Raw genomic sequence first — 72,089 nt, 5'->3', positions numbered from 1 at the left:
GGTTAATCTTACGAGCAAATGGTATTGTCAAAGGGCTAGTGAAAGTTGCGCGAGATCAGTTATACAAAGTATTTAGATTATGTTAGTAATTAGTACTTAGATTAGTAATAGTAATTAGAGTAAGTAGATTGTTTAATCCATTTAATTATATTTGATAAATTATATTAAGTTGATAAATTAGAGTACTTAAGATTATGTATGTAATTAATACTTAGAGTAAGCAGTTATGTAACTATATTTATTATGTAAGTAGTTATATGTTTGTTTAGCAGATACGCTATGACTATCTATATTCATTATGAAGAATGTCCTGCTATTTTGCACAGGAGACTCGTATCAATTCAAAACTGGCAGCACATAGAGAGTATGGTTGAGCTACCTATTGTTGTATGGTACTGGCATCACATATATGTTCATGTAATATATTGTACGGTACTGACATCGTTGTTGTCTTATGTTATTTTTTTTTATTGAACCATGAAGGTTGAAATCATTGCCATGCCTCACGGTCATCTTCCTGAGCTTCTTCAGTTGCGGTACGCTGAGAACCGTAGGGGAAGGATGATTTTCACAGGGTAGTAGGTACAACGATTATATGTGCTTTTGAATTGCCACAATAATTAGTTATTTACTTAGTACATGTATTGGATACCTTTGTAGTTGGTTTTGTTACATGCCAGGAGTGTGCATACGGTTAAAGAGTTAGACCCTCGTTTCCACGAGCCACTTGCACTCATGATGAAGCCGTTCGCTCTCATGATGGGCAGAGCTGCCATGGCGGGTGGTGGCAGGACACCTCTCTTGCTGATTGAGGTGTCACTGCTCACAACTCTCGTGGACCGGTGGCATCCTGAGATGTACATATTCCACTTTTCTTTTGGCGAGATGACCGTAACATTGAGGGACGTGACCATACTAACCGGGCTGCCGATCAAGGACGTCTCGTTAGTAGTTTCACGACCAACAAAGGAGCAGTGGAAAAGTTACGTTCATGATATGTAATTATTTGTTATGTAATGTACTTCATAAGTTTTAGTGTTATTCATGCTTCATTGACCCTCTGTATGTTGTAGGTTTGGTGTGCAATATGATATGAAAGATGTTGATCTCTCCATGTCCTGAATTCATGGCCTGCCATAGTTCAGTCTATGCCCACTGAATGCAGACGAGGCTATAGTTATGTAGTATTATGAGGTGTACTTGTAAATCCTACTGGGAGGCATCATGTTCTGCAGTACGATAGGTGATTATATTTGCCTTCATATTATATGGTTAGCACGTCAGCTCACGTTACGTCCTTATGAGTAGATATCTTACAGTTGAAGATTGGTTATGTTGACTGCTACGTATAGAGGATTGTGTGCCACAACCCAGCGGTTAAAGAAGAAGGGATCTATTTCAGGTTGCTTACACATGTTACAGCTATGGAGTAGGGAGTACCTCCTGGTTTGTCGACCTTGGGTGAACACAAGCTACTATCCAGTCCCCATTTTCGATGGCATTGCAGATGATATGAGGTCTACGATGGGGTATCAGTGGATTCATGTCAGGCTAAGATGGAGTTGACAGCATAACCATAATAGCAACTCCCGGATGATCAGTGATATAGACATCCTCAGCGTCGATATCGTGTAGTGGGATCCGTGGTGTATGGCATGAGTGGCCGAAATTACGACTAGAGACCTCATCGCACCCTCTTGTTTGCGTGACTCACACTTATGGATCACCAGATGCTTCTTGTTGTACATAAACAATGTGAAAGTATATTCTCTTGAGCGTGCATAGAGGCAGGTCGGGTGCCGACAGTTGGTTCCAGTACCTCCCCCACGAGACATTAGATGGGCACATGAGTAAGTGTGTTATTGTACATACCATTATTACCTTAGATGATCCATGTTAAGAAAATATAATTGTTTATATCACATATAGGAGGAGTGCACAGGGGACCACGGGCATGCAGGACTGGTCATCTATTAATGTTGAGCACATAAACATGTGGACGGAGTCAACCGTGGTGGATGTCGTCATTCATGCTGGACAATACGACGATGACACGTACTGGGAGTACCTTTTGGGGTACCGTTCGTGCACGCGTGCCACCTTACTCAGCGGACTTGTAGAGCTGAAAGTGCATCTAGGCCCCCTATGTGAGTTTTGGCTTATTAATGACAAATGATTAAGGGACTAATGGGTTTGTTGAAGTTATGAACAAGTTTTAAGTCTCATTGGATAAGTTAAGGGATGTTAGTGTCTCTCAAAAAGAAAATAGAAGCGGAGTGTAGTTACTCAATAGGCTTTAATTTATTTTATTTTGAATTTGAGTTAAGGATAGCCGTACTATCAAGAAGGATGCATGTTGATAGTCTTAAAGGTGTCTCAGTGCTCAAAATATTCTTTTAGAACCAAAAGTTGAGAGACACAATCACCCACAGACCCACGGTTACTCCAAATTATGATCAGTTGGTCCGAGTCTCCGAGTGAGACTCCAGCAGAGAGTCTCGGTTTGAGTTTGAGAGCTCAACCCGGAGTCTCCGGGTTAGCCAGGATACTCTGGTGTCTGGTATGTGATCGGAGCCTCCGAGTAAGGCTCTAGCATAGAGTCTCAGTTTGAGCGTGAGAGCTCAACCCGGAGTCTCCGGGTTAGCCGGGATACTCCGGAATCTGGTTTGTGGCCGGAGTCTCTGAGTGAGACTCCACGAGAGAGTCTCGGGTAGGTCTTAAGTGCTTAAATCAAAGTATCTGGGTTGGCCGGGATACTTCGGGTTTTGGTATCTCCAGACCCTCCGAAGAGACTCCGGACAGTGTTTTTGCATGTGCTTCCATGGGTTACCCGGAGTATCCGGGTGAACCCGGATACTCTGGGTCAATACAAAATACACAATAACGACTAGTTTTTTGAAGTGGTCTATAAATACCCTACACCCCCTTCTTGAATAACTATTGAACCAAATCGTGGACAAACTCATTCAAAGCCATTCAATAGCCCTCCTATCTCCTCTAGAGCTTTAATTCTTGCAAGATTTAGATATTAGGGTTTGGGAAGTGAGATTGAGTGCTAGAAAGCAAAATCCATTCTTGAGCACTTAAGGTCATCGCCAAGCTTTCGATTCGTGTTCTTTACTCTTGGAGCTTTGAGTTCCTAGACGACAAGGCGTCACCCGGAGAGCACCAAGCTTGTGGAATGCCCTGGGAAGTTTGTATTACCCCCTTGATTTGAGTAAGAACCCTAGCTTGATCTTTGTGGTCACTTGGGTGAGGAAAGGGTTGAAAAAGACTTGACTTTTTATGAGCTCCTCAACGGAGATGTAGACACCTCTTTGTGAGGTGGCCGAACTTCGGGAACAAACTCTTGTATCCTTTACTTTGTTGCTCATTTACTTGTTCTAGTTGATCTTTGGGTATTTTCCCGATCTACTTGTTTGTGTGCGTGTGACTTCAGGTTATTGGTGATAAGGTATTTAGGCATCTTTTAGAACCTGCGGTAACTTATAAACTCATTTAGATTTGCTTGAAAGTTCATTAGTTTCAATTTTCTGTATAATCCGGAGTATCCGGATAAGCCCAGAGTTTCCGGATTGACCCAGAATATCCGGATTCAGTAATCCGCTACAAAGTTCTAAATTTTAGGAAACACCTATTCACCCCCCCTCTAGGCGACATCTCGTACATTTCAAGAGCCGGCCCTGAGTCCCTTCCCCGAGGATCGTGTCCGCTTTCTTCATGTTGTGGTAAGTAGTGTGGTACTTCTAACAATTTTCATTAGTTAAACCTATATATTATTAACATGACCCTCATCTTATACAGACCGAAGCGACGTACGGAATGCATACATGGGCAGAGCAAGCTTGTGGGAAAGCAAGCGGGCCATCAATGCGAGGGATCGAAACCCTCTCTAAGACTGCATGAGTACGAGAGGGTCTCGCTTACTGTCCGTATTACGTGGTTTAGGTGGTTGCGCCCAACGCTCGAGAGGGTACGACCTACCAGCCATGGATCCGTCCCGTGCCTCTCATAACAGGCGCTCGTCCAGTGCCCGTGAGGAACTCGTTCGGGCACAGTCGCAAGAGACACCTTCGGTTGCGGAGCATCATGTGTCACATTTCGATGCTGAAGCCGAGGAGTGCATGGAGGCTCCTGAGCCCGAGCAGTATACACTAGGTTCATTGCCCCCACAATGGACACAACCTCCTCAAACTACGATGACACCCCTCTGCCTGTAGTATCGACTCATCACGAGGACGTCATTGACTGCACGCAGCAGACGCGTAACTGGAGCGGCACATATGTGTTTGATTGGGATACTGCAATGCAGGTTGGCAGCTTCGCTGAGCTTCTAAACGGCCAGTACCCCCAATATCCCGACGCACTAGGGGTTCACAGTGGTACCAATAAGCACATCGGACTCCATCGGAGTACGTATTATAGGTGTTCATACTTCCGCATGAGGATCCTTCATCATGGTGCATGCATGGCCGAGTTAGCGGGTCTAGATACACATTTGCTGGGGATCCAACAGGGCAGGACAATGACGATGACGAGCAAAGGCACACATGGCAGGGGCCAGTGTAGGCCATTGGGATGAGAGTCACACACCTATTAGACGCTTACACTCTTGGGGATTGCGTGCGGTGTCATTATCATTGAGTAGGTAGTGCACTTGTACTTATTCATGACACATGAATTATTCACTTTATTTTCGTAGTCATCTCTATTTTATCTTATTCACTGTATTGTTAATATAATTACTTTTAACTTATTTAATGTTTATCAAATAATTATAGCACATAACTTTATTTATTACTTATTTATTAAGCATTATTATATATTAATTATGATATTTAATAATTGTTTAATGTTTCTTAAATAATGAGGGATTTGTGCTTTGGTGCAGAGCCAGAACGTTGTAGTCAAGGAGCAATAAATCTATGACGGTATCTTCTAGTATAGGTTTTTATGGACACCTACAATGATTGATATAGCATTAAATACCTCATTACAGGTTGTTCATGGAGGGAAGTATGATCCCTTCAAGAAGAACAACATAATCCAAGCCATGTCCACATTACATGCAAGATCCTTCTATTCTGCATTAATCGCTCCGCTCCAATATGTAACCACTGATGACCTTAGGGCCCTCTTGCACGAGCGATGTCAAATGTATCTTACTGTGTGCGAACTAACCAAACATCCTTCTATGTTAGGTTTCTCTATGACAAAGAATAATGACAATGTTGCCCGATCAGTATGCTTCCCACCTCCTGATTTGTCATTTTCTATTTGGTCACCCTGCTTATCTTTTTTTTCTATTAATTCGAATGCTCCTCTTTTGCGTTAGGCATTCCCGGAAGATGCTGAGTTGATCAACGAAGAAATCCCAAACTTCTTAGTGATGTATATGCTCTTCGGCGGGGGTGTGATGCTTGGTTCGCATAGAAGACGACGAAGATCAGCGAACCTAAGGGGTACAAGGGCGTCCTCTACTACTCAATCAGAAAATGACGAGGCTGATGAGGACAATGATTTCATGCCACCAATGCATCGATGTTCCAGCAGCAATACAGGAGAAGGTTCAAAGAACACTGCAAGAGAACGTTCACGTACCACATCGACATGGCGTACGATCAACAAGGAAATAGGACGTGCTCCTACCGTGATAGCTCAAGATGACGACGAGGACGACGATTTCATGCCACAACGACCTCTCCCTGTGAGGTCTCCATCTATGAATCACACTAATGACCTTGAAGATGATGATGGATTTCCTTTTACCCATCCTCATAACTTCTAATCACCATATCGGAGACGACAACCATCTTACCTTGATAGCATGGACTAGCACAACTGCCATTCTTTCGCTAGTTTACGTTGCCACTTTCCACGGTCATCTTGAGATGATCTAGGTAATCAATAGCTATGCACTATGCATCTTGAGATCAATGATACAATAGGGAATATTGCCACTACTACATTTAAATTGTGCATTTCAAACATGGCTAAGTGTTAAATCTGCTCACAGCCTTTGACACTACATGGTGAATTTGGAATTTTGAAATGTACATTTAAATTAGTAAATAATTTCTAATTTTGTCAAAAGCTGGCAATTGCTAACATTAATGTGCTTAGGCTCAAACCATGACATATGTTCATACCTATGTTTTGACTTAGCCTTTAGACAAGATAAGCACACGCATTGTAAGATCAATTACCACATAAGCACACGTGTTGTCAGAATCCATTATGAGCAATTACCACATAAGTACACATGTTGTAAGAGCAGTTACCATACAAGCACACGTATTGTAAAAATGGGTAAGAGCAGTTACCATACAAGCATACGGGTTGTACGAGCAGTTACCACATAAGCACACACGCTGTAAGAATTTGTAAGAGCAGTTACCATATAAGCAAACGCGTTAAAGAACAGTTACCACACAAGCGTGATCGCAAAACAATCCCAACCATATTCGGCACCTCATGTGCAAAATACACTTGATTTTTAGCACATAAGGTGCCGAATATGGCACTGTACTGAAAATGGTGGGGCTGGTTCATATTCGGCACCTCATGTACAAAAAATGGTTTTTGGAAAATGAGGTGTCGAATACACATGCTAGAATTGTAAATACGATGATATGATATCAATTTCGATAAATACGGTCGTGCATGTTGTCTACTTTTAATTTTTTAGCTATATCATTGCGTTGCCCACATAATCATTCGCATATGTATACCATGTATCTAGAGTACACCCGAAAAGATAACCAAAACAGAGTTTTAAAGGACAATATTCCTCTTTTGAATACCTCACTCACAAGTTGTATATTTTTTTATACCTCCTAATGTTTAGATGCCTATTTTTTTACCTTTGTTCCGGCAATGGCTTTCACACCAAAGTTTAGTGGCGAAGGTTTTAGGATTTCAAGGTTTTGGAGGGTTCTTCGTAGCTACCGGACTTAGAGCAGGTGTTTGAGAGGTAGGGCAACTAGCCGAATGAGGCGAGCGTGCGTGAGACTTGCGAGGGAAGGGGGCATCACACCACGCAGGATTAATGCGATAGCAACGGCTAGCATGAATCTGGCGGTGGGGACGATGGAGGCTAGGAAACTAAGTGGAGAAGTGTCATAGTTTGCATGTGATGAGGCATTGATCATAGTTGATATGTCTTAGACTTAGTTAGCATGTGTTTGTGGATGCTTATTCTTATTCATGTCTAACTCGAGTTGACAGTATTTGAAATTGGTGAATTCTTCTCTATATGTAGAAAAATTACACACATCGAAAGTTCTGGTGTGAACATCAGGTGTTCTGGTGTTCACAGGAACTTTCGGTGTGGACAGTGTATACTCGCCGGACTATTTCTTGCAGAGAGCAATTTTTTGGTTGAAATTGAAGATCAATGCACCGGAAGGTACAGTGAGTATGATGGCTACATTGGAGGTATCACCGGAGTATTTTCAGTGTTGAAGCAGAAATGGAAGCAAACACCGGATGGTCCGGTGATGGACTTTGAGAGCGTCGGAGTATTTTCTGCGGAGAGGAGATCTTTGGCGCCAAGTTTGATTATATACGCCGGATAGTCCGGTACTAAGAGTGTGAACACCAAAGAATGTACCGGACCTTTTGTTGCAAAGAGTTTGCAGAAGGGGGGTTCAGTGGATTATCACACACTGGATTATCCGGTGATGGACATGAGATCACCGGAAGCTCTCACCGGACCTTTTCTTGCAGAGAGCAAAATTTTCCCGAAATAGATAGTGTTACACTCACCGGATGGTCTGATGTTCAGGAGGATAACACACTGGAACATTCAGTGTTCACATTTTCTGTAGGATATGCTCTGAGTTGAAGTTTTTGATTTCGTGCTAATTTGGAGATGTTTTGGAATGTGGAGAAATATGTTTGCTTATTTTATGGTGTGCAGGTGACGGATGCAACTTGGTGATCGACGGGTGATCGGAGCTAAGAGGGTGCTTAGTGCCGGATGATCAAGGAGGGTTGGATGGAGTTAAGGGTGATCCTAGCTGTACACATGAAGGTTAAGCAAAGTATGAAACGAAGGATGAAGATGGCGTACTGACAAAGTCAATCAAAGGGGATGCCGGTGCAAGTGACAAGGCGACCTAAGAGATCGGGAGCGGGAGAGATTTGTCAGCGGTCAAGATCGCAAGACGGAGGATACGCGTCATCATCGAAGCGCTTGCTTCAGATGGAAGCAAATGATGGCTAATCACACTTTGAAAAGCGTGCTAGGGTTTTGCGGTTTGGCTTTAAAACCATGAGAAGACTAGAGGAATACGTGGCACCATCACGAAGCTTGCGTCGAGGCAAATCTAAGTCGTAAAGGTGTCATGGCCGTTCGATGAATGGAGAACAAAATAAACTAAAATATCTTCGGTGGTAGGTAGAAGTGTAATACAAGAGAGGAGTATTTTGGAAAAAACTAGAAAACTTAGGGTCAAGTTTCCTAGACCTATAAATAAAAAGGTAGAGCTATGAAAGATGATGAACTAGCTATTTGAGCCTCTTGTGCCACTTATATGAGAGTATAGTGCTAGGGATTTAGTGAAGATAAGGATGAATGTTTAGCCTATATAATAGGTGAGAATTTTGAGAGAAATTTTTTGTAATCCGTCTAAAATAAGACTGATCTCTTTGAGTAATGAAGTTTATTTTGTTTCATATAATTAAATTCCTCTTCTTCTAGTTTCTCTCTTGATTTCTTTGCCTTGTGTGCAAGTTTTTTCGTTTCGTTTTGATTTTGATTTTTTCTTTGTGCTGAAATTTCAGCACCTTGTGAGGTCATTCTTCTTGTTGTAGAGGTAAAAAATTTATATACACACGCTTATGTAATGAGGTTTTGAATTCTTTTACCTCTAGATAATTAACTTGGAGAGTTTTGTTGCTCGGTGTTCATCTTTTTTTCTTTATTAGTTGTGATTTTTCGAATGCTAAGACATATGTATTAATCTTAAATAGGACATATGGTTTATATACCATCCGTGAAGTCATATTGTTTCGATTTTCTCCAATTAGAACTTCTCTCGATTTTTATTTTCGCTTAAATTTTAAAGTACGGTGATTAAAATAGAAGAAGACCATTGATTTAAAAAATTGTTAAAGTATCTATTCCCTGTCTTCAAATCACCCATCTCGTTTTTACGTAGGATAGGGTAAGCACGCAAGAGCAAAGCAAAAGAGAGAGATCAGCCGTCGAATGAAGCTTGTTAGGGGGAGAAGACAACACCTGGACACTCGTATCTCGATGGAACGTCTAAAATTGATCGAGGGAATGAAAGGCTGTTTCCAGTCGCATGATAATTAGCACGACCCATATTTTCCAAACGGTATAGAGATACCTACGGTCCACGTAGACTGCTGACGTAGTAATTTTTCTGCTGCGTTGAGCGATAATAAACCACTTGAGCGCAGCCCGGCCCATCCACCTCCGTCCGCCACCTCTCCCCTTTCTTCTTCCCCACCTCAGCTGCTCAGCATCGGCAGCACGCTTCCCCACTCCACACCGCCGCACGAGACACTGGGCTCAGCTGCCGAGCTCAGAACCCAAGAAACCGCGAGAATCCCAAGTGCCCCACTCCCGAGAGCAGGCAATGCCTGTCCAGGACCCCTTCTCCTCGCCCTCCGCCGCCGCCGCCGCCGCCGGCGCCCGGCCCAAGCGCACGTCGTCGGCTCCGATCCGGCCGGCCGACTACGCGCACAGCCCGGCGCATCACTGCGTCGCGCTGCGTGACGCCGCCGGGCTGTCGGCCATCCTCGCGGGCCTCCCGCAGCTCGCGCACCCGTCCCGCGTCCTCACCGCTGCCGACGCCGCCCGCGAGGCCTGCCTCGCGTCCTCCGTCTTCGCGGCGCTCGACCGCCGCGACGTGCCGGGGGGTGACACCGCGCTCCATCTCGCGGTCCGGCTCAGGCTCCCGTCCCTCGCGTCCTCACTCGCCGCCGCCGGCGCGGACCCCACGCTCCAGAACCACGCCGGGTGGACCCCGCTCCAGGAGGCGCTCTGCCTCGGGCGCAGGGACATCGCCGCCTGCCTCCTCCGTGCCCACCGCCTCGCCGCCTGGGCCAAGCTCCGGCGCCGGGCGCCCGCGCTCTCCGCCGCGCTCCGCCGGGTCCAGGACTTCTACCTCGAGGTGGACTTCCACTTCGAGAGCTCTGTCGTGCCGCTCCTCTCGCGCGCCGCGCCCTCGGACACCTACCGCATTTGGAAGCGCGGCGCGGACCTGCGCGCGGACACCACGCTCGCCGGATTCGACGGCCTCCGCATCCGCCGCGCGGACCACTCCTTCCTCTTCTTCGGCGAGGAGGCCAGCGCCGGCGGTCGTCGCCTCCCCCCGGGCTCGCTACTCGTGCTCCACCGCGGCCGGCGCGAGGTGCACGACGCGTTCGCGGCGGCCGCGGCCGCCGGCGACGAGGACGCCGCTACCTCAGACGCGGCCGCTTACCGGCCGGGGCTCAACATCACCTCCGCGAGGCTCGTGCCAAGAACCACGTGGCTGCGGAAGGAGAAGACGGAGAACGTCGGGGAGTGGAAGGCGCGGGTGTTCGACGTCCACAACGTCGTCTTCTCTTTCCGCACCCTCAAGGCCGCGAGTGCCGGGCGTAAAGATTTCACCTTTGAGATCGCCGGAGATGAGGGCGAGGACGAAGATGAGTTCTTGCCGCTGGAGATCCGGGACGACGACGAGGACGGCGACTTCTTGGTCGCCGACATCCCGCCACCGACGGCGCGGCGCAGCTGCTACGTGCCTGGCCGGCGCAGCGTGGCGGGCCCGCCCTCGCACTTGGGGACACCGCAGAGGCGGAGGAATAGCGTGGATGTGCTGCGACGGCTGCCGGCGTGCGCGTCGGTGGGGCGCGGCGAGGACGGCATTTTTGGCCGGCACGCGGCGACTACAGGGGGAGCCAAGTGGAAGGAGGAGGAGACGGTGAAGACGCTGCGGCCGGCGGTGTGGCTTACGGAGGACTTCCCGCTGAGCGTCGACGAGTTCCTGCCGCTGCTGGACATCCTGGCGAGCCGCGTGCGCGCCGTGCGCCGCCTCCGCGAGCTGCTCACCACCAAGTTCCCAGCTGGGACGTTCCCGGTGAAGGTAACAGCGCTAACTCCGCTCTCCTGCTCACTTAAGAACACAAATTATGGTACTATTTCTTCGTTCTAAGTTTCAGTGGTTGTCCAATTTTGCCTAGGATTCAGAATGCCCTGGTAATTTAGGCAAATGTTTGGACCATTTCTTGCAATGGTGATGTACTTGCACAAATGAATGTGCTTATACGAACTCAACAAAGCATCTGTGAACAAGGCAGAGTAATTGATGTACCATCTGCTATTTACTCCCCATCTGCTTGCAGATCCTTGTCTTTTGATCAGGGAGTTATAATGTTATATGGACCAGTGATTCTTCATTTGCTACAATTGAGACAACTTGTAGGCAAAATCTTGGTGTACTGGTTTGCACAGCCTTTGGAGAATGATAGTTTCAACGGTTCTTCACTGTTTAGTATTGCCGAATAGTACAAATTTAACGTGAGTAAATGTGAGACATCATGTATGACAAAAATGTGACGTGAGTAAATGTGAGACATCATGTCTGGCAGCACCTTTTGCTGTTTAGTGTATCATTTTGCTTATTCAGTACTGTTATTTTTGGAATTAGTTTGCTGCACGTGATAATACTTGTGTATTCAGCTAAGTTTTCATTTTGCTATTCGTGCAGGTTGCGATCCCTGTTGTTCCGACCGTGAGGGTGGTCATCACCTTCACCAAGTTCGTTCCTCTCATCGAGCCGGAGGAGTTCTTCACGCCGATGTCAAGCCCCAGCCTCTTGGCGAGCCCAGGGCCAGGAAGCATCATGGCGAAGCCCGACACCCACAAGAGCTCCTATCTGAAGTGGAGCTCCAAGAACTCCAGATCAAAGTCCGTGAATCTGTCGCAGGTCGCGGATAACGCCGACCCCTTCACGATCCCAAGCGACTACACCTGGGTTAACAACACTGGGTCCAAGAGCCATGACAAGAAGCCATCCAAGTCTAAGAAGGGCAAGGGCAAAGAGACCTAAACACAGATCCAATGGTATTGACTTAGTGAAAGCTTATGTAAGCTAGCACCCAGAGTCTGTAATTACCAAGCATCTGATCTGGGATGTGCCTCTTAGGTTCTTAGAGTGTAATCCGAAAGGCGCGGCAGTTTAGCTGCCAGGACAGGGATTAGAGTGTTAAACTAGGCCTGCCATTTTCCTTTGGCTTCTGTTCTTGTTTTCAGTGATTGTTCAGCAATGTGTTGTAAAACTGGGCACTTCCAAGATGCAAGAATTCCTTTGTTGGTTCTTTCATGTATACTGCACATGCATCATCTTGTGTATCTTTCTGGTTTCTGCAAAAAAGTTTCTGGATGGATGGACAAGCCGTATGAATCTGAACCGGCTCTGAAGTGTACATTTTGTGCGGCTCCTGCATGAGATGGATTTCCCGGTGCATCTCAAAGTACAAAGCATGTGTGGGACTTCACCATGAAAGCAAAGCGATGGAATGGCATGTCGCTGGGATCGATGAATCGATGGTTCCTTTTCTTGTGCAGGCAGCAGGCTTATGATGGCAGTGCTACCGCTGCGCCTGCTAAAGATGTTTGTTGCATGCAAATGCAATCCCTGTGTTGCGTGTCTGCACTTTGCAGGGCAGAATGAATCATTGGCCTACATGCAGGCTTTACCGTGCATGGCAGACACAAACATTCCTCCCCTGTGAAAATGGCATTGCAAATTTCTACCGCGCGGACGCAGTGCAGCTTAAAAATCTAAGGAACGCTGATCACTGAACATGGTTGTTCCTCAGGGAAAATTTATGATTTACCGCACAATTGTAGTCGTTTTCTACTGGTGCGTGATATCCAGACCCACATGTCAGAGAGATATCAAGTGGCGAATTATGAGGTGCCAATAGAATTTTGGAAGATCTGACCGGATGTGTCTCAAAGTCTTTCTTGGAATGTTCTCAGTAGTATAAGGGAAGCGTCAGGAATGCAGTCCTGTGGGAATAAACAGGGAATACAACAACATTCGTGCATTTTGTGCATACACGAAAACTTTACAATTTCTATATTTTTGTGGGACCCATCGGTCAGTGACAAGTAGGAGAAAGCCAACAGAGTTTCAGAGTTTCAGAGAGTTGTACTACGTTGTCTCATTTTCTCACTCCCAAAGCGAAGGCAGAATGCACGGCCATCAACACTAGAGCACTGGCTAGGCCACTACGGTCAACTGGACACATCTTGTTGGACGCTGGCACTGGAGATCAGTCAGATTCGGTTCCTCTTTTGGACCTGCTGGAGAGCGAAAGAAGACGCAGGTAAGGCGACGTGATATTGCTGCTCTGCAGGCAGGCGCCCTACATTTACATGTACTCGATGTGATCGCGGTCAAGTGTTCCGTGTTTTTTCATGAGAAAGTTCTTCTTTTTTATTTCCTTTTTTCTTATGGTGCATGAGAACTTACCTGAAGGCCAACAAAGAAAAAAAGTGACGCTTGCATAGTCAGTTCGTATGAACAAAGTGCAGATAAGTACACGGACCAGGCTAGTTCACAGTCACCTTGGCCGTGGTGCTCTCCACTTGAGATATGACTGTTTGACCATGAAATTTCTTTGATGCGTCAGAGAAACTATGGGGTGCGTCCCTGGTCTGAACTCCGAAGAACAGTTAGTCCCTTTCGCACCGGACACGAGAAAGACTCGTGACCCACTAAATACCAAACCAGACCAATGTTCACGTCCACCTTGTGGACCGGTTAATTTCTTTTCAATTATATATTATATATAGCAGCTGATATGATATGTTTCATTTCAATAAGTGAAATATCTGAACACTAAGAGATCAGTCCAAAACATTCGATTATTTTTTTCTGGATCCATAAGTGCTAGTATTGTTGTTATTCTTCTTCTTTGAGACGAGCAGACCAAAGTTCTTCACTTGCAAAATTGCAGGAAGACTTGAAAACGTCGTTAAATAAGAAGTTCCCCGACCACGACCAACCAAATCGAAGTGACCAATTTGTCGCTAAAATTTGTTCCGCGTAATTCCTGTCCGCTTCTGTGCAAAGCTTGCTGGCACAGTATGACCAGGTACTGTACGTTGGTGACACATATAAACGCTTGGGTTGTAGACACACAAACACAGCTTTGCACGGTACCTGTTCGCTCGTGATAACGTGCGAGAGCACGCTGCGAGCTCGTACAAGGCCCGGCCATGACCACCGTGGCACCACGTACGGAGCTTAGCGTTCGGGTTAGTTCGTCCACGTCGACGTCGCCGGTGGCCGCCACACGGTGTGGCTGGCGAGGATAGCGTCACTACTGCAGAAATTTTATTCACTGTCGGCTATAAAACCATCTTCACTGCTGGTTTTGGAGCCAGCAGTGAGGAACGGGTATTGATAGTTGTGGACTATCACTGTCGACTTGGTGGACCGGCAGTAAAAGATAATATCACTGTCGGCTCAAGAATTTAGCCGATAATGACACTCAAGGCATCACTGTCGGCTCAAGAATTCAGTCGGCAGTATTTTACCTCTCCCTCATCCCCTCCTCCCTCTCTATCTGTCCTCTCACTCCTCGATCTCTCCGTCTCTCTCAATACATGCATACAATGATACATATATTTAATATAAATCAATAATAAATACACATTCATTAATACATAGTAATGAACACATATTTCAAGTCATAGACATCGACAAACACACATATATACATAATAGTTCTCACAGGTCACCCCCTGAAAAGTCGGTCGAGTTCAGTCAGTCCAGTATCCCTCTACCTCTACCTCTACCTCTTCCTCTCCCACGATGAGCACCACGTCTCCGCACTATTGACTATTGGCGTGTGTACATCCGGGGACGCGGAGGGGTCGATGGTGGTGGAGCATTGGACCCGGCCACGTCTGATCGACTGTAGCGTCACCTAAGCTCTAGGCTCGCCGGTGTGTCAAAGATATCGAAGTCTAACGCCTGAACGCATCTACGGTTTGAGCCTTCGGCCTCCTCCATAACACACTGACGGGCCACTCTCTCGTCCTCGTCCTCCTAGGCACGCTTACGAGACGCAGCTTCTTACTCCTCTGCAGCGCACAGCTGACGAGCCAACCTCTCATCCTCCTCCTGGCCACGCTTTCTGGCCGCTGCTTCTTGCTCCTCTTTTGCATCATCGTTAGAAGAATATCCCGTCGATACCAACTTCGCATCATATATAGTAATTTATATCATTCATTAATAAATAGTAATTAATGACATACATTAATATCGTGTCATTTAGCGAAATATAATACATTATCAAGCCCCTTGGTAGCCTTCCTCCTTGTCGCATACTCTCCACTTGAAGAAATGGTGTCATCTGAAGATCTGTGACGCATGGATGGCACAATCGATTCATGAAACTTGCTGTTTAGGTTGATAATATGTTCTAAAAAGAACCAAGCGATCTATTCTTGAAGGGCATGTATTTCTGTAGGTTGTAACGTATTTGTGCGTAGTTCGAGCGCTGCGTTTGAAGAATTGAAAGAATTAGTCCTTGAACACGTATAGAAATTGAAAAGAATGTATTGATATGTTATTTCATACCTCAAGATCATTGAACCTAACAGCGCCTTGTCCGCATGCTTGAATATCCATTCTACGAAAGAGAGAAGTTAGCTATGCAATTTCAAGGTACAAGATCATATAACGTGAATTATATGCAGAAATCACTTACAGAGTCCACACTCTGACTATAGCCACGTCGAGGGCATCTGCCTTATACAATTCATACAAGTCCTTGAAATACACCCAGAAGGAGCCATCCCCGTTGAGTAAATAATCATCCGTATATCTTACAGGGAACGCCTGAAAAACCCTGTATGGAATGCTTCAAGTACCACTGATGTAATCGGCACATTTGAGTTGTAAGGTTTCTTTATATATCTGGTTTGACCAAAGGTTTGGCAACTCATATGACCATGTAATATCCATATTTTGATATCCGCTCCCACAGTAAGCCGTGTTAGTTCCTCTACTGTTATTCTTGATTCGGCTAGGAAGTCCATAATGCTTGAAGCATCCTTAAGGAATGGGCCTAACTTGCTCTTAGCATGCTTCTTGCTGATGCGTTCATAGTCAGTCGGCGGCTTTCTTGAAGCCGTCCCCGTCTGTTTAACTTTAGCCATTTTCGTGAAAAATTTCCACAACAGGCTTCGGTGGAGGTGGTGGAGGATGAAAATGAGACGTGACACTGGCATCCACAATCTTTTTGGTTTCCTCAGCAATAAGTGAATAGACATCCTTGGGTTCCGCCAACTTCTTAGATGCCACCGACTATTTAGATGATGTTGTCTGCTTGGATGCTGCGGAACCTGATCGTGTTTTCCGAGCTGATGGGTGGGTTCTTGATGGTGCTGGGTTCTTGAGCGGTGGACTACTTTGAGGCGATGGCTGAGGAGGTGGACTTCTTATAGGAGATGGGTGAGGAGATGGAGATCTAAGAGGCAACGACGGCCCGAGGTGTACTGGAGAGTAGAGGTTCTCGGGAGCTATCCCTGGTGGAACACTATGTAGGCCTTCTCCCATGCGATGAATGTGTGCTCGTTCTCTCCTATAGTGTTCGCCCCCTCCTCTGCGAGGTAGTCTACCTCAATATGGCGGTACTGGTCAACTGCCTCATCTATTTCGACAACAACGTAGCCCTTCAGTATCGGACGTCCGTGTAATTGTTCATGGGAGCCACGAGGATAAGTCACGCCGGAAGCCACCTTGATGGTAATGTTCCTAGCACCAATGTGTAGTTCACATGATGTCCATGCTGTGATGAGGTCCACAGGATAAGTGATGGAGTCAGCTCTCGGAACTCCTGTAGACACAAAGCTACTCCGACGACCACTAGGGCTGGAGCGTGCACCATCAGGAGACGCTTTTGGCCGTTCCTATTCGCTCACAACGGCACCCCGTTGACACATGAGGGCTTGGGACATTGCTTGTGCTATTTTCTTTTAGGTTGGGCTAAAAGAAAACTCTAAAGGTCAACGTCAGGTAGGGCGTCCAACTTATCTTGAGAAAAGCTGCTCTTTGAACTAGTAGGACTGACACATAAATGCTGACTTGAGAAGAATGCTTCCTCTCTAAACAGGCCATGTTGAAATATCCTCGAGCCATATCATCATCGCCACTATATATATATATTCCTATCACCATGCCACCCTCTGTACTTCTTCTTTTTTTTCTACATGCATGACTCCAGCCTTGTGCAATGTGTATATGAGTAGTATGCAATGCTTAGCAATGTGATTATTTTCTCCTAGGCAATGATCAAGTAGTGAACTCCCTTGTGAATTTTGGATTACAAGTTTCATTTGTATACGGATGCTGTTTGAATTGGATGACAATCTGATACATCAGTCATACTTCATTTATTCCTATTGGTTCTCAATAACCACATATCAAACTGCCCGATAATAGCATGCATCAAGCAACATCAGTCGCAATTAACATACATGCGCTATGAAAATAATCATAATGGATGAAAATAAACTGCATTAATGAAGAACAACTGCATCAAGCAAACTGCTTGCTGGTTTTTGCACTCTAGCAGAACAAACTTTACACCACTACCAGGATAGACTGTGAAAATGGACCTCTATTACCAATTCGGTTTGTTACCAATGCAACTATGATACATTATCATCTAGTTCTACTTCATTAATCACAATGGTGTTTCAGCACAGCTCATAGTTCACCCAATACCAAGTTCCAAACTACAACGGTCGGCGATGCACCCAATACCAAGGAGGGCGGGGGATTTACCTTTGCTATATCGGTCGGCGAGATGGGCGAGCGCGGATGACGGCGGCACGAGTGGGACGGCGGTGTAAGGGATGGAGACGGCAGTGTTGGGGATGGAGACGACGGTCTCAGCTCCAGGACAGGGACGGTGAGGCTCCGGGGATGGGGACAGCAGGCTCCAGGGCGGGGACGACGGGGCTCCGGGGATGGTGAAGTCGAGGAGGATGCGATAGGGACGGCGGCATCGGGGAGGATGCGGTGGGGACGTCGTTGTCAGGGAGGAGCCAGCGATGTCGAGGAGGCGGCGGGGACGGCGGTGTCGTGGAGGGCACAAGCAGGGAAAATTTTTCTAAGTGTCAGAGGGCGGACGTCGAGCGATACAGGGGAGGGCTTTCACTGTTGGCTCAATTTGAGCATCGGCAACGAAAGGGTACCTTCACTGCCGATTCATGACGACCGGCAGTGAAAGGGTACTGCCGGACTTTCACTGCCGGGCCAATAAGTCCACCAGCAGTGAAAGTAGTTTCACTGCCGTCCTAATATTTCTACCGACAATGAAACCCCTTTCCCTGCTGGTGGCTTGGGGTGAATTTTTTTTTCAAAGTTTCGCACGCGCGCGAAGAGACTCGAACCCACGACCTGCACAAGTAAGACCGAACAAAACACTGCACTACTCAATTGATTTCGATTTAATTTGTACTATCTATACTTATTAACATTATGTTGACCTAAAATCCTAATACATATTTATTTAAATTTGAACTTACTATATACCAAAATTATGTTATGTATATACTAAATTTCCTGATTCAATTTTATAATACAATAAAAAATAAAATAAATATGTTCATAACTATAGGTAATTCATTAAAAATTGAAAATAAATATGCCATAACTATAGGTAATTCATTAAAAATAAAAAATAGTAATACATAGCAATAGTGCTAGCTTGTGCTATTGCTAATTCATTATTAAAAATCAAAAATCAATATGCTCAATAATAAAGACATTTTCCACCATAAACTAGAAACTGAAGGTTCTATAACAAAAGTAAGGTATATTAATTGCATCTAAAACAAATTCATATATAGTAATTAATACAATTTAGCTATTTTGTCTTAACGATTCGCCCTTTATTATGATCACGGCATACATAGGGAGGTTCATCGGTGTCTTCCATGGGACCTAGGTTGACGTCCTCTCCGAAAGGAGGTAGCGCGTCGAATTGATTGTAGTCTTCCTCGTCAACAACATTCTTCACTCCGATAATTCTTCTTTTTCCTTGAAGAACCATGTGACGCTCCTCCTTATTAGCCGGGTCTGGATCCTTTACATAGAAGACTTGCATAACATCATTCGCAAGTATGAATGGTTCTTCTCTGTATCCAACGAGTTTTTGGTCCACTATAGTCATATCGTACTTGTCGATCTTCACACCCCTGGGAGTCTGACCTATTGGCACTAGAAAAGAGGAACCTTTAACACTCCATAATCGAGCTCCCAGATCTCCTCTACGAATCCGTAGTAGGTCTCCCTATTTCCATTGCAGTCGTAGGCATCTATACAGACACCGCTATTTTGCTTAGCGCTCTTATTATCCTGAGCTCTCATATAAAATGTATAGTCATTTATGTCATATCCTTGGAATGTGAGGATTGTAGTTGACGGTCCGTGAGCCAACACAATCAACTGAGCACACTCTATCTGCTTATACATCACCTGTCTACGTAACCAAAAGCCAAAATGATCTCGGTGCTCTCGCGCGATCCAAACATTGGACTTCCCTGGGTTTACGGCGCGTAGCATCTTCTAATGAGATGCACCATGATATCAAAAAATGATGGAGGGAACAATGCCTCAAGTTGGGATAGAGTCTCGACCACGTCTTCCTACAGCTTATCTAGCTTGGTCGGATCGATGGCCTTCTGTAATATCGTGTTGAAGAACGAACATAACTTTATGATTGGGTTTCAGACCTTTGACGGTAGAATACCTCTAATTGCAATTGGAAGCATCTGTTTCATCATCATATGATAATCATGAGACTTCATGCCAGTTAATTTCAAATCTTTCATGTTTAATAGTCTCTTTATGTTGATGGAGTAACCCGATGGAACTTTGATTCCATGCAAGCACTTGCACATTGCAATTTTCTCCACCTTGCTCATACTATAGCTAGCGGGACCAAGATATTTGTCGTCTTCTTCCATATCTTTGGGATGTAGATCCTGTCTGAGTTTCAAATATTTCAGGTCCTTCCATGCTTGGAGTGTATCCTTTGTTTTGCCAGGTATGTCTAGTAATGTACCAATCAAGCTATTACACATATTTTTCTCAATGTGCATGACATCGATTGTGTGTTGAACTACCAAATCTGGCCAATAAGCTAAGTCATAAAAAATAGATTTCTTTTTGAACATAGGAGCTCTAAGATTAGATTTCAGAACTAGAGTACTCCCGCGTCCCTTTCCAAGGATAACCCTAGGTCCTTTTACCATGTCATATACATGTCTCCCAGTGCGATGCTTAGGAGATGATCGAGTCTCAACTTTCCCATCAAAAGCTCTCATGTTGCTGCGATACGGGTGATTCTTGCGAAGAAATTTACGATGACCTAGGTACACTATTTTTTGGCTATTCTTCAGCCACAAGCTCTCTGTTTCATCAAACAATGCATGCATGCACAATAGCCTTTGACAGTCTGGCCTGAAAGGTTGCCAAGGGCTGACCAATCCTGAATTGTTACAAACAGCATTGTGTGTAGGGTGAAGTTCTCTCGTTTGTATGCATCACATACCTGCACACCATCATTCTACAGTATTACAAGATCTTCCATTAATGGTTTTAGGTATATATTGATATCGTTGCCAGGTTGCCTCGACCTTAGTATCAGCACCGGTATCATAATGTACTTCTGCTTCATAAACAACGAAAGAGGAAGGTTGTAGATACATAAAGTCGCAGACCAAGTGCTATGACTATTGCTTTTGTTGCCGAATGGATTCATCCTATCCGTACTCAACCCAAATCTTATATTCCTCACATCTTCTGCAAAGGGCTCCTTGTATTTCCTATCGATATTTCTTCACTGCGTAGAATCAGTGGGGTGTCTCAGCATTCTATCATCCTTGCGCCCCTCGGCGTGCCACCACATCAGTTCGGCATGCCTTTTGTTCGTGAATAAATGCACCAAACAGGGGACTATAGGAAAATACTACATCACCTTGACAGGAGGCCTTTTATTCTTTTCTTCACCATCAATATCATCACGGTCACGCTTGTACCGTGATGCACCACAGACGAGACACGCTTTCAAGTATGCATGCTCTCTGCGATACAACATGCAATCGTTTGGACATGCATGTATTTTCTGTACTTCCAACCTCAATGGGCACACAACCTGCTTGGCCTGGTCCGTGTTTTCTGGCAGCACATTTCCCTTTGGAAGCAATTTCTGCAAGAACAGTAACAAGTCTGTGAAGCTTGTATCAGACCACCCGTTGCTTGCCTTCAATTGTAGCAGTGAAAGCACGGTACGCAACTTTGTGTGCTCCTTCTCACAGCCTAGGAACAACGGTGTTTTAGAGTCCTCTACCATACGCTGAAACTTTTGAAACTCTCTTTCATTGGTGAAGTTCCCCTCCCCATCGTGCAATATCTGCTCCAGATCATTGGTGTCGGTGTCGGCCAACATCTCCTTTAGATCATCATCGACCAACGTATCTCTGGCAGGCGGCATATCGGTGTATTCGTCAGCCGGCATATCGGTGCACAAGTCTTCGTCTTCTCTGCTAATGTATTGCCCTTCCTGTATGATCTCAGCTTCACTGTGCTCGGTCCAATGAGTATAGCCAGGCATAAAGCTCATTGGCATCAAGTGGGAATGTATCTGCTGGGTGATAAAAAACTGCTTCTTGTTCTCGCAATCGAAACATGGATAACATATGTATTGAGACTGTGTATTTGACTTGTGTACCGCGGCTTGTACCAGGAAATAATCCACATTGTTCTTGTACTCTGCGCTCACACGGCTCGTATCGTACATCCATCTTATATCCATCTACAATTATATCATTATTGTAAATCCAAATTCATAACATCTAGAAGATTTTACAATCACCAACAAATAAATTACCACATCATCTCCTACCGGCAATTGACCCGTATTGGTGGAGCTGCCTTTTGTATGCTTTTGCGTATGCTTCCGATGAGTATTTGTTGGTGCCATCCCTAGAAATTTTCTTTATTATTCAACTCTTTTGTAGGACTAATTAAGTAAAAATAAAAAAATATGCTCATACATAAAGTTTATATATTGGAGCTTGCTAATTAAATAAAATATAAAAAATACAATTGGATCTTGCTACATATCTAAATATCATGGAGAAATTTTCTAATTTATTAAAAATCAAAATAAATACATTCATACTTAAAGTTTTCATATAGGAGCATGCTAATTAATTAAAATATAAAAATACAATTGGAGCTTGCAACATACCTAAATATCATGGCTAATTTTTCTAATTCATTATAAATAAAAAATAAATATGCTCATACATAAAGTTTCTATATTGGAGCTTGCTAAATTAATTAAAATATAAAAAATATAATTGAAGCTTGCTATATATATCTTAATTTTATAGCTAATTTTTCTAATTCATTAAAAATAAAAAATAAATATGCTGAAACCTATATCTAATGTAAATCAATAATAAAGACACTTTCCACCGTAAGCTACTAATTGAAACTTCCGTATAATAAATGATATATAGTTGCTTCCACATTGTTTTAAAATATCATGGTCATAGGTGCATCTCTATCATTTCAAAATCTAGAGCAATTTAGCAAGTAAAATTCAACTAGAAATGGATTGGAGATGAAGTTACATACCTTGGAACACCTAGTGCATGAGAATTCCTCAAAATTTTGAAGCCATTAAGAACTTGGTGACAAAAATGACCGCCACCGATCAGTGCTCAGGCTTGGAGAAGGAGATGACGACTTTTATGTAGTCGAGACATCACTGCCGACTCATATAACAAGCCGACAGTGATGCCCTGCTATCACTGTCGGTCGGTGGATTAAACCGGCACGATTCGTAAGGCACGATGACTGTATTTTTAACGCGTGGCTTATGAATCGACAATGATTCCCCATCCCTCCCCTTATCACTGCCGGTTCGTAAGCCACGATGACTGTATTTTTCCCACACGTTTTATGAAACAGCAGTGATTCCCCATCACTGTCGGCCCATTAGGAACCGGCAGTGATATGCTGGTATATATAGGGGTTTATGTAGTAGTGTGTTGTGCTTGCGGACTTGCTATGGTGTGGGTATGGACGCTCGGGGAAGGCTGCTGGTGACTGCGGTTGGCGCGTCAGTGGAGTGCGCGGTGGATGCCGGCAAAGGCTGCGGCAGCGGCGTCTCAGCATGACGATGGCGTCGGCACCGAGGAGCCTGAGGTGATGTCCACGGGGAGGAGTCGGAGTTCTTCCCTCACGAGTACGCCCTTGACTGCTTATATACGTCGGTCTCCGCTAATTATCACGCCCATGATGTTGGGGATGGCTATATAAGTTCATACTCCCTTCGGTCAAAATGTTTGGACATTTTGGATAAGATCTGATTAAAATTTTCAAATTTTAACTATTAATAACTTTCATAATATTTGATTTAGAAACGTAATAATCATGTGTAGATTTGATTTAAAAAATACTTACATGACTCATAAATTTATTAGATTTTATAAATATATTATAACAAAAAATAATGATAAAAGGTATATATTGAAGACTGTGTTGTATCTACAATGTTAAATATCTTTTTACTAGAGAGAGTAATTCTCAAACAATCTTTTTAGATATTTTAATCGAATATACTCTAGACCATCAAATTAAGCACGCAACTTTCAACATATATGACAACTCACCTTACCAGCCGAACCCATGGCTTCGCCGAGGCTCCAAACCTCCAAGACAATACACAGAGCCACAACTGGAAAGCATGCAAACAAACAAACAAAAAAGGTAAAAAAAAAGCCTCCCAAATTTGCGCCAAAAAATGACAAGCTGGACACCAAAGTCTGCAAGAAGTAACTATGAACTGACACACTCAGCCTTGATTGCCAAGCGCGCAGCTGCATGCCATCCGCTTCACGTGTCTCGCGCATTCTATCTCTCTCTCTTCCCAAAAGCCCAGACTCTTGTTGGAATTTGAAGGGTTTTTTCTTTAAAATTCGAATTTGAGTTGGAGTCAAATTTGAATTGAGCAAATTCCTTAAAAAGAAAAAGAAAAAAAAGGGATGAGGCCAGACCGAGTGGGCCGCTTCTAGGCCCAAAAGCCGAGCAGCCCACCTGGCCGGCTGCCTAACCTAAAAGGGTGCCCGTGCCTTGGGGTCTGGCGGTGGCCGCCACAGAGGCGCGTGGGGTCTCCGTCCTTCTCGGTCGCCCGTTCGCCACCCGACGGATTTGGTACGCCGTTGTGGCGTCGTGGGGTGTATGCCGGGCCTCTTCCTCTCCCTTTAAATGCAGGTGAACTCACCTGAGCTCCTCCCTGGTCTATTCTACTAGCTGCTCTCCACTTGCTCTCACGGCCACGGTTCTCTCTCTATCTCTCTCTCGCGCGAGGCAGTGCCGGCTTCTTCCGGTGGGGCATCGACCGATGCGGTAGAGCTCGTCTTTGGTCGAGTTCCCGTCGGCTCTCTCTCGCCGGCCTCGTGCGGGATTTGGTGCTGCGCCTTCCGCTTGTTCGGTGCTCGGCGGTTCGGTTGCCAGTTGCGCGTGTGCGCGAGGAGATCCGTGGTGTTGTCGGCTTGGTGGTTTCTGGGCTGTGCCTTCGTGCACGCCATAGCTTGCAGTGTTCGGCTTCTTCACCTTGGCTCGGTGTTGGACTCTTGCTGTTGTGGTCTTCTCTGCTTCTCGGGTGTCGGCTATGGTGTGCCTCGCAGCCGGCTTTGTGGCATTGTATCTCCGAAACCTATTCCTAGTTGTCCTCGGTATAGAGGGGGAATCTCAGTTTTCTGGGACAACGCGTTCGCGTGCCTTGCCATCTTCATCCTGCTGGACAGTAAGCTCGTTCCAATCCCTCCTTTACATTCTAGCGTGCAATTTTGATTCTCAATTAAGTTCATTGTATATGCATGCTAGAATTGGCAATATTCTGCTCTGTGATGAATGCGAGCTAAGTACGTTTAGTGTATCAATTGTGCTCTTAAGCTGGGCCGTAGTAGCCGGTTATTGATCTAGTGGAATCTCTGTTGATCAGCTGTGTGTCCACTGTGGTGTGTCTTTTGATGCCCTCTGTTCAGTGGCTCTGTGTTGGCTCAGTGACTCTGGAGAGCACTTGATGTTCTCTGTTCCTGTTGGCAAGGGCGCCCTTGAATATTTCTCTTGATCTGGTGCCACCTTGTGGCACCTTGTGTTGATCTGTTGCCTTCGGCTATCTTTGTTGCTGCCTGATCCTGGTGGGCTTGGGCGCCCTACTGTCCTCTGTGTTCGACTCTCTCTCTGGAATCTACAGAGGCCGACTGGTACTGTGCTTTAGATTTTCAGAGTTATTCACTTGATCATAAACTAGGGTAGCTCGGCCTAGCTCTAGAGGTGATTTGATACACTGATCGGTAACATCTTAGTATGTGTTGGATGGCCGTTAATTCGGCAACTCGCTCTGAGAGCCATAATTTTGTTTCAACAATTGTTCACGTGTTATATTGCCTCTCTTCGTCAACTGTCAATCTTGATTCATTTGTATCCATGAGTAGCTTATGTGCTTTCATATATGCTTTTGAAATGCTCATGCTTACCTATATGATATATGTTGGCAGTTATGCTTTTATATATTCATGTAAATTCGGAATCAATTTAATCGGAATGTTGCTAGAATGTACTTTAACACAACAATCCAGAAAACTGAGATTAATGGCCGCTCAATCAGACGTCATTAAACCTGACGCATTCGACGGCACATGTTTTAAACGCTGGCAGATTAAGACTAGGATGTGGCTGACCGACCGCAAGTTGTTTTGGGTCGTGACGAGTGCTCTCCCTGAGACTACGCCAGCAGATGCTGATGCGACAGTGAAGGCCATCGCTGATGCGGAAAAGGCTAAATGGGAAGACGCAAATCAAGCCTGCCTGTCTCATCTGCTGAACATTTTGTCGAACCGTCTGTTTGATGTGTATTCGGGATTCACTTCAGCCAAGGATCTCTGGGAAGAGCTAGAGAACAGTTTTCTGAGGTGGATAATGGCAATGAGTCATTCACGACAGAAAATTTCCTCAACTATAAAATGTCTGTGGGAAGGTCTGTGATGGAGCAACTACAGGAGCTTCAGCTCATAGTCAGGGACTTAGTCCAGTACAACTGCATCCTTCCAGATAATTTTCTAGTGAATGCCATTTTGGCAAAGCTGCCATCCTCATGGCGTGACTTTGTGACCGCTCGCCGGCACATGAAGAAGCAAATGACACTCTCTGAGTTGTCTGCTGCTATCAATGTCGAGGAACGTGCAAGGGCCAGCAACAAGCCATCACCACAGGTCCAGGCTCACCTAGTGGAGAAGGGGTCGTCGTCGAGATTCCAGAACCAGAAGCAGAAGAAGTACAATGCTCACCCTCCACAAAATCAGAATCAAAACAAGCCCAAAGGCAAGAAGATGAAGAAGAAGAGAGAGGACTTCATTTGCTATGTCTGCGGCACGGCCGGGCATACTGCTCGCAGGTGCCGGGACAGGAAGGGCAAAGGTCCGGCTCCTAAGCAGCGCAAGGAAGCACATGTGGTGATGGGTCCGTCCAGCTCCGAGGGGTATGTACCACAGGCCTCTATGGCAAGTCCATCTAATGATTGGTGGATTGATTCTGGTGCTACTGTACACATATGTGTTGATCGCTCTACATTCTCTTCTTTTCAGGGTGCAACCTGTGGGCTCGTCTTGATGGGTAACGGTGTACCAGCAGCAGTACATGGGATTGGACAGGTCTGTCTGAAGATGACTTCAGGCAAGACTATCATCTTGAAGGATGTACTGTTCGTGCCGACCATGAACCGGAACCTTATCTCAGTGTCACAGCCACTTCGCCAAGGTCTTAAGTTAGTGTTCGAGTCCAATAAAGTCATTCTGACTAAGTTTGGAAATTTCATAGGGAAGGCGTATGAGTCTGGCGGTCTGTTCCGCATGTCTGTAATGAATAATTATTCATTTTCTGCTATTCATCAGTCTTGTAATAAGAACCATGATGTGTGGCATTCCCGATTGTGCCACATTAATTCGAGGGCCATCAAACGTTTGAGCAACATGAATTTGATTCCTGAATATAAACTTGATGCTTCTAGATGTAAGATTTGCGTGCAAGCAAATCAACCTCGTCTACCTTTCAAGTCCGTAGAAGAGAAAGGCAATTCTCCTCTAGACCTTGTCCACTCTGATATATGTGAAATGAATGGTATAATTTCTAAAGGCGGTAAACGCTATTTTCTCACCTTAATAGATGACGCAACTAGATATTGCTACATCTATCTAATGAGAATGAAAGATGAAGCACTAGAACATTTCAAAATCTATAAGGCTGAAGTAGAAAACCAATTAGATAGGAAGATTAAACGCCTAAGGTCTGACAGAGGAGGAGAGTATCTCTCCAACCTATTCTCCGAATACTGTGCAGAAAGTGGAATTATTCATGAAACCACTACCCCATACTCACCCCAGTCAAACGGGGTTGCCGAACGGAAGAACCGAACTGTCTGTAACTTGGTTAATTCTCTGTTGCAGAGTTCAGGTATGTCAGATGTATGGTGGGGCAAGGCAGTTCTCACAGTATGCTATGTCCTAAACAGCCTGCCTCCACGCAACCGCGAGGAGACGCCATATGAAGGATTTAGAGGGAGAAAGCCGAACCTTTCTCACCTTCGAACTTGGGGCTGTCTTGCTAAAGTCAGTCTACCTTTACCGAAGGAGAAAGCTAGGACCAAAGACCGTAGATTGTGTCTTCCTTGGTTACGCTACAAACAATGCAGCCTATAGATTTCTAGTGGTCAAATCCGAGACGAGCGAAGTCACTACTAATGCCATTATGGAGTCTCGGGATGCGACATTCTTTGAAGACATCTTTCCGATGAGAGGAAATGAGATAGTCGCTCCAGATGGGTCTAGTGAGCCGTACTCTATTCCTTCGAGTGTGTATGATCCAGTTCCAGATCTGGAGTTGAGAAGGAGTAAGAGACAGAGGACTGAAAAGTCACTGGGCGATAACTATGTCACTTATTTAGTGGATGAGGAACCACGATCCCTCACAGAGGCATACGCATCTCCAGATGCAGAGTACTGGAGGGAAGCAGTCCGTAGCGAGATGGATTCCATCATGGCTAACAGAACATGGGAAATAGCAGAGCTTCCAGCTGGGTGCAAACCGGTAGGGTGTAAGTGGATCTTTAAGAGGAAGAGGAGACCCGATGGTACTATAGAAAAGTACAAGACCCACTTAGTAGCTAAGGGTTTTACTCAGAAGGAAGGGGAGGATTACTTTGATACGTGTTCTCCTGTGGCTCGTTTACCCACAATCTGGGTGCTATTAGCACTTGCCAATGCATGCAAACTCCATGTTCATCAGATGGACGTGAAGACCGCTTTCCTAAATGGAGAGCTGGATGAGGAGATATACATGCAGTAGCCTGATGGATTCATAGTAAAAGGCTAGGAAAAGAAAGTATGCCGCTTGGTTAAATCCTTGTATGGTCTAAAGCAAGCTCCCAAGCAATGGCATGAGAAATTCGATAGCACGTTGATCACTGCCGGGTTTTGTGTAAACGAAGCCGACAAGTGTGTGTACTATCGTTTTGTTGGGAGCAAAGGTATCATTCTGTGTTTATACATAGATGACATATTGCTTTTTGGTACCGACATGGAAACTATCAAGGAGGCAAAAGAATTCCTCTCCAAGAACTTTGACATGAAGGACATGGGTGAAGCTGATGTCATATTAAACATCAAGCTGTTAAAGGGGGAGAATGAGATTACTTTATCCCAGTCTCATTATGTGGAGAAGGTCCTAACCCGATTCGGACAGATGGACACTAAGCCAGTCTCCACACCCTATGATCCAAATGTCAAATTGCATAAACACTCTGGTGAACCCGTAGACCAGCTGAAGTATTCATAGGTCATTGGATCTCTTATGTACTTGAGCAGTGCGACGAGACCAGACATCTCATATGCAGTATGCAGGTTGAGTCGTTATACATTCAACCCTGGAGATGACCATTGGGAAGCGTTGATAAGGGTACTCAGGTACTTAAAAGAAACGATGAACCTCGGTATTAAATATACCGGTCATCCACCAGTCTTAGAAGGATTCAGTGATGCTAACTAGATCAGTGACTCGGATGAAATGAGAGCTACAAGTGGCTATGATTTCACTTTAGCAGGTGGAGTCGTGTCATGGAGATCGTCTAAGCAGACATTGATAACACGATCCACCATGGAGGCTGAACTAGTTGCCCTAGATTCAGCAACGATGGAGGCAGAGTGGTTGAAAGACCTTTTGTCAGACATCCCTGTGCTGGAAAAACCAATTCCAGCAGTCCTAGTATACGGTGATAATCAGGCTGTGATTATCAAAGTTCAGAGTAGAAAGTACAACTTGAAAACCTCCCGACATATTCGAAGACGGTTAAAGTCATGTAGGCATGCCAGAGAGACTAGTGTAATTGCAGTGGAATACATCAAGTCTGAAAGGAACTTAGCTGATACTTTCACTAAGGGTTTGGCGAGGAGGCCAATCCAGGCAGCGTCTGAGGGAATGGAGCTCTTACCCTATTAGGTTTCTACAGTGGATACCTATCCTGAGTGATCGGAGATCCCGTGATTCAGGTTGTAGGAAATGACGCTAGTTGACACCAGAAGCATCTCTTCCTGGGTCCCATTAGCTGCAGTGCTTCATCTGTATGGCAGGCTGAGCATACGCTCTTAATGAGCTCTACGCCATATGGTTGGAAATTGTTCTACATGATTTCTTGATGAGCTCACCTATGTGAACTAATCATGAGGTCGTGATTCGGGAGAGGAAAAGGGATACTCTCTAGTGAGTTCATGAAAAGGTACAAGGGCATGACCGTAAAGCCCTGCCCCGTTTGAGGAGCAGATCTACTGCCCTGTACTATATGTCTTTGAAGTGAAAGCCCTCACACCAAGACACTGGATCAAGGTCTAATCCTCCAAGTTGTCTGTGCGGGGTCGTAGTTTCTTTGGCTAGGCAAGGTTCAAGCTTAATCGCACCTTCGCCGAAAAATTAGTATATTAAATCAGTTATGATGTCCATTTGAATCAGTCGAATTTTGAAAGGTAAAAGGTGGGGATTGTTGGAATTTGAAGGGGTTTTTCCTTTAAAATTCGAATTTGAGTTGGAGTCAAATTTGAATTGAGCAAATTCCTTAAAAAGAAAAAGAAAAAAAAAGGGATGAGGCCAGACCGAGTGGGCCGCTTCTAGGCCCAAAGGCCGAGCAGCCCACCCGGTCGGCTGCCTAACCTAAAAGGGTGCCCGTGCCCTGGGGTCTGGCGGTGGCCGCCACAGAGGCGCGTGGGGGGCTCCGCCCTTCTCGGTCGCCCGTTCGCCGCCCGGTGGATTCGGTGCGCCATTGTGGCGTCGTGGGGTGTATGCTGGGCCTTTTCCTCTCCCTTCAAATGCAGGTGAACTCACCTGGTCTATTCTACTAGTTGCTCTCCACTTGCTCTCACGGCCACAGTTCTCTCTCTATCTCTCTCTCGCGCGAGGCTGTGCCGGCTTCTTCCGGTGGGGCGTCGACTGAAGCGGTAGAGCTTGTCTTTGGTCGAGTTCCCGTCGGCTCTCTCTCGCCGGCCTCGTGCGGGATTTGGCGCTGCACCTTCCTCTTGTTCGGTGCTCGGCAATTCGGTTGTTGGCTGCGCGTGTGCTCGAGGAGATCCGTGGTGTTGTCGGCTTGGTGGTTTCTGGGCTGTGCCTTTGTGCACGCCATAGCTTGCAGTGTTCGGCTTCTTCACCTTGGCCCGGTGTTGGACTCTTGCTGTTGTGGTCTTCTTTGCTTCTCGGGTGTCGGCTATGGTGTGCCTCGTAGCCGGCTCTGTGGCATTGTATCTCCGAAACCTATTCCCAGTTGTCCTCGGCATAGAGGGGGAATCTCAGTTTTCTGGGACAGCGCATTCGCGTGCCTTGCTATCTTCATCCTGCTGGACAGTAAGCTCGTTCCAATCCCTCCTTTACATTCTAGCGTGCAATTTTGATTCTCAATTAAGTTCATTGCATATGCATGCTAGAATTGGCAATATTCTGCTCTGTGATGAATGTGAGCTAAGTACGTTTAGTGTATCAATTGTGCTCTTAAGCTGGGACGTAGTAGCCGGTTATTGATCTAGTAGAATCTCTGTTGATCAGCTGTGTGTCCACTGTGGTGTGTCTTTTGACGCCCTCTGTTCAGTGGCTCTGTGTTGGCTCAGTGACTCTGGAGAGCACTTGATGTTCTCTGTTCCTGTTGGCAAGGGTGCCCTTGAATATTTCTCTTGATCTGGTGCCACCTTGTGGCACCTTGTGTTGATCTGTTGCCTTCAGCTGTCTTTATTGCGGCCTGATCCTGGTGGGCTTAGGCGCCCTGCTGTCCTCTGTATTCGGCTCTCTCTCTGTAATCTACAGATGTCGACTGGTACTGTGCTTTAGATTTTCAGAGTTGTTCACTTGATCATAAACTAGGGTAGCTCGGTCTAGCTCTAGAGGTGATTTGATACACTGATCGATAACAACTTAGTATGTGTTGGATGACCGTTAATTCGGTAACTCGCTCTGAGAGCCATAACTTTGTTTCAACAATTGTTCATGTGTTATATTGCCTCTCTTCGTCAACTGTCAATCTTGATTCATTTGTATCCATGAGTAGCTTATGTGCTTCCATATATGCTTTTGAAATGCTCATGCTTACCTATATGATATATGTTGGCAGTTATATTTTTATATATTCATGTAAATTCAGAATCAATTTAATCGGAATGTTGCTAAAATGTACTTTAACACAACAACTCTTCCCTGTCCTCCATGGCTGCCGTCATGCCTCTCGTTCTTTGACACCCCTATTCCATGCGGGTGACCACTTGTCCGGCCACCGCGAGACCGAGCCGGCGGCGGCCACCACGACGGCTAGGTGCTTCACCACTAGCCGGCCGCGTGGAGATGGACGGTGGCCACGACAACGAGGCGCCGTCGCGACATTCGGCCATGCCGGCGATCAACAAGGCCGGCGCCGGCTGGGAACCTATTGATGAAGGGTACGTACCTACTTACGACGTCTAGGGAAATCAATCTTTGAGTTGGTATATATATAAATGGTTTTGTAATCAATTAAGCCAAAATATTTGGTGTAAATATGCTATTTTAGTCCAAAAATACAAACCGTTAGATCTTGTATATGCCGCTTACATCTTGATCTAACGGCCCTGGTTCAAGCGTTATGGCTCCTGCCATCTCGCTTAGAAACCCAAAGTGGAATTTCGTTTTCACTTGGGTAAAAGAACACCCCGGATATACCTCATGCTCCCAATCAGTTTCTTCCCCAAATCACTTACGCACTCTCGCTTATTAATTTTATCTTGAAATATCTTTTCACTTTATAACTGGAAATTAAAATATAACAAATAATGCTTCGTTAGTTTTCAGTTATATATTGAAGCACAGTAGAGTTGCATTGCAATGCTAGAATGGAAACTTGCATGATATCCTCCATTATAGTTTTGGTATGACATTCAAAAGGACAAAGAGGTGTAAGGGGATAAATTGACACAGGAGAAGAAAGAGATGCTTCGTTTGCTTCACGGAGGAAGGGACTTAAAGGTGGCACTCCTTGTTTGGAGTTCTCCTGTTTGCTAAACCAATTACTTCCATCTAGTAGCAGATTTCATCTAGTAGTAGAGCAGAGAGATGTTTGTTTAACCAAATACTGTAAGATGGGACAGAAACTCACCTTCTCTCTGTAACCACATTCTTGCTCTCCCCTCCGGTCTATCTGCACTACACTATTGGATCTACTTCTTACGTCACCTGCTACGGGAGGACTTCAGATGCTTTCGTCTTGCCATATTACATCGGCAAGTCTACAGTGCGTGTTTCACTCAAGGCTGTCAAAACTTACTTGACTTTCTTTAATTCAGTTTGCAGCACATTTCTTTATCCAAAGAATATACCTACTACACTTCGCAAAGTTCTTTGAAAAATCATGGGGTATTTGGTTGGTTCCCAAACTATGCCACAACATTCTTGCTCTCCTCTCAATCTATCTGCACTACATTATTAGATCTACTTTCTTCGTCCCTTATTGTGGATAGACCATCAGACACCTTTGTTTTACCATATTATATTGGCAAGTCTACGGTGCGTGTTTTCCTCAAGACTCTCAAACTTACTTGATTTTCTTAAATTTAGTTTGCAGCACATTTTTTTATATGATGAATATACCTACTTCACTTCACAAAGCTCTTTGGAGAATCATAGGGTATTTGGTTGGTTCCCAAACTATGCCACGCTTGGCTAAGGTAGCATTGACCAAGTTCGCATGTGTGGCAAAGTAACACTTGTGGCACGCTAAGTTTTCTTAACATCATACCCCAGTGTCATACATACATACTCTCGCCAAGATTTGCATAATTGATCACCTAGTGCAATTTTGGCAACTTAATGTAGTCATCCTAACACCCACCTAACGCAAACCTCGATGACTTTCCACACCAAACCCTTATTCGTATATTGTCTCCCATATCACTGTTGGACCATACTAATAGAATCGGGTTTTCAATGTGCATATAATGGCCACAACCCACACGATGAAATGATAAAAAGATTAGAGATCCAATGGCTATCAAACCCTATTGATCCCGTAGACACCCAATTCATGAAATTATATTTACTATCTCATCACAAATAAGTTTTGCATATAGAAGATGGGAAAAAGAAAATCCTCCTCCAAGGTAAGAGTACACATCCTTCTCCCGAGCATTCACTGAATTTTGCGAGGTAAGTGTAGCTCTTGATAAGGTGCAAAAACTATGTAGTTCAATGATAATTTGACACGTATGTCTTAGTTTTGTTCTCATTTTCCTTCATTTGTCCTGTTCCATCTGAGCCGTCCATTTCACATCGCACGGTCCAAAATGGCTGCAGCATCGGCCTTCTCCGCTTCTGCTTCCACTCCCCCCCCACCGGGCGCCCCCTTCACCTTCTCCCGGGCTCCTCCACCGCCGGAAGCCGCCGCCCCCTCGCTGCCGCGGCCCCGGCCCCGCCCCCGCCGCCACGTCTAGTCTGCTCTGTGGCCAGGCTCGATTCCCATCCTTCCTGCCATTTCTGTGACTGCCCGTCTCTCATCAGATCATGGAGTGGACCCGGAACGATTTCTCAGTTGGTAAGCTCGACTCCACCCTTTCCGCTTTCCACTTTTTCCTGCGCTGTGAGGGGTCAATTCAAGTCCTTTTGGGAGATCCTATCCTGGCTTCGGCGTTCAGAGTTTAGCTTAATTTCTTTAGGTAATTTATCCAGAAATTATTTTTTCTAAAAAAGCTTTATAGTTTGATACAGTTGGAGATGGGGACCTTTCTTGTTGCTGTAGTGTGTTTGGATCTTGCCACTTCGAAAATAGACAATGCTCCATTTAAGAAACTTGTACTAGCACTAAAAAGATGGAGAATTAGACAGTCGCCTAGAAACGGAGTCAGTTTTTTCCCCTTTCGATTGGAATTCTAATTCATATTAATATTTTATTCAATAAAGTATAATGTGGAAAAATTTAGATTTATGTTTCTTTCCTTATTTATTTTATTAGCATGAATGTTTGACCTTCTTAATATCTCTTGCGTCTCCTAATTATTTGTCAAATGTTATAAGCAATTAAGTATAAATATGTGTTTCTATACCAGTCCCTATTTCCCCCTGTGGCCATGCTTACATGGTGGTGGATGGTGGTGGTTGCCATTGTTGTGAAGCACTCAATGTTGCTAGCGGTCACTGGGACGGGACAGCCAACCGACTGTACTCCCCAAGAATTTGTTCATTTGGTTATTTAAACCTGGGAAGAACATTATTTTATGCGTGACTAATTTATTCCACACTACCAATTTGTGAGATCTGCATAAGATGCCAAGATTACTACTTTTTTTGTAGTGTGCAGTTTATTGATTTACATTTTAATTTTTTTCATGCACCACGAGCTTTGGCGCTCATAATTTAAGCTGTTTTTCTGTTTTTCACACCTTATTTCTTGGGGTTTTCTTAACACGCAACCAATTTTTGATGATGCCTATTGTAACAACATTTCCATTCAGTAGATACTGTATGTGCTCCATGACCAGTCTATGAAGAGATTTCCCTATTGCTCATGCAGGACCATTTCCTTCAACGGATCTGTCACTTAGTACTGAAAGGTCTAATGTCCGTGTGGCATATCAGGTATAAGATGTGATTGTGTCCCTCAACAGTTTATGTAATGTTTCATGCATCTTCTCTTGAATATAGGGCTCACCTGGTACAGTCATTGAGACAATGGTGTTTAAAGCCTTCCCGGAGTGTATAACAGTTCCCTACAGAAGGTTTAAAAGGGCAATTGAGGTTGTCATGCTTTTAGATTCCATATATCTAATCTAAAAACTCAAAAAATCTATCCATTCTAATTCATTTGCTAACTGATAGGCTGTTGAATCTTTGCTTGCCAACATAGCTATTCTTCCTATCGAGAATTCATCCACTGGAAGATTTTATCAGAGTTATGACTTGCTTCTTACTCACAATTTGCAATTGTGCGAGAAGTGCAAATGGATGTAGAGCTATGTCTCTTAGCTCCACCTGGAGTGCAGAAGGATGATTTGCAGATAATTTTCAGCCATTCACAGGTTATCATATGCTAAAAACTGAACATTTATATGTCTACTGGCAATTATTAGTTTTTGTCGCCGATGTAGTCGTATGTGTGGGTGCCTGCTTTGGTCCATCGCCTTGAGCAAGACGATGGATATGAGAAAAACGGATTTGTCTTACCTAAAGACACGGTCATACACATTCTATGTGAAAAAGCTCCCAGATATACTAAAATTAGAGGACACATCAGTCTTGAGAATGTATTATGTCTTAATCTCCTCCTCATCTGTGCATGTTGCATGTAGGATTTTGCTCAATGCGAGCTTTCACTTTCTAATTTAGGTGTTTCAGAGAAAAATGTAGATCATGGAGCTGCTGATGCTGAGGTACCTGATAAAACATTACATGTTCCTTTCATTTAAATAAAATTTCGGTTATGGGATTTCGGATACTCTTTTGCAGATTATATCCAAGCAAAATATAAGGGATGCTGGAGTTATAGGCAATGCTCGAGCGGCGGCATTGTATGGGCTTAACATATTAGAATGCAATTTTCAGGTGATATATGTATATTAAGTTTATTACTTTGCCAACAAGCTAGTTACATAATGATGGGTATGATTTATCTGTGTTGAGAGGTTCAAATGAATCTTGTTAAGTAAGGAGGACATAGTAACACTGCTATTGTCATGTTATTACCCTCAATACAAACATTGTTTCATCCTATTTCTTTTCTTTTCCTTTTCTTCCCTTTTCTTGGTGTTGCACGCATGTCACAGAACCACTGAACAAGTGTAACACATTGTACAAAGTTTAGTCTTTTCTCAGAAGTTCTTTCCTACCTATTAAGAAACCAATGCGTTTGCATCCTGTTTTGTGACAAGAGTTTACTTGAACTAGCCATAATATAGTTCATTTGCAATTGGAGAGGCTGCCCGGCAGAGATTACTTTGGCAGTTTTGAGGCTGTGGTATACTAGTGTGCTGCTCCAATTGGTATGCTGATCCAATATCCAAGCATAACCTGCAAATGGTCATGTACTCATGTTCACTGGGTTTGGTATGTCTTGGTAGCCACCCTTGGGTAATTGAAGAAGTAATCTCCTTGGTTAGGTAGGTGTAATCCACAATAGTGTTCTCAAATAAAGTGTTGAAAGTGATGCAAAATCGTTCTGTTGTTGCGGGAAGAAATATTGAAGGGTTCTTATCTATTACTCATGTTCACTGGGTTTGGTATGTCTTGGTAGGCACCCTTGGGTAATTGAAGAAGTTATCTCCTTGGTTAGGTAGGTGTAATCCACAATAGTGTTCTCAAATAAAGTGTTGAAAGTGATGCAAAATCCTTCTGTTGTTGTGGGAAGAAGTATTGAAGGGTTATTATCTATTACTCATGTTCACTGGGTTTGGTATGTCTTGGTAGCCACCCTTGGGTAATTGAAGAAGTTATCTCCTTGGTTAGGTAGGTGTAATCCACAACAGTTTGAAAGCATTGCAAAATCCTTCTGTTGTTGTGGGAAGAAGTATTGAAAGGTTCTTATCTATGTTTATGGGTGTCCATTTGCCTCTCCATTAGATTAGCCACTTTTTGGCAATCTATTGTATGCTACCGCCTTCTTTGACTTGTTGGCAGTTGATATTGTTGTATCTCCTAGCTCACCTGTTATTGGCGATTGCTCTGTGTAAGTTTGAATGCAATTTTTTTCTTTAATTCACATGTCATTACGAGAAAACTCTGTTGGCTTTCTAACTTCTCAACTAAATTGTATGAGACAATTAGTTTTTTTTCCATGAATACCTTCTTTCTCTTATTTTTTTCTTTTCACCAGATTGAATGGTTTTCTCCTTTGTCCATGATTGTCAGCATTGCTTTCCTAATAATCCAGTTACATTTTTTTACTGTAAAATATTGTCAGGATGTATGATTAACCATATGTCTGCTTTTAAGTTCAGGTTCGGTTTCACGTCATTTAGAAATCTAAAACACTATATTGAACAATGCCGCAGGATGATTCACCCAATATCACAAAATACTTGGTATTGGGCAGAACTGCTAACCTTCCCAAAGAACATGGCCAATATAAGGTACTTGATTTGTGCTATTTACATCAAATACATTTTTCAGTCAACTGTTCAATGATGCAAAGTAGTTATTTAACATATCAGACAGTCATCGTCGGTCTTGAAGAAGGCCCTGGGATACTTTATAAAGCCTTAGGGGCATTTTGGAAGTGAGATAAATTTGACAAAGGTGATACTTGGGATCAACTTTCTCATGAGTTTTTTTTTTCATAATATCTTTTTTGCAAGTAAAAATTAGTTCTGAAACTTTGACTTTCTATTGTCAAACTGAAGATTGAGAGCAGGCCAAATAAGGGCAAACCAATGAGGACTCTGGAAACAGAAAAGTACGCTATTATACTTTCAGCACAGAAATATCTCTCTTTGTCAAATAATTATGTGAATATGCTGTTTTTGGGACTAAAATCTTGGTAAATGTGTTATCCACATATTTTCTTTCTCCTGTTTCAATAATTTCTGGGGTTCCACCAAGTAATTCACTATCTGATCTCACACTAACAACACTCTCATTTATCTGCTCCAACATGAAAATAATTGAGAATTACTTCCGCAACTCTAAATGCTGAAGAGAAAAGGACAATTGCGGTGGTACTATTTGTGCATTTGTGGTAATCCATTCTATTTCTGTGGGAAATAAGAGTAAGAACTTAGGTTTCTGCTTATGTTTCTCTTTAATAAAACAAGACACCTCAAACAGCATCCTTGTGCCACTGCTATTTGTATCAAGAACATATCTTGTAGTGTCTCTTAAACTTTTTTCTTCCTTTTTTAGAACAACGAACTGCATCATGTTAAGTGATTGCATCTTCTCTACTATGGAAGAACCTGCAGTTGATATGTCAATGCCATCTCCCAGTTTCATCAAGCTGAAGTTTCTTGATTTCAGGCAGTTCAATTACATTTTCTACGCTGATTTCGAAGCATCGATGTCTGAGGTCCGTGCACAAAATGCCTTGAAGAACCTAGAGGTCAATGTTCTTTCATCTGCAAGCTATAATCAGGTCATGATATGATTAATATCTTCTGAAACATAAGCAGCATCAAATATCCACTAGGTTGTTCCTTGAAAAAACAAAAACATATCCATTAGTCCATGACTCAAAAGGAGACAATCACTCATATTTCTCAAAATGAATGATGCTATGGCAACATTTTTCAAAAGAAACGATTAGCATACAACTGCTTGAACTGCTCTCAATTTCTCGAGTTATTAACCCGAAGATGTTTACAATCGTGCAGGAAATTGCAAGTTTCATGCGTGCCCTTGGTTGTTGTTACCCTTTCAGCAAAACAATATGAAGAGAACTGCATCAAAGCCGTCTCAGTTTCTGCACCGTGAAGAGTAATACTCTGCCAGAGCGAGAGATGGCTAGCATTTGCACTCGGGTACATAGTAAGGTTCACAAAAACGATAGCGAGAGCGAACTTAATTCCGATAGTATCGTGCCTGTGATTCAATGGAAAACATGAGCATCAGTGTTCGGTGCAAGAAAACATAGCCTTTTACAGATGCTCGAATTTGATTACAGCTGTCAGATGGCTTCATGCAAATCGTAGTTAAATTTTTATATTCACCTTTCATGTAAACAAAGCAATCTTTATCGTACATATACTTCTAAGTTCTTTTAGATAACTATGATCATTATGATCGAACTTGATTTCAAATAGGGCATAGGCAGTGGCTTGCGAAGAAGGCGGCACGACGAAACTCTGAACTGCCTGAAGTGTTGGCCAAGTGGCCCAAGTGCGGTGGATCGGTGGCACCTTTTCCTGTGCAGGCTTATGCATGATGGTTATGCTACTGCTGAAGACGTCGTTTCGCATGCGACATCCCTGTGCTCGTGTGCCCGCTCTTGGCAGGGCAGAATCATTCAGGCCTTCCTTCACCATGCGCGCATGGCTGCCACAGCACTAACAATCATATCCTCTGTGAAAACGCCACTGAATTTTTTTTACAGGCGATAGCTCTAGTAATGCAGGTGAGTATCTTAAGGGGTAGTTCTGGTCACTATTTAATTTTTTTTCTTAGCTTAACTAGTTGAGAGCAAATATTTAATTCATTTTTTTTAGTTTTGAGTCGACTCAATAACTAAAAAATACAAAACTTATTGCTAGCTAGCCCAAATTGTTCTACTTAGTATTGGCAGAGTTTGTGAGAGTTGTAAAATGCGGGCTAAACACTGCAGTCTTGTGATCGTTCATGCTGCATGTGTGGTTCTCTGAAATTTGCTCTCGAAGGTTTGACGTTCTTCTACCATCCAGGAAAAAAGATTATTTTTTTTCGAGAAAAAACACTGTTACTCTCAGAAAAAAATTTGAGAGGGAGAAAAGAAAAACAATTGAAACGGCCCAGTTTAGGTTTGGGCCACAAATCCAACCCCACAAACCTCCGAGTAACACAGCTCAAAGGCCTCAAAATTTAGGGAAATAATCCTATAAGATCTGATCTCATACATTTACAACTAGACTTAATTTAAAGTGTGACAGATGATAATTTATTTCCTTTATTAGTCTCCTCACATATAATTTTCTCTTACTCTATCATAATTTTTATGATATTTTTTACTATATATCACCCTATAAATTAATGTTCATGTCACAAATACGTAAGATCGGATCTCGTGAAATTATTTTCCCAAAATTCAAACCATCCCGCCCATGTAGTAATCACCCAGGCTCCTTTCCTAAAAAGAATAATCACCCAGGCTAAACAAACCCACGCCCCCCTCCTGCTTGACCCACGCCCGGCCCACCCGCCAGTCTCCCCGGAAACATCTGAACGCGTCGCTCGCAGCGGCCAGAACCCCTCACAATTTTTTTTTATACCCAACCACCGCTCACCCCACCCCCAACGGCTCTCTAGCTCGCCTCGCCTCGCCTCCTCCCCTATCCGCGGCGGCGATCTAGGGTTTGGTTCCCGGTCACCGGCGCGGCCCGCCTGTCTCGCCATGGAGGCGCTGTCGCTCATCGACGTCTCCGCCGAGGATGATCTCCTCGACCTCGCCTCCCCGCCCATGCCCCCGCCCCCCTCGCTCCGTCCCGATCCGCCACACGCAGGTGAGTGGCCGAGCCACCGGTCTCTGCTCCTGTCCCCATTTCGGGATCGGTTTCATTTTCGGGGGAATTGCGGCGTTTGGGCGTTGATTGGTGCGCGTCGTGGCCGCGATTTCGGGATCCGACGGGGCGTTGATCGGTTTCATTTTCATCCGCTCGCGATTTCTGGGGGCTCTTGTGGGCGCTGAAGCTTCTGATTTGGAGCCCGCAGGCTGTCCTCCAGCGGCGGCGGGCGGTGCTGTGGATCCCGACGGTATGATGGAGGAGCAGGCCCCCCAGCGGACGGAGTCTCCGAAGCAGCGGAAGGCCAAGACGGGAGCGAACCTTCGCAAGAGCTTGGCTTGGGACAGCGCCTTTTTTACCAGTGAAGGTTGGCTTCGTCTTTACTCCGATCCCCATCCATGAATCAAATGCTTCTTTTCTGTAACTGTCGCCTTTTGTTATAGACTTGTGTGTCCTGATGTATACGTAGAAGCTCCTGAATCTTGGACTTTCCCATTTTTTTAAATTGCTGTTGCTTATTATAGTAGACTCACATATTATGATGCAGATAGATAGCGGCTCCTAACTTCCTGGTCTGAGCAGGTGTTCTGGATACCGAGGAATTGGCCATTGTAAACAGCACCTTCCGCAAGACACAGGGTTCCAGGCTGCCTGGAATCATGGAGGAAATGAGAGGATCGGGGGAGTCGACAACCTCAACTCTGGAAAGCGAAAGCTGGGCTATGGAAAGCCTTGAGGCCAAGCTGTTTGACAATGTCCGTGCTTCGATCCAGAGATCACTTGGCAAACCTAATAAAGTTCCAGGTGGCCCTCCTACTAGCTCAAAACCCCCAAAGGTCACAGCAAATGCACCTCGTGTTGCAGGTAACACACCTCAAATGTTGATGCAACATGCTACTTAACTTCTAAAGCTACAAGTTTAATGAGCTTTGTATGCTGTTGGTAACTGATGTAACTATTTTATTGCTGCTTCCAGCAAGGAAGGGAGTTGATCGGATGCCTCAGACTAAGGTATGTTAACTTAATTGATCGATGAGGTGATCCCAAATATCTTTAGTCAGTGATCATCAGTAGCCAACATTTGCTTATCTTCAGATGAGGGCTCCTTTTTTAACAAGCCAAGGAGTTGTTGGTGGTAAACAAAGGCCCCAAGTCACCTCAAAAGAGCCTACAGCTGCAAGAGTGGTATGTCCCATGCTATTAATTCCTCGGTAATCATGACCATTCCTGTAGTTTAACCATTCACTGATAATTGGAGGTTTGTTTCAAAATTTATTTTGTTACTAATGTTCATAGGTAATGTGTGATATTTCCTGACTTAGAAATTGACTGAAATTCTTGTGAATAGAATATCCTAGGCTTCAGTATGTCTTGTCTAAGAGCCAAAGTATTCCCCTTTTAGATTGAAGTCTGCTTTATTTACTTGCACATGGAATCAAAATCCCAGTAATTAGGATTGCCTCTTGTTGTTGCTCACGAAGTCTGAGTTATGTACCTTTAGATGGAATCAAAATCTTAATAAACAGGATTGCCTCTTGTTCTTCCTCACAAGGCTAAGCATTCTGTTCACTGAATTTCTTATCATTGGACTTCACAGAATGACAGAATTGAATTCCTGATAACAAGAATCAGCCAAGTTTTGTAACATTGCATTTGGTTGAGAGACCTGTTTTCTATTTGCTTGCTTTAATTAAAGTTCTCTTGTATAATATTCTGATCTAGATTTCATATTTAGTTTAAAAAATGAAAAAATATCTTGTTTCATATTTATTCTTTCTGCTCGAGAAGACTTTGCCAGGAGCTGCAGAAGCAAAACCATCCTCAAAACCTCCGAGGGCTCTGCCAAGAGTTGCTACAATGAGGCCATCAACTAACACAGCTATCACATCTGGGATTTCAGGCAAAAGAAGCAGCACTGGTGTGTGAATTGACATACATTATTTCTTCTGCCATTATGTTAATATATAGCAAGCCTAATATGTATTTCCTCTTTCAGGGGGTGTAGTAAACAGACAGGCAGTTGGGAATTCTGCCAATACTCCAGCTAACATGCGACCTAGTGTGGTAACAAAGTCCAGTTCAATCTCGAAATCAGGTGCCTTCCATGGTATTTCGATGGATACTAAGCCAGATGCAAAAATAAAATCAGCAACCCTAGGCAACAATAATAGGACAGCTCAGAGGGTCCCTGTTCGTTCATCGTCAAGATCTGATATAACTAAAACTAACCCATCAAGATCATCAGGAAACAAGATCCCAGCTAGGGGTCATGGTGACCGTGCATCGCCTAGCATTTCACCTAGCAGCTCTATTGACAGCATGAGCTCTGTGATTTCTGGGGCTTCAACAGCTTCCACTGTAGGGAAGATGAGCCATACATCCGATAGTTTGAATACACTGTCTACTTCATTGTCCCCTTCCCTCAGAAAGAGCAATGATGGCCCACCAACCACAAAGCGAGAGTCTTCAGGAACAGCAGCATCTGGGGATAATTCAAAAGCGACTGCAGACACAACCAGCCAGGGAAAAGGTTTTAAGCCATCGGGGTTGCGAAGGCCTACACCCAAGATAGGATATTTTGATGCTGTATGTGCATTTACTTTTATGTTCTTTCCCTTGCAATATTGCCAATGCCCTTTATTGATGTGCTTCTAACAATGTTGCTGTGCATGTCTTCAGGAGAAATTCATTGACCAAAACATTGGTGCACAAGTGCAACTGCAATCCATGAATATCCAGTGTTCGCTACCTGCCACACCGAAATCTCAGCCATCTTCTACTCAGATCACTTATGCCGCATCATCTACCTTTGGTCAACAAGAATCAAAATCTACTGCAGCACCTCATGAGGAAAGCAGTGCTTCCAAAAGTAAGGCAGCAAATGAGGTGCATCTCAAAGTTGCAGAAATGGAAGTAGAACCTTTTAAGGTGTCCGAACCTGAAGCGTGCACGCGCCAGACCGGCCCAGTGGTGGCCGAAACTGAAGCTGTACGTGTATTTTATTTTCTATGTTCTTTCACTTGCAATAATGCAAATGTCCTTTATAGATGTGCTTCTAACAATCTTGCTGTGTATGTCTTCAGGAAAAATCCATCGCCCAAAACATTGGTGCACAGGTGCAACTGCAACCCATGAAGATCCAGTGTTCGCTTCCTGCCACACCGAACACTCAGCCATCTTCTACTCGGACCATGAACTCTGCATCATCTACCTTTGTTCAACAAGAATCAAAACCTACAGCAGCACTTTCTGAGGAAACCAGTGCTTCCAAAAGTAAGGCATCAAAGGCGGTGCCTCTCAAAGTTGCACAAATGGAATTAGAACCTCTTAACGTGGTCGAACATGAAGCGTGCGCGCACCAGACTGGGCCAATGGTGGCTACTAACACTGCAAAGGAGAACATTCCAGCCCTGCACCAGAATATCCAGGCTAATGTTGATGCAACTTCATCAGCAGTTGATCTGTTGACCCAGAAGCTATCCTCCATTTCCATTGGGGAGACGACGCCTGGCCTGGCGTCCTGATCTGGCAGAGAATGAGTTTCGCATATGGTATGCCGCTGGTTGTTTCTGTTTACACACTTGTCACCGGAAGGCAACCGCAGCTGTCGACCCCAATTGCCTTCTCTGGCATGTGCTGTTTCCGCTGTTGAGATCATTACAAAGTGTAAAAATCCTTGAGCACAGGGCATGGTAAAACTGCGATGTTGTATTGTAACACTAAGACCCTGGTGTGTCTCCATTGCAGACCTGGAAAGTAAAAGCTTATATGGTTTCCGTTTTGTGTGTCTCAGTCCTGCAAATATTGGTGCTGATTCGTACTCACTTAAAAGTGATGAATGCTATCTGGAAAGATGTGCTCGTCGTGATATTCGTATCTCTCTAGCTGATTATCGATAATAGCCTGCATGGGCAGGCAATCTGTGGTAGTTCCAGAAGATACATAGAACGTTACGGGTGTAAAGCTACAAATGCATCTAGTCGTGCAATAAAGTCGGCATCATCCCAAATCCATTGAGTATAGAACGGGCTGCACTTGTAGTACCATTTAGACGAAGACTGCGATTCCGTCTTCATCCTCGGGCCTACCGGCGGAAGTACAGATAATCAGTGCAAGCCAAACACGAGCGCCAGTATTCAGGGCACCATCTGAAGCATCTGAACACATCCATCCTTTGCGATAGGTACAGATATCATGGCTCTAGCTTGGAGGAAAACACGATCGTTAGCATTCAGTGCAAGCACATTTATGGCTTTTACAGACAACTGATGTTAACCATGGTACTCAGATGCGTGGCTTCGCGTAAACAAATTTATAACCATCCATGTTAGTAAAGCTTTATTTACTGTGCAAATACTTTAGACCCCCTTTTTGCGAGGGACATACTTTAGGCTTTTAGAGAACAATAACGAATTTCAAACGGGACAAACAGTGAAGCCTGATAACCTTGCTCGTTACTATGATATTTGTGCCAAATCTAGAAGCCATTACTGGGATAAAGTGAATCTTCACCAAGGGAAGAAATTGGCAACATTCTGCATTCATCATGCCATTTGAACTGAATAGATCATAGAATTCAGTCCCTGGCTTGAAAAAGAAGCAATTTCATTCAGAAGAGGTAAAGGCCACTGCTCTAACGATCTATTCATTGCTCAACCATTTACAACCAACATACATTGTGACATGGGCATTACATAGGAGTGAACACCGAACCTACACTACTGAACAAACAATATCTCCTAAAGTCTGGTGCAAAAATTTCCACCGAAGAAAGCTGTAGTGTGGTCAGAGAAGCGCGCCAAGTATCTGGTTCACCGGCATGCTAGTATGCTACCTACAGATATGCCACCAAAGCATTTCTTCAAATGCTGGATTCTGAACTCCGGTCAACATGCCCCCCAATAGGCAAGATTTGATTCCAGACAGTGTTCATCCATCCATTTTCTCATATCTTTGCGCGGCGGTGGGATCAGTTGATGAACCGCGATTATGCCATGTGGCATATGCATTCCCATCCCTATCATTGTCGCCGGTCCATGTATCGGATGTCCCAATGATGCTTTCGCCCTGTTTTGCGCCCAAGCTCCGCATGTCTTTGCATGCTTAGTGTTATTGACATACAGCCTAGTAGTCACATTTCCTCATTGTCTGTTTCCAGCTCATAGCTGCAACGCAAGGTCTGGTTGTTGTGCTTCCAAATTGATGCCAGAAGACTGTCGAGCTGGTGGTGAACCTGGAGACGGGAACCCAATGTTCAAGTCTGGACGGAGTACATCCTTACTTGGCTTCTGTTGCATGTGGGGAACCAGCCCTTGCCATTGTGGTTGGCCCTGTGATCTCGAGAAATCTGTCTGGACCAACTGGGGAAATATTACCAAACCCTTGTTTTGAGCTGGGCTTTCTCTAACCACCTGAACAGGTTGCCTAAAGAACTGAGGGACATCATTTATCTTAGCATCATCAGAAGGACGGGCATTTGCAAATGGCATCTTCCAACAAGAATTACTGTCAAGGAAAGTCGGGACAATGGCTGGTTTGTTCTCTGAAGGAGCACCAAATGAGATCCAAGATTGAACCACTGGAGCAGATGGAATGCTCTGGTTCTCCCTAACAGCTGCTGGAAATGCTGAGAAAATGTTCCGGGGAGCATCAAGACCTCTGTTTGGTATATTTGCCTGGCCAGGTATTGCAGTTGATCCCACTGATTTTGCATGGTCACTGATATTCTTTTGTCCGCTCACATTCATGGCGAAATTTGCAGCATTTACTGCTTGATTTTTAGACATGAATCCAACACTAGTCGATGGTCTGCTTTTGTTGGATGCTCCAACCTTTCCATCACCAGGTCGGCCATGGTACACCCACGTTGCTTCATTTTTAGGCTGTGGTACAGTTACTTCTGGTGTCTGGAAGAAGGGTTTAGGCAGCCCATTTGAGGAAGGCATATCATGCACACCAGAAGCACCTTTCAGGCACTCAATCTGCTGTGGTGCCATTTCAATAGGGATATTGCTTTTTGATGAGTCAATTTTTCCCATTTGCTGAGTTCTAGTTGATTCTGGTGGATGGAAAAATGGTCTAGGCTGGCCAGCCATTTTGTCCAAGGCAAGCATATCAAGCACACCAGAAGAAGCTCCTTTTGAACACTCGGACTTCTGTGGTTGCATTTCATGAGTGCGGGCACTGGAGGATGAGCTGCCTTTTCTCATTTTCTCATTGGTTGTTCTTTTGGTCTTTGCAACATTACCAGACATACTATGATTCTCGTGTGGTGATAATGCGTCAGTGCTCCTGTGTTGGGGCTCAGCAGTGACACCAAATAATCTTGGCTTATATTCTGGAGACTCAAGTGGCCCAGGCACTCCAACTACATTATTGCTAGTTGTTATCCGGTTAAGTAGACTCAAACTCCTATCCTTTGGATTATTACTTTCTGTTGGTCTGCGCCTGTCATTATCTCTAGGCAGAGAAGTATTCCTTCGTACATTTGCCTCAGAGCTCTTCAGATATCTAGATTGATCATTCACAACAAGAACAGATGGTAATGGAGGCTCGTATTCTCCAACCCAACCATGGCCATACTTTACTTCAGAAGGTAACGCTTGCCGAATGCGCTCAGAAGCAATCCTCCAGCCTTGAGCACCAAGCGAACCAGCAAAGCGAGCCAGACTTCTTGCATATGCATACGAGTGCTCAGCATGAAATCCAACCTGCAAGGCACATTTAACCAGATAAGCTAACCTAAAGAAAGAAAAATGGGATCAATATGTACAGATAACTTAGACTTTGATTTAACCACAGATGCATTAACATACATTAATGAGCTCTTTTGGTTCTGCAGAGAAAACGTCAAAAACTGGGTCACATTCCAACGAAGGCTGTTCTTTGTATATATCATAAGTATTCCGTCTAGTCTCATCTACCACAACTGACTTGTAGCTAGGCTTGGCTGAAAAATTAAAAAAAAAAAAAGCAAGAGCGTCATTAGAATTAAACAAAGTGAAGCTGATATGGGCATTTAATTGAACAGCAGTAATCAACTAAAGTGTTGAATGTCTGAATTTCCTTTTAGCTATATAAGATGTCATTCCACCATATGCAACTCGATTAAAGCTTTAACCATTCAGTTATCTTGACAATAATTACGTGCTTAAGGACCAACCTACCAATTCTAATGTAAGCACTTGAATAGTTCACAGGAATTTCATAAGTGAAAATGAACATGAAATGTATCTGTATATGCTATATAATGATCATAACCTTTCTCGGTGTCTAGTTTCCTTACATTCTAATTTAAAATTGCAATAAGCGGTCACCAACAGTATAGCAATTAGGTCTTAAACTAATGGATCACTTCAGTAGAGGAGCTGATTCAGTGGAGACAACCAGAAAAGAAATAGATACAGTACCCAAAATATCGTCGGTCTTCTCAGATCTGATCTCATCGAGTGGAGAGGTGATATCTTTGTCCAAAAACTCATTGGCTACAGTACAACCTACAGGTTCAGTAGCATTAGCCTGTGACATGCTTAAACCATTACAGCCATCTCCTGCGGAAGCAATGGTTGCAGCAGAGACATCTGAACCCAGGGCATCATGGCTATTCATACAAACTGGCTTCTTAACAGCATCTTCGTTGCATGAGTAACCTAGATCATCTTTCCCATCTCTGCAACTTGGTTTCTCAGACGACTCCTGGCGGCAATGGCCCTGGTCTTCTCTGTTTCTACTAATGGGCTTCTCAGCCAGCCTTTTTGTGGATAAGAAGCCTGCATTTTCAACATTTGTGCAAACAGGATTCTCAACTGGCTCTTTGCGGGATGAGAAATCTGAATCTTCTCTATTTATGCAAATTGGCTTCCTAATGTGTTTTCTCTGGGATGAGAAGTCATCTTTTGAACTCTGGGAAGTAGGCTTCTTGACTTGATGTTTGTGGAAAGATGAGTTTTCATCATTTTCTGAATGTCTGGAAATGACTTTCCTAACTTGCTCTTTACCGAATGAGGAGCTCAGGTCATCCTCTGAATTTCTGGAGATGAGTTTCTTAGCTTGCTCTTTGTGGACTGAGGAACTTAAATCATCCTCTGAATTTCTGGAGATGGGTTTCTTAACTCGCTCTTTGTTGAAAAAGGAACTTTCATCCTGTGAATTCCTGGCCATGGGTTTCTTAACTTTATCTTTGAAGCTTATATCATCTTCCGAATTTTTTAAATTGTGTCTCTTAACTTGCTCTTTGCGGGACAGGAAGCCTAGATCATCATCTGAATACCTCAAAACAGGCTTCTTAACGGGTTCCCTATTGCAAGAGTTTGGTCTAACTTTCTGTTCACTCTTTATCTGGTTTTCTGTAGGTATGCCCTCATCCCTCAGTTCCTGAAACTTCTTTCTTGCCAGCTCTTGTATGGAATGGGCCTACATGAACAAACATAGCATGAAATGTTCAATGCCAATAGTAAAGTCATGGTAATGTAAGTGCATAAACTTTTTAGAGACTGTTTGTATACCTGTCTGAAGTAAATTGTATCAGGTGCATTGTACTGCATTGCGTTGCTGCAAATTAAGAAGACATCATCCTGCAATTTAAAAAATCATCTCACATAAACCACTCAATTCTTTGGATGAACTAGTGCTCATCATTTGGATGAACAGCATGGAGAGGTCAGCACTATTATCTTAAAGTGTATTTTGCAGGTACAACCCTGCTCACAAAAGGAAATAAAAGTGATCTACAAAGACAAACGAGCAAGTTCAAGAAACATCTGACTAAGTATCATATAAGTTAGGCACTACTTATCAAGGAAGGACAAAATTACCCTCAATTATGAAGGAATGCTGGAATAAATTAACCAGTGCTTATAGATTGTAAAGAAAAGCTAAAGTGGTAAAATGTAATGGGGATATAGCACTCGAGCATTCTCCAACAGATATAACCAATTATTTTTTCAATGTTAGGCCTGTCAATTAAATTTACGGTAGAAACTTAAGTTTGGAAACATTGACAAGAGAACATGTAAGCTGGATAATTATAAACAGTTCTTGAGTCTGAACCTGATTTCAGTTCGAGACATAGCACTAGCTTTCCCTCCCTTTCTCTCATGACTATTTGGTCTAAACGTGACATTTTGTAACAATGTTGCAGAAAATGCAAACACTTGCTGAAAAATTCCATGTTTGGGTTTTTGCACAGAGCAAGCCAGCGGCTACCTTTTGCTACACGATTCCAGGTTGCCCTATTGGCGCAAGTGTTTGTTCTGTATTATTTATTTATAACCATGAACAGGCTGCAAGGGGGAACAAGGGGCCCAGCAGCAGCCAGCTTGATAGAGCTGAGCATACTAGGTTTCGTACGATTAATCAGGATCCACATAGCAACTGTTATAGCACATTCAACTCTGACTGGGTCAAGTCTGGTAAGAAAAAAATATGGCTGCAAAGAAAAAAAAAATAGCTAAAGAGACATTAATCTGATGTTCTACCATGTGTCACTCCAGTTCTGAGTCTAGATCTTATGAAACATTTTGTATGCATGATATCAAGAATGACTATCGAACAAGTGTATGCATATGTTATGCACATCACATACAGTTTTTCCACCACACTGCTCATCCCACAAAAACGGATGGGGAATAGGAAAATGTGTTTTGAGGAGCTGACAAAAAAATGTGCATAAAGGTTATTGAAACGTTGTGCTCGTAGCCATCACATAATTACTATAGTACATTCAATGATTCAAAGCTTTTTTAAAAAAAAAGACTACGAGCTAGACTCATGTATACCATTTTCCTATTGTGTTGGTAGTGCATTTACTATTTTTTTTCTCTCACCAAATTAGAAACACCACTGTTGTGCACAAACCAATTCTCCTAGCTACATGCCCAACACTTGATGCTGTCCCTAGGAAACCAAATCTATTAAACCCATGAACCTACTATTCTCTTAAGTCGTCTGAAAAATCAATCGCTAAATTTAACACAACCAGAACCAGCATTGTAATTTATCAACCATATTATGGCAAGCAGAAATGTGGAATCCTTGTGCACAAATATATGGTAGCATGGCACTATGGCTAAAGTAAAACAAACACACAGGAAGTTAGTCAACAAGAACATAAGTTAACAGGCTAGGAACAAACCAATCTGCAGCACGCCGATTTCACCAACATTACCCTTAGGGAGTAGTTCTCGGTATAGCACTATCTTCTAGAATATCAGGATGATTTAGGTTCAACTTGGCTCAGTCTACATTCAATTCAAGGATGTGTTATCAGAATATAATGGTCAAGTTAGACTTACTCAATGTCAACGAACTGCTTTGAGCTATTCTCAAGGTGTTTCAGCTGCCTTGGTATATCCTTAACTAGGATTGACAATAGTATAGCATCCTGGCTCTATGCAACAAAACCAAATAAGAGATGCATAGGGCCTTAAGTCCAATGTAACCGGTATATCCCATAGCCTGGACTCATTCACAGTAGCAGACGATGGTGACCGTACACTGACTGCTATGACTAAAAATCACTGATATTGGAATTTGGAATAATATTGGCACAATGCACAGATATTTGCACCAACATAAAAATACTACAGCCAATGAATGTTAAAAGCCTACAGTAACAAAGGCAGGTTTTTGCAGGGTAGAATAGTACAGTTCAATAATCTAACCATTTGCATGAGTTAGCATTTGGTCAACCAACAAAAGGGTATGTACAAATTTTAGTCATTGAACAGACAGTAGAAAGCTATCCAACGTTTTTCATGTGCAGATTTTTTTCTGAAAGGCAAGAACTAGAAATGTGGTTTCGAACGTGTGATGAATTGGAGAAATCTAGCTACTTAGTGGGGTTTGTTAGAGCACGACAAACCTGATACTCTAAGGCAAGGCTAACGTATCACAGGTTGCTTGCTGCGCTGGAAGATGGCTATGGGTGGAATTCACTCACAGACAAAAATAGAATGAACCGAGAAGCGCCACTCTCCCCAAATACATCATCCATTAAAGCAAACAACAGAGGAGTGACAATACAACATTCATGATTCCCTTTCTACTTCGCTAGCTAAACATACGACAAAAAACTAGTAGTCTGACCTCAAATTGTTCGAATGAGCGATAAGCATTCCTAGCAAGCTTCCTCCTGACGGTACCAAAATCCATTGGGTGCTCAATCACGTCATGGTAGTCAGGCAACTGCATCAGTCAACAACCACATCATCAACACTCAATTAACTCCAAATAAATTGGCAACTCCAGCAAGCGTGGCAAAAGAACAAAGGCTCTCACCTCCTCCAGATCCACTGGCTCCGCAAACACTCCGTACGTATCCTTCCTGCAGAATAGAATAGTAGTAGCAAAGAAAAAATTGAGCTCATCAAATCTTAAAGCAACAAATCCCATTTCACGTTCGCGTCAAAGATGTGAAACACGCACTTCTGCAGCTTGTCGAGAATCATCTCCAGCGCCTTCTGGTCCGGCAGCGGCGTCGTCCTCGCGGTCCCTAAATCCACCAAGAAAAAGAAATAATTTATTTTCACTGAAAAGCGCTCGAAATCGCATCATCGAACAAGCAGAGGTCGAGCAAACAGCAAGCAAATCGAACCTGGCACCGGGAGCCGCTTCGTCCGTGGCGCGCTCGCGGCGTCGCTCCTCCCACAGCCAACCTGCAAGATGAGCAGATCTAACGTTAGCAACCAGCTGCGCGGTGAAGCAAAGGCAAGGCTGACGACTAATCCGGCGGCATGCTCCACCTCGCGATGGCGAGATCTGTCGCCTCGCGGCTCGATCCGGCGCTTCTTGGGCGGCTTGACCTCATCGCCGCTGCCGCCCCCGCCCACCAGCTCCTCCCCGTCGGAGTCGTTCGAGTACGAGAGTGGAGGCGGGGCACGGCGGTGGTGCTGGTCCGGGGGGAGCTGGGAGAGCTTGACGACGAGCTTGAGCTTGCGCCGGCAGCCGTCGGAGGCCGAGGAGCCGGCGCCGGAGTCGGAGATGGACGGCTCCGGCGACGGCCTCCGCTGGCGGGGGCGGGACGGCGACGAGGAGGGCGAGGAGGGGAAGGGGAAGAAGTCGTCGACGAGCGGGCGGGAGGAGGCGGCGCGGCGCGGGCGGAGCGAGCGGCGGGGCGGCGGCGACGGCGAGCGGCGGCGGTGATGGTGGTGCAGCAGCATCTGGGAGGAGCCTCCCCTCCGGCGCACGGGCTGGTGCCTCTCCTGCGACGGCGACCGCGGCATGGCTGCTGCCGTCCGCGTCTTGCCCTTGGGGTTTGGTTTGCTTGGCTTCTCTCTCTTGCTCACCTTTCCAAAAAAATTTTCTCCTACGGCGGCTTTTGTTTGTTTATTAATTCTATCGCTTGCGTCTCTGCGTGTCCATCTCTCTCCTCTTTCTCTCTCTATCTCTCTTCCACTCACTCTCTCTCCCCTATCCCTATCTCTTCTCTCTCCTTGCGACTTGCACCAACCACTACGGCTATTCGTCTACTTTTCTGCTGCCCCTCTCTCTCCTCCGGCTAGACCATGAGCTCGGTCCATGGAATGGCGAAATTATTGCCGACTTCTACTGTAGTGACATTGAATTAGCGTGCTCCTCCGGGTATAACTTCCACCATAGACTTTTGTTAATGGAGTACTAATCATCTTTTAAGTAGAAAAGGTTTTATGAGTATATAACTATTCTAGTTGATTAACAGACAAACTCATAACAGGTTTCTTTATTCATTTCGAAAAACAGCGGTAAGATAAGAGTGCATCTATAACTTTCACCTTTCACACTAATTTAACCTACGACTTGAAAGTTATGAATAACAGGTTTCAGAGAATCTTAGATGTGCAGCTTAAGTTCTCAATGTGTTTTTAAGCTCAGAATGGAGATATGTGTTTTTTACATATTGGAATGATTGTCTCATTTTAGGCTTTTAGTCACTTTCTGATGGCGACATAGATCTTTTTTTTTCTAGTCAAATGCATGGAATTTATCTTGACTAGCTTGGAAGTCTTTTGGTTAGGAAACACTTGAAAAAATACCGGTGTGGCTATTTATCAATAAACCAGTAGAATAAAATGAGTTATAGAGTTTTCATTATCTGCATGGTGTGGTATATACTTGGTAAAATTTTTACCGTAATATGTCTATAGCGTCTAGTAAAATTGAAACACTATAAAAGTTTGTGTCAAATCTTGGAATAATCTTCTTTATTACCAAATTGAATACTCAACATGTACTTTATAGCTAAAGCCAAATACAATCGACTGCCGGTAGCTCGGAGGGTCAGTTATCTCCAACATACCTAATTTTACATAAGTGATTTTACTGTAAATTCCACCCATATAATTACTTCTACCTAATAAACTTTTCTTAAAAAAACATTTGAGTTACGGGTTGCCGCCAAGAGGCACAGGACCGGAGATCTGCAGGGGTTTCCTGGGCTTTGGTCCATGGGCCGGGTCTACATAGGTGCTTGATCGCGTCGCTTTCCACACTTTCTCTCTCCTGTTAATTTTTTCCCTCTGCTTTCGATCTTTTCTGACAGCACGACAATTTCCGGTCCTTTTTATATTCGATATATATCAGTTCCCGTCTTTGCCTGGGTCCAGTTTTTGCTTTCCCACATGGCCTGCTATGGGCACACACTTTACTTTACACTAGGAAATTTTGCATGGTTTCCTCTGATTTTATAATGCTTTTCTTAATCTTTTGTTGACCAGTGATCACATGATGTCGGTATTCAATTCAAAGCACAAAGGCTCATCATTTTATATGCACAGGACATTGTTTTTGTATAGACTTGATTTTATGCTAAAATTAAGCGATTGGCCAAGTTGTTTGGCATAGGTAAAACCTAGGTTTCATCAATATAAGTTAGCAATATGATCATCTCGCAAATTTGAAGCCATGCTCAATAGACTGATCTCGGATAGCCTTAATAAATGCGTTAAGTTGTGTGCATAATATAATTGTTCATAATTCGATGTATCAAGTTTTGCTTGCTCAAACGGCTCGGTCCTAGCTACCTAAAAGCTCCTACCTTAAGTTCTACCTTAAAATCTCTAGACAAATCAAGTTTATTTTTGGTGTTATATCAAGATTTTACTAACTCATGCATATTGTGAATATATAAAATAAGAGGATATGGTAATAAATTACCCACAAGGCCGATGTTATACTTCAGACACTTTTTTTTCTTTTTTCTTGGCAAAATTCATGGATACAGTTTTGTATGTCCTCAATTGTTAGATTGTTATCCAACGGCTTCTTCAACCTTCTGCTCTCTCACACGCCTCCTCTCACCGCGTTGCCCCTATGCTTACCCATACTCCACCCGTCTCCAGCAACGCTCATGTTGTCAGATCTATTGGCGCCACCCGCTGCCACGCTAACCCAGCTCTACAGGGCTATCTTCGCTCACCCCTGCCCCAGCACCGTCCATCTGGTCTTCCTCCGTTGCCTCATCGCTTTGCCCCCGCATCCACCTCCTTCGCTGGGCTGGTCTACCACCCACCAACTTCCCTCTAAGCCTGATAGCAAACAAATACTCGCTGGGAATCTACCACCGCCAACTCTGGAGCTCTAACCACGGTGGCCATCGTGCGTTCACAAATGCTCACACGGTCGCCTAATCGCACATCATAAATTTCAGGGCATCTTAAAATTAAGAAGTGTGCACAAGTAAATGGATGGTGATGTTCATTCTCTTTGAAAGAAAATATTAGCATATAGCGTCATTTGTTAAAGTTCGTTCAGCACAATTAGAGGCAATATTTTAATATGAAAGAGGCACTACTATCCAGGAATAGTATTAGCTAGGCGAACTACTTCCAAATCGAGGAAAATGACAAAATACCAAATTTGTCTTGTGACAGAATCTGACCAGCAGCAATGACAAGCAATTGAGGTTAGATTTTCGAATTCACCAAGCCTTCAGCTGTAGCTCCGGTGGATGGATGTCCATGGTGGTGGCTGTGGAGATGTGGTGAGGGCCCTTACAGTCGTAGGTTTTGGCCTCGACAGCGCTGACAAGTTTGAAATATATCTAACAATTGAGTTATGTTTGGCTAGCAAAAGACTAGTTTGAATGGTGAAGGTAGCAACACGATGGACAATGGGACACACGTTGGTGGCTCGCCGAGCAAGAGCAAGAAGGAGGTTCGTTAAGATATATGTGGAAAAGACGAAGATGGGTGTGATGAAGAGATGTAAAATATGGTTCCAAGTTGCCTCACTACACACCCTTTAAAAGAGCAAATTATAAACTTTGAGGCAACAGAGGACGTTACTATACATAAATAAGTGTGGTGTGGTTGCTAAAGCCACCTTCACAATTGCGAAAATTCTATTTATAGATCAGATGTATATAAGAACAAAGTGTGTACATGCACCTAATGTAGAAACTAGGACAATGCAACTTGATCCAACGTCGCAGAAGGTGGCTGTGATAAAGTCAAGTAGGAGTACTATTCTAAAATCTAAAAACAGGCAACTAATGTTATCCTATTTATTAAAATAAATAATATATCGATTTATTTACAAATCTAGCACTTGTATTCGTCATCTCAAATTCCAAAAACTAGATTCCGGTACTGGAGGAAAAAACGATTGGCCCGACTTGTATTTGCCGAATACGGCACTGTCCGTCGTATTCGGCGCCTCAGGTGCCGAAAATCCCTTGTATTCGGCACCTCAGTCCAGTGTGTTGCGGCAGTCGCGTCGTGTCTCTGCTTTCGGCGCACCCCAATCACGTCGTGTCACGTCGAGATGGTTTTGCCGGTTTTAGAGCCCCGCGCTGCCGTGTTTCGCTATAAGATGAGAGCGCGCTCGTGAGGAGTAGCAGCAGCACATGTACGAGCCGCAACGCGAGAGGAGAGCAGAAGCGCGAGCAAAGGAGCAGAGAAGAGGAGAAGCAACCATGTAGTGTGTGGAGAGTAGAGGAGAAGCAACGCGTGGTGAGGAGTAGCAACAATGCGAGGAGAGGAGAAACAGCTCGTTGCGAGGAGGAGCAACAGCGCAGGATACAGGAAATACTTAAATTATATTTTTAATTAATACTTGCAGCAATAATAGTAATTAGAGTAAGTAGATTATTTAATCCGTTTAATTATATTTGTTCAATTATTTTGTTAATTTGATTATTTGCTTAGTCAGTGTAATAATAATTAGCGTGAATTTGTATAATAGTAATTAGTGTGATGTTGTGTAATAGTAATTATTTGCTTAGGTAAGTAGATTGTATAATAGTAATTAACATGAATATGATTAGTCAGTGTAATTATATTATATAATTAGTTTAATAATATGATGGCCTAGTATTGGTAGTAGTGTCGTAGGGTGATGACCTAGTGCTTACATGGTCTCTATAGGTGTAAGTAGGGTGTCGTTGCAATGAAAGAAAAGAGAGAAAAAAGAAAGAAAAAGGAAAGAGAACTCAGAAAGATTAAAAAAACTTGGGTTGGATAGAAAGATACGATTAAAAATCATAATGCATCGAAAAATTAGTATTTTAATTCAATCCATTAAAATAGTGGTGCGCGCAGGAACTTCTGGCCTTAGTTAAATAAAAGAAGCAGCTATGAAGTAACGTAGAGGAATATTTTTAGTGTCTTCTACTCACCGTAGACTAGTCCATTACTCCATTCAACTCACTCAGTATAAAGAAATCTATGAATAGGTTGATAGTGCATTGTCAATTTATAATGAGATTGAATATTTGCTCAATAAACTTTCATGTAAGTTTAAGTAATATTTTAATTCAATATTGAAAATTAATTATTTCATTTAAATTCAATATTGATGATTTAATTAGCATTGTTAATTACTTAAATATTTAGCATGTGTGTCGTGTATATATCGAAGTAGTTATTTTATTACATGTATGTTTGTTTACTAGATACGGTATGACTTTCTATATTTATTATGGAGAACATCTCGTAGTTTTGCACAAGAGGCTCGTAACAATTCAAAATTGCCAGCACATAAAGAGTTCGGTTGAGGTGCCTATTAACCTAGATAGCATGAAATCACATATTATGAGCCTTTTGCGTATGAACCAGCAGTCCTATACTGTTGTCTTGTAGGGTGTGCAGCCATAGCTTGTTCCAAACAACTTGGTCGTCATCCATACGTTGTTCGAGATGAGTAGGAACAACATATGAGCTTTTTACTCACGCAAGGCGTTGAAGGAGAACTTTGATATAGGGGTGTATGTGAATATAGTGCTACGACTGGTATAAGGTGATGCAATGACTACTGTGGAAGGCTTAGGCCATCAAGTGATGCATGAAGAGGATAGAGGGCATATCGGGGAGGGCAGTTCCGGTAGAGTTGGAGCTAAAGTTGACTCTTCTGAGGTAGATACAGGATGCATGGATGACGAAGCCGGTGGTAGAGGGGATGAAGAAACTGCTGACAACGATGACCCGGTGCCAGCGATCCAGTACTTTCGTGGTGCTAGTTTGCTAGATTATGCTGTCATTGAGTATAATACCTTATCTCACTGGGATACTAAAATAGTGACATCCAGGTCGGGCAACAGTTTCGTAACGGGGGGAGGTCATCCACTTTATTAGCAACTATGCTGTAATGAAAAGAAGGGATCGCAAGTGCGCTCGGTCTAACCCTACGGAGTATAAGGTCAGGTGTACCAAGCACCCAAATTGTCCTTACTCCGTATGAGCACATAAGTCGAAATATGAGAACTATTTTGTGATCAGTAGAGACACCCCTCATACATGCAACGAAGAGACTATTAGGAATATGAGCCACGTCGTTGATGCGAGGTTTATGGCCTAACTCCTCATCACCCTTGCTAGCACGGATATTTGTTTGTCACCAAAATCGTTATGGGGGAGGTGCAGACTAAGACCGGTATGCTGATTAATTACCACACCGTGTGACGAGCGAAGCAGAAGGCGTTGAAGATGCTGTTTGGAAACTTCGAAGAGCCTTACAACTATTCTCCGAGACTGTCACGTCCTAAATTCTTAATCACGCTTTTAATCAAAATCATGCTTCTTAAGCATTATGTCTAATTTTGCGTACTGGTAATTCAAAATGCTAATGCACTTCATTAAAGGTCAATGGGATGAGAGAAAGAAATTCGGGAGAGAAAAGAGTTGAATTCGCAGTTAAAACGGACTCCTCTCTCTAACACGTGGGCCCCACTACTCACCCACTCCCTCTCTCAAGTGGGCAGAACCCCACCTGCCCCCTCTCTCTCTCTCTCCTCCTCTCACTCCCCACGTCCCCACCCGAGCTGCAGCAGCAGCTGTCACGTCCCGAAATCCATAATTGTGTGTTTTAATCCTAAAACATGCAATTTCAGCTTCATGTTCCAGTTTGGGTCACTGGAGCACTTCACTTTGAGTCAATGAGGTGGGAGAAGGAAAAACTAAGAGAAATAAAGGAGCTGGAAGCAAGTCTGGACTTTTCTCTAGGTAAATGGGGCCCACTTGGGTGGAAAATATCTCTCTATAGGTGGGCAACAACACTCTCTCTCCCCCTAAAAAGAGCTTGCCCATACGTACTACTCACCCACTCCATCAGATAAGGCTTTTTGAGGAAGCAAGTTGGAGTTGGCTGTCTCTCACTCTCTCTCTTAGGCCCCCTTTTTCCCCTTTTGGATCCCTACCTCTGGGAGCAAGATCAAGGTACGTATGTGGTACTCACGAGACCACCAGCTCAAGGACTACTCGTCCATCCAATTCATTTTCAGTTTCCCCGAAGGAATTCGAGCTGGTTCTGAACTTGTTTGGTGTTCTTTGGGAGAAGCAAGGAAGCAGCAGTTTTTCCTCTCTTCTCCAAGCCATTTTCCGTCGTTTCCTCCTTCAACTGGCGGTCACCAACCTCAGCAAAGGACCTTGGGTGAGTCTGCTAGGCTCCCATGGCAAGTATGCTCATTTTTGGTTGGATAGATCTTGAATCTGGAACTAGGGTTGCAAAGTTCTTAAAGTTCTGCAGTCTGGGAACAAATGAGGATTTATGTGGATTTGAGTTAGGAATCATGTTGCTAGGCGGTTGAGCAAAGTCTAGACCCTGTACACCCTTCTAGGCATTTTTACTTTTGATTTAGAGAGACTCTCAGGTTAGTTTAGCCCAGTTTTTCCCTTCGTAATGGTTGCTGTTCTGGAGCTGCGCGAGGCTGATTTTACTGTAGCGCCGAGTACTGTTCACCCGAGCACCCCTGATACTGTTCACCGACGACCCCGGGTACTGTTCACCCGAGCACGAGCGCAGTCACCCCGAGCACTCCCGAGCACCCTGATACTGTTCACCCGACGACCACCCGGGTACTGTTCACCCGAGCACGAGCGCAGTCACCCCGAGCACTCCCGAGCACCCCGGGTACTGTTCACCCGACGACCCCCGGGTACTGTTCACCCGAGCACGAGCGCAGCACTCCTGAGCCCCCGGGTACTGTTCACCCGACGACCCCCCGCTACTGTTCACCCCGAGCACGAGCGCAGTCACCCCGAGCACTCCCGAGCACCCCCGGGTACTGTTCACCCGACGACCCTTGGGTACTGTTCACCCGAGCACCCCTGTTCTGTTCACCCCGAGCACCCGAGCACGGTCGATCCCGAGGACCCCCGGGTACTGTTCACCCCGAGCACCCCGGGTACTGTTCACCCCGGGCCCCGTGAGTACTGTTCATCCCGGGCACGGTTTATCAGGCTTTCCTGATAGCTGATAGCTTGTAAAATTCGTAGTTAATTCGTAGGGACTCCAAATTTTTTGAGATCACTTGGAAAATTCTGGTTTGGACAGTACGATCTTGGAATAATGTTGTCATGTATTGTGGAGCATATTTTTCTTACATGATCGCATTTCATACATGCTCATTACATTGCACGCGTTGCTCTCTGTAGTGAACGCCGATCCGTCGATCCCGGAGGCCGTGGGCGATCGTGAGGCGTCCCACCTTTCTGATTCAGGGCAGCAAGGCAAGCATCGTTCATGTTGCACCGTGTCTACTTGAAAATTTAATATGTTATCTACGCTTATGTATACATTGCATGTGTCGGGTACTGAGTTGGGTAGAACCTATGCCGATGCATTATCCCATTTCGGTCACGTGTCATGTGTTGTTCCTAGGAGCCTAGTGGTGTCATCGAGGTCTAATTTTAGTTCGCTATGCTTAGTGGTACTTAGGCTTTCCGGTAGAAGTCGACGACGGAGTCCACCGTTGTCGCGAGCCTAGGACTGATTACTTGTTCACACTTATGGTTGTGTTGACGATGAGTCGGTTTGGTGAGTGGTGAGTTGAGACGAGGTGTGGGCGGTGTTAGAGGTGTCATCTGCTCACGAGGAGTCCTCAGGCAGTTCGGGGAGGGAACCCGGACACCGTAGACCGCTTGCACCGGTTAAGCACCGATCATCGGTGTAGTCGGCTTTAGCACATACCTTACTCACCACATGCTGATATAATGGTAGGCGAGCTGATTACCTTCGCAGACGTGGTCATGTGGGCCTCGTCATAGACGGTGTGAGTCCGGTTTGAGTCCGGGCTTTTAGCGGTATTAGTTTGCTCGGGGAGTAGTTCTAATACCGCCTCGCCGAGCTATGGTTGATCCACATGGTTGGGCCTGGTTGGGAAAGGTTGTCACGGGTACCCTCTTGTGCGCATCTTAGCGGGTGGCACAAGCCGTATGGTCCCTGTGTCGTGTGGGTCCAGGAGTATCCCCCTGCAGGGTGTATAATCAGTTCGAACTGCCGCGCTCTCGGTTATGAGCATCGCTATCGCTTATCTCCACCGAGCGACCATATTTTGGTCGTAGTGTTTCGATGTGGGTTGTGACATGGTTGGATTGGGGTGGTTTGGTCGGTATGTGGTTGGTGGTTTGGTGGGAATGGTTTGCTTTTATACACTTGTTGTTATATATCTGTTTTGATCAGTTGGTTGGCAGGGTTTGAGTCGGTGGTTGGTTAAGTCAGTTGCTTACACCTAGAGTCTAGGTTGCTTACCGCTTAATGAATTTAAACATGTCTTAATCCTTGCTACAGCTTCAAATGCATGATCCTTGGAGTCGAGAATATATATACTCATACTGTGTAAGTCTTGCTAGTACCTTCGTACTAAGGGTGCTGCCCTTAAGTTGTTTTCAGGTCCGCAGGTTGGCGAGGAAGAGGCGGTGTTCGGCTACTTTGTGCCTGCCGATCAGGGTGGCGGGCAGGAGTAGCACCTTCTACTCCGAACTCCGGCGCTTTTGGTATGGAGCCTAAGGGCATACGGCTCCATACTCTTTTGTTGTATAGGTTTTTTTCTTCCGCTGCATAGTTGTTGTTGTTCCTCTTTTGTTGTAAATTGTGGAAGCAGTTGCATGTTTAATAATGGTAATCCAGTTTAATTATTTGCTCTCTATTAAACTGTGTTGTGATATTTGAGTTGGAAGGCATGTGTTCCGATCCTGGGCACAAAACACGTGCCGGGACTACCGGAATGGTATTCTGGTTAATCGTCGAGGTTGTGATTATGAATAATGATCATCCTGATGATTAATTAGAATACTATTTGGACGGTTCCTTACAGCAGCTCCCCTCTCACTCTCCCACTCAAGCTCACTCTCTCCTTTCTCTCAAAAATTCGAGCTCAAGTGGAGGATTCAAGGTATGCATGTGGTACCCTTGCATTCTCTAGCTCATGAGCTACTCGTCTATCTAATCCATTTTTGTTTTCGTGGAGGAATCGAATAGTTCTTGAAGTTCTTGGCGTTCTTGAGCTTTTTGGAGCAAAAATGGAGTTTTGGTCGAAAATGAGCACTAGAGTCATGTTTCTAGTTGATGAGTAAGTTCCAGGACCCTTGGACTATCCCTAACATGTTTCCTTTAGGCTTGAAAAAGATCGCAACTCGAATCAACCAAAAATCCACTCAAGAATAGCTTTTCTAGGCTGACCCGGATATTCCGAAATCACCCGGAGACTCTGAGTTCAGCAGAAATTATTCGTTGAATTGTGTTTAAAATTGGTTAGGGTTTAGGGTACGAGATTGGTACAGAATCCTTTGGATGGGGAATATGCACGTTGGTGTAGCAGAGATTTGGAAAGTGAGTCGAATCACCTAGGGGAAAGTCGTGAAGAACCCAAGTCTGTATCACTCGAATAATCCGGTCAAACCTGGAGACTTTGGGTAGTTACGTTATCGAGTAGCCGAGAGCTTCGTTCGGAGCCTCACTCGGAGTGTCCGGTACATTCTGGATAGTCCGGACCAACCCAGAGGTTCCTGGTTAAGTTAGAGTAGTGGCTAACCGAGAGCCTTCACCGGAGGATGGTCCGGATATTCCGGATTCATCCTGATATCCAGGCCAGTCAAATAAAAAGGCAGTAACCGAGCGCCTCTTCCGGAGGTTCACCCGGAGGGTCCGAACTCGGATACTCTGAACCAACCCGGATACTTCGGATGATTGTTATTTTCCGGATTTCGTTTAGATCGTTTAGTATTGCATTGAGTTGCATACCTTATACTTCTAGCATATTGTTAAGATTTATGGCATACCTTTTTGCACTTCATTCATTCTCATTGCATTGCATGCGTTGATCCTTTTTAGAGAACGCCGATCCGTTAATCCCGTAGGCCTAGGAAGATCCCGGGTGCCCCACCTATTTGAGCCAGTGCATCCAGGAAAGCAACTAAGCATATTGATCCCTCTTGTGTAATTGGATAAGTTTAAAATTGATGAAATATGCTTATGTATGTATGCATGTTCAGTGAGTTAGTGTCGGGTACCAATTGGTAGAACCTACATCGATTGCATTCTTCTACTTTGAATACTTGTGGATTTACATTTCTTGTAGCCTTGAGATGTTGTCAATGTCTAGGTATGAGTTCGACTTATATGCTTAGCCATGCTTAGATCATTCGGTAGAAGTCGAACGACGGGGCATCCCGTTGTTCGTGAGCATAGGACCTTCTTATGATTACATACACTTGTTGAGGTTGAGATGGTTGTATGAGTGGTGAGTATGAGACGAGGTGCGGGTGGTGCTAGGAGGTGTTTTGTCCTGTCCGGATGTGGAGTTCCTCTAGGTAGGTCGGTAGAGGAAACCGGACACCATAGACCGCTTTGCACCGGTTAAGCACCGATCGTTGGTGTTGTTGGCTTTAGCCCTTACCTTACTCACCACATGCCAATCTAATGGTAAGACGAGCCGAATACCTTCACAGCTGTGGCTTTTTGGGCGTGGACATCGACGGTGTGAGCGAGCGAGCTTGTAGCGGTACTAGTTTACTCCGGGAGTAGTTCTAGTGCCACCGTGCCGAGCGATGCATGATCCAAACGGTTGGGGCTAGTTGGGAGAGGTTGTCACGAGTACCCCCTTGTGTGCACTTTGGCCAGTGGCACGAGCCGTATGGTCCTTGTGTCGTGTGGGTCCAGGAGTACCCCCTGCAGGGTGTATAAACAGTTTGAACTGCCACACTCTTGGTCATAAGCATGCTTCTGTCAATCTGCATCGGTCATAGAGTTTCGAGTATGGTTTGTGGTTCGGTATGTGGGAGATGGTGATGTTGGTTCTTGCTACTTATTGACACACATGTTGGTTACAGTTACACTTATTCAGTTGTTAGTTGCAGGGTAGCTTTCGTATGTTTTGGTTAAGTTTTGGTCGCTCTCGCATATGTCTAGGATGCTTAGTGCATATGTTTTACCTACCCTGTGGCTCATCCTTGCTAATGATTAATGCATAATCCTTGGAGTCAAGCTATGTATATGTGCTATATATGGTTTAAGTCTTACGAGTACCTTCGTACTCATGCCTGCGCTTTCAGGTACCCCTGCTGCTGAGGAAGAGGTTGTTTTTGGCTACTTCATGCGTGCCGACCAGAGTGGCGGGAAAGAGTAGTGCATCCTACTCTGAAGGTGGCGTGTAGAGTCGGTGCCTAAGGGCATGTGGCGCCGTTCTCTTTCGTTGTTTTTAAGTTTAACTTTTCGCTGCGTAGTTTTTTGTGGTCAGGAGTTGAGGGGTTTTGTCTCATCCTAGCTCGCTTTTGTTGTAAATTGTTGAAATCAATTGCATGCTTAATACTTGTAATATAAATGTTTATTACTCGCTCTTTATTAAGCTATGTTGTGATGTACATGTTGGAAGACATGTGTTCCGATCCTTAGGCACAAAATACGTACCGGGACTACCGGAGCGGTATTCTATTTAATCGCTGAAGTCAGGATCGTGTCAGTGATCAACTTAGTGATTAATCAGAATACTATTTGAACGGTTCCTCAAAGAGACTGCTGCAGATGATTGTCATGATGAATCCAAGGACTCAATGGGCCATGGCGGATGCGCCGATTAAGCTAGATGATGGGTCATACAACATCACTGACCGATACCTCATTAGGTTATTCTGGTCTTTTAGACAATGCATCGAAGCATTTAGGCATTGTAGGCCGGTTATATGTGTGGATGCTACATTTCTGAGCGCCAAGTTCCATGGTACCTTTGTGACAGCATTGGTGGCGGATGCAAATAATCAGATCATTTCTTTTGCCTTTTCAATGGTTGAGAGTGAGAACAATGATAGCTGGCTGTGGTTCCTCTCCTTGGTGAGGACACATGTTGTGGGAAATAGGGAACGAGTTTGCATCATCTTAGACTGCAACAAGGACTTTCTACATGCGTTGGACATACTGCATGATAGCACAAACTACTCTATTGTATGGCCTAATGTGGAGAGAAGATGCTGCATGAGATACTTGGGCACGAACCTGTACATAAGGTACCGCAGTAAGTCAGTTGTAAAGAGATTCAAAGGGTTATGCCTTCAGAACCAGTATGCGAAGTTCAACGAGATATGAAGAGAGTTAAATGAGACCACTCGCAAGATGGTAGCAGAACAGCAAGCACAGGAGGATCATTAGGCATTCACATGCTACGTTTAGCTAGTAGATACGAGGAAGCCAGCGGAGCGTTGGGCCCTAATCCATGATACTCACGATGCCAGGTTAGCATATAGAATTCTAATGATCATATTGTACTCATTCTTATGCAAATAGGAGTTCTAAATTTTATGTATCCCATGTTAGATACACCATCATGACAACAGACATAGCAGAGGCATTCAACAATATTCTAAAGGGAGTACGGAGCCTCCCGTTGTGTGCCATCATTGAGCTCACATTCTATAGAATGGCGGACTACTTTTGAGACCGTGGTAATATTGCTATCAAGTGCAGCACACGGTTCGCACCTAGGGTGGAGGAAATCATATCCAGAAGGAGGAGCAAGGCTTACTTTCATCGGACGAGGATCTACGACCTGGCCAACAATAAATTCGAGGTCATGTGCCAACGTAGGTATGCTTCAGGGTATAGCGTAGGGACACTATGCAACAATGTCAACTTAGGCCTAACGAGGTGAAGTGCACATGCAATAAGCCAAAACTGCACCATATCCCATGCTCGAATGTCTTAGCCACTTGCAGGGACATGGGTGGCAATGATGGATCACAATACGTATAACCATACCTCACGATTGATGCATTAAGGAGCACATGGCTTTCAAAGATATGATCCTTCAATATCGAAAGCAGTTACAAAGCAATTGAGTGGCCTAAGTGGGTACCTTATCCTCGAGCACAATGCACGGATCCTGAAAAGCCTAGAGCTACGAGGCTGCAAGGTGACATAGATGAAGCAAATGTTGTTGATGGACTACGTAGGTGCAAACTTTGCAAACAACCTGACTATGACAGGAGGACTTGCCCACCCTGACAGTAAACTATCAAGTCACTATTGAACTGTACTGTATTGGAGTTGTTACATTTTAGTTTGTTTTTTTGAAGCTACTCGCAGACATGGTTTGTCTTTGTTATTCATTTGTTAGTTGTACTACTTATTTTATAATATATCGTATGGATCTAGCATCACAGACGTTGTATTTTTATTTGAACCATGAATCTTCTTATTCACTTATTTATTGAACTATGAAGTTTGTAATATATTCTAATTTGTTGTTCACCTATTTCTTGAACCATGAAGCCTGAAATCATTGTCATGGCTCATGGTGGTCTTTCCGAGCTTCTTCAGCAATGGTATGATGAGAACCACAGGGGAAAGATGATTTTCACAAGATAGCAGGTACCACATTTACATGTGCTATTTCATTGCCACGATAATTTACTACTAACTCAGTACATATATTGGATACCTCTTGCAGCTATAGCTGCATCCGTTGCGGGCCCCGAGTGTCCATACAATTAAGGAGTTAGACCCTCGATTTTACGAGCCATTCACATGAGCAGGACTACTACTATTCTCTCTCATGATGGCTGGAGCTCACATGGCGGGCGGTCGCAGACACCTCTTCCGCTGATTGAGGATCCACTGCTCACAGGCCTCATCGACCGGCGGCGTCCTGAGATGCACACGTTCCACTTTCAATTTGGCGAGATGGCCGTAACATTGAGGGACGTGATCATGCTGACCGGGTTGCCAATCAGGGACGCCCCATTAGTAGTTTCACGACCAGCAAGGGAGCAGTGGAAGGGTTATGTTCAAGGCATGTAAATATTTGTTATGCAATGCATTTCAAATATTGTTGCATCTATTCAAGCTTGATTGACCCTCTGCATCTTGTAGGTTTAGGGTGCAATATGACAGGAAGGATGCTGGCCTCCATATCCTGGATTCATGGGCTGCCATAGTTCGGTGCGTGCCCATTGGATGCGGACGAGGCCACACTTATGTAACACTATTAGGTGTACTTGTACGTCATGCTTGTAGGCATCATGTTCTGCAACATGGTAGACGATTATATCATCCCCCATATTGTATGGTTAGCGAGTCAGTTCGCGTCACATTCTTATGAGCCAATATCTTACAGTTGGGGATCTGGTGTGCTGGCTGTAATTTACAGAGGATTATGTGATGCAACCCAGTGATCAAAGAAGAAGTGAACTATTACATGTTGCCTAAACCTCTTACAGCTATGGAGTTGGGAGTACCTCCCGGTTTGTTGACCTTGGGTGCTCAAGAGTTACTATCCAGTCCCTATCTCTGATGACATTGCAGATGACGTGAGGCCTACGATGGGTATCAGTGGATTCATGCTAGGCTGAGATGGAGTCAGCAGCAAGACCATGGTAACTACTCCTAGGTGATTAGTGATTTAGATGTCCTCAGCGCTGATCTCGTGGAGTGGGATCCATGGCGTATAACATGAGTGGCCAAAATTGCGGATGAAGGCATCGCATCCTCTTGTTAGCGTGATGCAGACTTATGGTTGACCAGATGCTTCCTACTGTACATGGACAACGTGGAAGTATATTCTCCTGAGCGTGTATAGATGCAGTTCTGGTACTGACAGGTGGTGCCAGTACCTCCCCCATGAGATGTTGGACGGGCGCACGAGTAAGTGTGTTATTGTAGGTAGCATTAGTATCTTTTGGCTATCTATGTTAACAAATTATAATTGTTTATGTCACGTATAGGAGGAGCGCACAGGGGGGCGGAGGCATGCAGGACTGGGCATCCGTGAATGCTGAGCACCTACAGAGCTGGACTGAGTTAGCCGCGGTGGATGTCATTGTTTCTGCTGGACAATGTGACGATGCCACGTATTGGGAGTACCTTTCGTGGTACCATCCGTGCATGCATGCACCTTACTCAGCGGACGTGTAGAGCTGGCCCCCAGACCCTTCGCTGAGGATCGTGTCCGTCTTCTTCATGTTATGGTACGTGATGCGGTAGTTATAACGATTTTTATTGGTTAAACCTTGCTATTACTGATATGGCCCTCATCTTCTACTGACCAAAGAGGCATACGAGATGCATACGTAGGCGGAGCAAGCTTGTGGGGAAGCAAGCGGGTCATCAACGCGGAGGGATCGGAACCTTCTCTGGGACTATATGAGAATGAGAGGGTCCCACTTCTTATCCGCTATACGTGGTCTAAGTGGTTGTGCCCCACAATAGAGGGGGTACGACCAACCAGCCATGAACCCGTCCCGTGCCTCCCATAACAGGCGCTCGTCCAGTGCCCATGAGGAACCCGTTCGGGCACAATTGCACACGGCACCTTTAGCTTCGAAGCACATGTGTCACGTTTTGGTGCTGAGGCAGAGGAGTGCACGAAGGCATCTGCGCCCGAGCAGTTTACACTGGGTACACAGGTCCCACAATGGACACAACCTCCTCAGACTATGAGGACACCTCCACCTGCAGCATCGACTCATCACGAGGACGTCGTTGACTGCTCGTAGCAGACGCCTAACTGGAGTGGTATGCGTGCTTTTGATTGGGCTTTTGCAATGCAGGCCGTTAGCTTCATCGATCTCCTCAGCAGGCAGTACCCCTAAAATTCCGATGCACCTAGGGGTTCACAGTGGTACCAGTAGGGTCAATCTTTGGCCCACCGACTCTATTGGAGCACAATAAAACTTGGTAAAAAAACCCCTATAAAAAGATTCTACATGACTCTATGATAATTTGAGCGCAAAAATCGATCAAATCAGAGCTACAAGCAAAAAGTTATGTGCATTATAAGTTCTAGGGTTTTTTTTTGAAAATTTACCTATTAACCGAGAGTTTCTAGATTTATTTTATTCTGAAAATCCTTTTGATTGCGCATGCCGATGTCATAAATCAAAATTGAAATATTTTTGTACTAAAAAGGGGTGAACCGGGTCTATGGGTTGTGAACCGAAAGGGGGGCCTTCGGTCCACGGGTCCACCGTGGACCTATAGTGCCGACGGGGCTATGCGCGGTGGCGGGTAGCCAAATAGCGGCCAGAATGGCACTCCGGTAGCCGGGGAGCTCCGACGAGCAGCGGAAAATGAAGAGGGGGGCACTGGCGTGCTCACCTCGAGTGAGAACAGTGTCGGAGTAGGGGGTGGCGGCCGAGCGACAGTGATAGCGGCGGCGGCAGTCGGTGTGGCATCAGGGAAGGTGCTTCGATGCTGGGTCAATGATGAAAACCCTCGGGATCGACTCTTGAGGGACCTGTGGAGCTAGAGAGATGATTAGGTCAGTTGGAGATAGGTAAATGCAAGGAATGGTGGCGGCGGGGCGACCTCATCGGAGATGGGAAGACACGGGCTGCGACAACTCTACGGGCTTGGACATGGGGCTTTAGAGGGTGGAAAACGTGTGGAACCTCATCGTAAAGGATACGAGAAGCTAAAATAGGCACAAGAGCAAGCGAACGGCCGGGGATCAAAGGTGAAACGGGCGGTGGCAATGGCCATAATGGCCGACGGTTTTTCGCATGGATTAGGACAATGAAATGAGAGATGAGAGGGATTGGCTGGGAGGGTTAAAGGGGGATTAATGCCTCGGATCTTCCCATTTCGAGGAAGAGAAAGTGCGCGGGATTTCTGACGAACGGCGGAGGGGATTGGAGCTGGGTGGAGGTGGAAGAAAAGTCGCGGTGTGTGGCTCGGCAACGGCTTGGCTTCGGCTCGATGGCTTGGTGCAAGCCCATGGGATAGAGGGAGGCGGCCAACTCGCACATGGGGAGGCCGGCTTAGCCAGGCGGGCTCAGCCTGAGAGAGTAAATGAGAGGGGGAAAAAAGGAGAAAAGAAGATGAGCTTCAGCCCATGTGGAAAGAGGAAGGGCAAACCGACCCAAGGGAGAGAAGGTGAGAGGAAGAGAGGGTGTTTGGGCCGGATTTTGGGTAGGAAAATGGCCCTGGAGGGTTTAAGAATTAGGGAATTGCTTTTTTTTTTGGAATCATTTTCGAAAGAGATTTTAAACGAGCGCCTACTATCGAATTTTTGCAAATATTTTCCACACATAAAAACCTATTGCAACTACTACAACATGAATGCATCAAGCATGAATATAACCTATGGCAAAATTAAATTTAGAAATTAATTTCTTTCTATTTGAACAAAAATTTACAACTCCTATTTAATTCTAGCAACATTTTAAATTATTGCGAAAATTGAAAATTTAGGGTGTTACAATAACAATGATTGGGCCTTCTTTCTTTGGAAGTTTCTAGAGTTCTAGGACGGACATGAGTTAAAAACTCAAATTGATCTGGTTAGTTATCTTTTTTAGTCTCTTCTGATGTCAGTTCTTTTGCTAATAATGTGCATTTGTTCTTTTGCTTTTTTTTTAGATGAAGGGAAGCGTGTACAGGGCCAAACTGCTGCACTACATGCCCTACCACCCCATGAACCAAAACCATGATCTACCTCACTCACTTCATAGGTTCAGAATAGGAGGACGGCAACTTGAGACGCGAAGATGATTTAACTCTAGATAGTAACATATACGTTTTGATATATTGTGTTGGTAGTGACTGATATATTGTCTTAGTAGTGATTGATATATTGTGTTGGTATACTATATTGATAGTAAATGATTTTGAATGTAACTGGTGTACTGCGTTGGTAGTAATTAAAATACAATGTTGGTAGTAACTGGTACGCTGTTATACTATATTGGTAGTAACCGATATATTGTGTTGGTAGTAAATGATATTCTGTTTTGGTAGTAACTGGTACACTGTTATGTTGCAACTGATATACTGTGTTGGTAGTAACTAGTATACTGTGTTGATAATAACTAATATACTGTGTTGATAGTAACAGATATACTGTGTTGATAGTAACTACACTGTCTTTGATGTTGTAACTGCCCTGCCTAAATATTTTCAAAATTCAAAATGTTTTGATCGTAACTGGTGTACTATCTCGGTAGTAACTGGTCTCACTATGCATATAAACAAGGTAAGGCTTCAAAGTCGGCTATTTTTGAACGTAACTGGTATACTGTGTTGGTAGTAACTGATTTAACACTTGATAGCAACTTAGCAGCTAGAACACGTGATCGTAATGCGCATGCCCCTCAATGGTAATCGAAATAGTCATGCAATGATAACTCCCAGTAATATGTATACCAATTATAATCCTACAAGTTATGTCGCTACTGAAACATGAAATAATAAATAGAACCAATAATCTATAAATTATGATCGTAGTAACTAACATAATGCTTTTGTCGCAATAGTATATAACTTACAATCTCATATTTTTTTCACTAAGGTCCTAGTTGTCTTGGCTTTGGCTTTCATCCTCTCACATTTCATCTTCTTCCTTGTTCTCACTAGCATTTTCAAACTCATCTTCGAGCTCTCAGTTTACTCTTGGCCTTCCCCGCTTCCTTGTGCCACCACGAGCTTTGCCTCCCCTCCCAATGCGCTGATTTTCTACAGTCTGGCTTCGATTTGGATTTTATTCACATGTAGTTTGGTAGTGCCCTGCAAGCCACAATGGTGACACGTTACAACTCTAGTTGATTGTAATTCATATGTGGCTTTCCTTTTATATGTGCTTATACGATGCTGCAGAGGTTCTTGGCTTGGCTTGCCTTGCTTG

The 72,089-nt window shown here is 44.2% G+C and overlaps 3 protein-coding genes and 1 pseudogene across 3 annotated transcripts; 3 read left to right on the top strand and 1 right to left on the bottom strand.

The window, feature by feature from the left end:
* Nucleotides 1-9,437: 9,437 nt before the first annotated feature.
* Nucleotides 9,438-12,345, top strand: LOC133892080 (uncharacterized). The gene is made up of 2 exons (XM_062332826.1): nt 9,438-11,102; nt 11,727-12,345. Exons 1-2 carry the CDS (start codon nt 9,609-9,611, stop codon nt 12,066-12,068), a joined length of 1,836 nt encoding a protein of 611 aa, XP_062188810.1. The 5' UTR covers nt 9,438-9,608; the 3' UTR covers nt 12,069-12,345.
* A 21,674-nt stretch (nt 12,346-34,019) lies between these two features.
* Nucleotides 34,020-39,341, top strand: LOC133893626 (arogenate dehydratase/prephenate dehydratase 1, chloroplastic-like; annotated as a pseudogene).
* Nucleotides 39,342-40,579: 1,238 nt separating this feature from the next.
* LOC133893555 (uncharacterized) lies at nt 40,580-44,568 on the top strand. Its single transcript, XM_062334610.1, has 9 exons — nt 40,580-40,792; nt 41,001-41,159; nt 41,375-41,656; nt 41,769-41,803; nt 41,888-41,977; nt 42,581-42,710; nt 42,789-43,378; nt 43,472-43,780; nt 43,876-44,568. The coding sequence occupies exons 1-9, from the start codon at nt 40,684-40,686 to the stop codon at nt 44,314-44,316; spliced, it is 2,145 nt and encodes a 714-aa protein (XP_062190594.1). The 5' UTR covers nt 40,580-40,683; the 3' UTR covers nt 44,317-44,568.
* An 853-nt stretch (nt 44,569-45,421) lies between these two features.
* LOC133893596 (uncharacterized) lies at nt 45,422-53,100 on the bottom strand. Its single transcript, XM_062334656.1, has 9 exons — nt 52,534-53,100; nt 52,386-52,446; nt 52,217-52,283; nt 52,070-52,115; nt 51,878-51,976; nt 49,297-49,365; nt 48,202-49,204; nt 47,608-47,741; nt 45,422-47,502 (listed from the first exon to the last, which is right to left on the bottom strand). The coding sequence occupies exons 1-9, from the start codon at nt 53,011-53,013 to the stop codon at nt 45,952-45,954; spliced, it is 3,510 nt and encodes a 1,169-aa protein (XP_062190640.1). The 5' UTR covers nt 53,014-53,100; the 3' UTR covers nt 45,422-45,951.
* Nucleotides 53,101-72,089: the final 18,989 nt, after the last annotated feature.

Source organism: Phragmites australis, chromosome 15 (genome assembly GCF_958298935.1).
Source record: "Phragmites australis chromosome 15, lpPhrAust1.1, whole genome shotgun sequence".
NCBI lineage: Eukaryota > Viridiplantae > Streptophyta > Magnoliopsida > Poales > Poaceae > Phragmites > Phragmites australis.
This window is presented reverse-complemented; position numbering and strand designations above follow the sequence as displayed.

Coding starts and splice junctions, on each gene's coding strand:
- LOC133892080 (XM_062332826.1), top strand. CDS start 9,609: ATGCCTGTCCAGGACCCCTTCTCCTCGCCCTCCGCCGCCGCCGCCGCC. Junction 11,103..11,726: donor CTGGGACGTTCCCGGTGAAG/GTAACAGCGCTA, acceptor CTATTCGTGCAG/GTTGCGATCCCTGTTGTTCC.
- LOC133893555 (XM_062334610.1), top strand. CDS start 40,684: ATGGAGGCGCTGTCGCTCATCGACGTCTCCGCCGAGGATGATCTCCTC. Junction 40,793..41,000: donor TCCCGATCCGCCACACGCAG/GTGAGTGGCCGA, acceptor TGGAGCCCGCAG/GCTGTCCTCCAGCGGCGGCG. Junction 41,978..42,580: donor AGCCTACAGCTGCAAGAGTG/GTATGTCCCATG, acceptor CTGCTCGAGAAG/ACTTTGCCAGGAGCTGCAGA.
- LOC133893596 (XM_062334656.1), bottom strand. CDS start 53,013: ATGCCGCGGTCGCCGTCGCAGGAGAGGCACCAGCCCGTGCGCCGGAGG. Junction 49,366..51,877: donor GCTCATTCGAACAATTTGAG/GTCAGACTACTA, acceptor TTTAAATTGCAG/GATGATGTCTTCTTAATTTG. Junction 49,205..49,296: donor ATACAATTTACTTCAGACAG/GTATACAAACAG, acceptor TTGTTCATGTAG/GCCCATTCCATACAAGAGCT.